At 42.1% G+C, this 72,089-nt stretch overlaps 2 protein-coding genes and 1 pseudogene across 2 annotated transcripts; all 3 read right to left on the bottom strand.

Moving 5' to 3' along the window:
- Nucleotides 1–21,652: 21,652 nt before the first annotated feature.
- Nucleotides 21,653–24,039, bottom strand: LOC137146995 (G-protein coupled receptor 35-like). The gene is made up of 2 exons (XM_067538645.1): nt 23,927–24,039; nt 21,653–22,696 (listed from the first exon to the last, which is right to left on the bottom strand). The coding sequence occupies exon 2, from the start codon at nt 22,667–22,669 to the stop codon at nt 21,737–21,739; it is 933 nt and encodes a 310-aa protein (XP_067394746.1). The 5' UTR covers nt 22,670–22,696; nt 23,927–24,039; the 3' UTR covers nt 21,653–21,736.
- A 12,232-nt stretch (nt 24,040–36,271) lies between these two features.
- On the bottom strand, nt 36,272–42,009 carry LOC137146994 (G-protein coupled receptor 35-like; annotated as a pseudogene).
- Nucleotides 42,010–47,567: 5,558 nt separating this feature from the next.
- On the bottom strand, nt 47,568–49,050 carry GPR35 (G protein-coupled receptor 35). The gene has a single exon (XM_067538643.1). It carries the CDS (start codon nt 49,048–49,050, stop codon nt 48,124–48,126), a length of 927 nt encoding a protein of 308 aa, XP_067394744.1. The 3' UTR covers nt 47,568–48,123.
- Between the last annotated feature and the right edge of the window lie 23,039 nt (nt 49,051–72,089).

The following is a 72,089-nucleotide window of genomic DNA, read 5'->3' as shown; positions in this document are numbered from 1 at the left end:
GATACTGTCTTTCCAGGAAAATGAGCCAAAGGGTGTTCCACTTAACTGTGGAGCTACCCTATGTGGACTGGTTGGCACTGGAGACCAGCAGTAACCTACCAATGGTCTGCAGCTGCTTCAGAGAGCTAGCAGCTTGCTCAGTAAATGCATTCTCTTGCCATGGCTCTGGAAATTTCCATGTGCTGCCCTTCCACATGCTCCCTAGCCCACAATCATCACTATGTCTTGGTGTGTCTAGGGGTGTCTAGATGTACAGTACGGCTCCATACCGTGGCACAGCTGGATCCTCTGCCAGTGTTTTAGGAATACTTGTCACAAAGTGCCATGTCCACCCAGGATCTTGGAATGGAGGAGGGGGCCAGATCGCTGTGCTGGTTCAGGGATAGAGGTCGGCTCCCTGGGCTTGTTCAGACCTCAGCATGGGCTAGGCTAAGCCTTAAGCCCACTCGGCTGGGATGCAGGTCTGCCCTGGCAATGCCCCCTCTCTGCCTGACATGCCCCTGCTCTGCTCTGAAACACCCCTGCACCAGGGGCTTCTGTAGAGGCAGCACAGAGTCCCTCCTGCATCGGGGATTCCCTGATCAGGTCTCTCCCCTGCTCTATGGCCCTTTTGTGCCAGCTACCATAGGGCAACAGAGAATTGGGTCTTAAGCAAAGTGGTGTTGCACTAAATGAAGTAGGATTGTGTATTTCATTTGTTTCCACCTTCCTCCTAAGGTTGCTGTCCCTTTGGAGTCCTTACTCCTAACCCCTTCACCACCTCTCCCTGGTCTCCGGGTGCAAGTAATGAGTGGCTCCTCTTCACAGCCAAGTTTTGGAAAGAGGTTAGGGGCTGATCTGTAGAGGGTGTTGCCTCCCCAGTCCCCGAGTCTCCAGTGTACGTGTCAACTTCCTCTGCTAAGAACTCGCTAGATTGCAAGTGTGCATGAGCTGCCATAAAAAATACTTTCCTAAAGAGGGAGCTAAATGAGTTTGATTAAGAGTGGGATCTTTAAACTCATGCTAATCTCTGCTATTAACAGGCTACGCTTTCAAAGGCAAAATTTAGGACGATCTCTGTGCTTTGCTATTTAGGGTTATGGCTCATAAATCTGGGATTTGGAACAGGAAGGGTTTTGCTGTGTGTGACTGTGACAAGGTTAAAGTGGTGGATAAAATTAAAACTTCTGTAAAGGGCCAATCGGCATCGATTCTATAATCACGTACATGAGGTTTTTCCTCTGAGCGAGTCGTTTTGCTTCAGTCAATGTATGAAAAGAAAAAATTAGTCATAGAAAAAGATAAGGGGACCGGGGGGCAGAGATCAGTGGAGACAAAAGATTAATAAATGGAGAGCAAGCACCTGCTTTATTACTTATCCTCCCTCCGAACTTCCTCCCTGCCTGAATGGCCCCATTGTTCTAAATTTTAACCAGAACAGCTGTGTCTTATCTTCACACCCTGCACTTTCTAAGCTGCCCTGTTTCATGCACATTTACACTTGGTCCTGCCTCATCTTGGGGGGATAGACTAGATGGCCTTGAGGGCCCTTCCAGCCCTGCATGTCTATGATTCTCTCACTCTCCTCCTGTTTTGCAGAAAGCCCTTGTCCAGCAGCCTGGGCTTCATGCAAGTGCTCACACTTTCTAGCCAGTGATGCAGCTATGCAGACAGAGTCAGCAACAGCAAGGACTGGGCTTCTATATCTAGGGGTTCCTGTCAATGATACAACATCAAACCGGCTCGAGCCCCCACCCAGTCACCTGGCAAATCACACACTATCCCCTGGGCACCTCAAAGGCAATATTTCCCCTCTCGCAAGCACAAAGCCTGAGTGTAGAAAGTAAACCTTTTAATAACAGAAGGGAAGTAACACAGCACTGGTTTGGGAACTAGTGAATACAGAATTAATGAACTCAATGAGCCAAACCCACCCCAGAGTACGGGGCGTGTCCTTTATCTTTCCCTCCTTGCTTTCCCCTGTACTGACCGGCGTAGTTGCAGTGTCCACCTCTTGGTTGGGGCTCAGCTAATCCACTGCTGCAGGCTCCTGCCGGACATTGGCTTGACCAGGCCTCCTCTGCTGCTGTCTCCTACCACTTCCAGGCCTCGCCAATTCCCCGCTGCTGGCTCCCGCCATCTGCTGGTATTGACCACTGTTGGCTGCCTGCAGGCACCAACTGCTCCTGTGTCCTCTCTGCTGATTGTCAGCCATGGTCTTCCAATTTCTCTAGTGATTTCAGCTCTCAGTGAATTTCAGCTCATGGGAAAACCTTCTGCTGACACAGGAGCAATGTCCTTACTTCTAACAAAACAAAATACTCCAAGAGAAATAATTAATTCTACCTCTTAACAGTAGGAGAAGATAATCAATCCATGCCTGAGAATAGCCTTTACCAATATTCATACAATCTCAACAAGAAACTTCTCATTTCCTTCCTGCTGCTCTTACAAGGCTGGGGCGGGCATCCACCACCCTTGTTGAGCTCTGTTTAGCTGAGAGTGAATTTTTCATCAGACCAGGCTAAGCACAGTTCTGCTGCCATCTCTTCATACAATTGAAGAACAACATTTCATTACCCCAGGAGTTAACACAAACGTAATGTATAGACCCAAACCAGCCATACTAACCATTTCCCATCATGCTCAGCACCTAGGTGTGCTTATCCATAAACAGTGAAATTATGCTAAGTACTTAATTGTACTCATGCAAATACAAAACCCAAGCAAATAAAGTGCCCCCCCCCCAGCTGACTGAGCAGAGAGAGTACCACTCAAACACTCAGACCTTATTTACACATGGGTGAGTGGAAATAGCTGCATTTCACAAGGAATAGTGCTGGACACACAAACCACCCATCTTTTCAAGGGCAGATTGTTTAGTTTTTCCCATAGTCCCATGTGAGGGGCCAAAACTGGCACTCTGTGAGCCAGCCACATAGGTTTGGCAGGCCTGCTGCTTGGAGGAAGGGGTGCTGGGTGTGTTGATTCTTAACAGAGCAACTCCCACAATCAACTGTCTCTATTGAACTGAGAGAAGCTTTAAATGGTTACTAGGGTGAACTTGGGGGTTCCTGAGCAAAGGTGCTAGGGATTATGGGGAACATCCCAGCTCACTGTTGGTAAAGTATGCCTAAACATTGCTGATCAGGTATGCTACCAGTATTGAGCTCTCTAGAACTGGCTGACAGCAGCAATAGGGGTGTTTTATCCTTATTGTATTACTGAGGTGAGGGTACGGTTAGGGGAGCTAGTTTCCGCAAGGACAGAGGTGGCCACAGGAGGCCCTTGCTGAAGACTTGAGGTTTTGTGAATTGAAGCTTCAGGTTCAATGTATTTCACACAGCCCTCCTGGCTGAGAACAAAAGCCTTGGCACCCAGTTTGCTACTGTAGCCATTAGGCCACATTCTCTCTCTTCGAATGATGATACTTTGAATTTATGGCGGGGTGAATGAGAGAACTTTTGTGCCTAGCTAGATTTTTTTATGGGAGTTAATATAGTCATTTGCATCTGAGTGGAAGTTTCTGCAGCTGCACAAAGGAAATAGCGATTCACAGTTGCAGGCTTTTTTGAGAGCAGATTGCAAAATAATGTTGAATAATATTTTGACCACAAGAGGAAGGGAGGCTGCCACTGAGAGCCAGCATGGGCTAGTAGTTGCTCAGAGCATGCAGGAGCCAGGTATTAAGTACAGGGGTATTAAGGGATTAAGCACAGCATGCAGCAGCCAGGTAGAGTGGCTGTGAACACATGGAAGAAAGGAGGTGCAGCAACCTTGATAAAGGGCTGGAAAGATGTTGTACCCTAAAGGGAGGGTGTGGAAGCCCATGACAAATGGAAAGGAGGGGGCTGGTGACAAACTACATCCAGTAGTGAAGCAGTTCTATGGAAGTGCCAGGTGAGCTGGTTTGTTTGATGTATGATAAACTGAGGCAGTGGCGGGGTCTGATGCTGGCTTAGGTATGATCCTGATATGACATAGACAAGTACAGTGCTATTGTATTTCACAGAGGTGTCCGGAGACTAATACATTAACACAGAACGCTTTGACAATGTAAAGCACTGCATAGTTACAGCGTAGTATCTTCATACTATCATAGACATAGGGCCTTATTTTCAGGGCCAACTGCTGTATATGTAAGTGTGAGCTTGCATATGTGGTTGCAGATATTGGTGAGTTGATTATGATTTGTGTTACAGCAGTGCTAAGAAACATCATCCATGAACAAAGGCGCATTGTGCTAGGAGCTATACGTGAGGATGGTGCCTCTCCCAAAGAGCTCACAGTCTAAGTAGACAAGTCAGACAAAGGAAGTATTGTCCCCTTCTCACAGATGAGGACCTGAGTCACAGATAGCCTGTGTCTTGCCTAGGATCACACAGGAAGCCTGTGGCTGATTTAGAAATTGAACCCCCATTCTCCTGAATATTGTAAAGATAGCTACCCCTTGCCATGGGCGTTAATTTAACTACAGTTTTTGCACTTTAAATTAATGTCATGAACAAATGTTCAAGCAAAATCATTTGTGGGTGGGAAACTGTGCCTGGACATCCGGCTGAAGCCTATCTTCAAATATAGGCCTTAAAGCCCAACGCCGTTCCCTGAGTAAAGATCTCTTGCAATACCAGGACATGGTAAGGATGGATTCTGTTGTGAATCTCCGTGTATCACTCGGGGTCAGTCAAAACATTATTACAAATAGGCTATTGGTGGGTTAATTCCCTTTGGCCAGCTTATTCATGATCTTTCCAAGGATGCACAATAAGGAATCGTCCCATCCTCTTGCACAGCATGTAAAGGAAAAGCGGCAGCTTTGTATTACCCTATGTCTCTTTTATTACCAGAGCTAGGGAGGAGTGGTCAGTGTGGTGTACTGAAAACTGTGTCAATTACAAGCTATCATTCTAAGTTTCCAAGGGATTTCTTAGCCTTGCTTGCAGGCTAGCGGGTCTGGGAGGAAATATGTGATCTGGGTTCAGTAGTCAGTTGAAAAGAGCCAGCTCAGAACAAGGTGGAGTGAGTTATGCCTCTCTGCCTTATGGAGCAGCCTGGTTTGTCTCTCTCTGTTCTTGTGTGTTAAGGTTCTGGATTCTAAGACATAAAATAATATTATGTTGCACCTTCCAGAAAGAGTATTTGTCTTTCATTTAACTTCCATTTGTGTACACCATGAATAGACCAGTGAGGAAAGAGCATCATGGCTCAATGCTGCTTATTCACCGGCCAGCTGCTCAAAGAGAGTAACGTGCCCCCACAAAGAGGTGCAATAATAGGCACAAAGGTAGAGTGCCTCCCATTACACCTGCTAGGTTTCTGCAGCTCTGTACATCCTTCCCTCTGTGCTGTGCCATTTTGGAACAATCAAGCCCTTTCTTTTTATGTTAAGTCCTTTAATAGTCTTTTTAAACACTCCTCTCTCTGTGTTTGTGCTTTTCAACTAAAAGCGAAATGATAACAGCAGACGGAGCAGAACCTTTTAATGAAGTTAGTGTGTTAAAGAACATTCAAAGACAGTAGCGATAGCTGGTCACATGTGGTCTAGTCTATATTCCAAACCTCAGTGCGCAGTCACTATATGAGTATTACTATTGACTTCCGCGAGAGTACTCGTGTGAGTTCGTGGTTAAGGGTTACACCATCAGGCTCCACACAAATTGATATCCAGAAATTTAGCGTATATCGAAATGGAAAGCTCTTTGGGGCAGGAAGTGCCTAGTGCATGGGTCGTGTTCCATGTAAGGCTATGAGAGGGGCTATGGCAATACAAATAATATCCTAAGTGCCAGTTCAGTGCCCACTGAAGTCAGCAGGAGTTATGATTTACTTTGACCAAATGTGAAGCAGTCTGAGTTCAGGGATACTACTCACTGGAGTAAGGAGAGCAGGCTTTAGCTTGGGGGGTTCTCAAACATTTACTTCTGGGACCCCCCTTTGAAAATATTTCAGGCTGTGATGACCCCCCCACATACTACCTCCACTCCCTCCAATGCCATAGTACCCTTACTTCTGCACCGCTGCTGGGGGCGGCATTGCCTTCACAGCACCTGGCCAGCAGCCACTGCTCTCCGGCCGCCCAGCTCTGAAGGGCTCTGGCCGGCAGCCATGCGCAGGACTGACAGCTGCAGCCACAGCATGCGTGAGGACTGACAGCTCGCAACCCCCCCATAATAATCTTGCGACCCCCAGTTTTGGGTCCCGACCCCCAGTTTGAGAACTCCTGCTTTAGCTAATTAAAGTTCCATGTATTGCTGATGTCGCGAAAAATCTGTGTCCGTTTTTCTGAGGGTGTCACTTCTCAGCATGGGTAATTTGGCAGTCCTTGCATAAGGGTCCTCCTGCATGGAGTAGATTGCAAGATCCAGGCTGATGCATTGTTGTCCCACCTCCTCCACTCTTCACTGTCTGCTTATTTGTATCATCCGCGTGTTTTCTAAAGTGGAAGCTCTTTGGGCCCTATCACTTATTGTACAATGCCTAGCCCATCGTGGCCCAACCTGGTTGAGGTCCTTGGGTGCAATGGCAATATAAATGTAAAACACTATTACTAGGTTGTATATATATATATAGGAATGGTTATAGCAGTTCACAAAAGTTAACACTATATGTTTGCAGCTAAATTGTCTGTGTACACATTTTGAAGACGAAATAGGAATACACTGATTCTATTCAGGGAATGTTTCAAGTACCTAGTGTCACATTCTGGGGAGCAATCCAGACCAGTGAGGGCCTGTTGCTACCTGCCCTGTTAACTTGGGTCCCTCCCAATGCTTTGCTGTTGTAGCTTCCAACCTGAACTGCTCACAACCAGCGTACCAGCATGCAGGTCTGAGTGTCTGTGTGCTAGACAGGCCCCAGCAGCCCATGTACAGCCTTACTCTAGCTTCTACCAGCCTTGGTTACTACTTGCAGAGTGATCCCAGCACACTCCCCATTCTGAATTTTCCCCAAACTATGTTCTCTGCAATACCCAGCCCTCTTCTGGACAGTTCAGAGAAATAATATGGTTGGTTTGTTCCTCTACAGACACAAAAACACATCACAGATTATTAATTTAACTGGGGTGACACAACACTGAGTTGGTTTATGGTAAAAATGAAATAAATTTATTAACAAATTATACATAAGAGTCAGTGAGTTCAAGTATAAGGAATGAAGATAGAAAGTTACAAGTAAAACAAAACGAAATATGCTTCTAAAAGTCTAAAACTTACCTGGATCTTGTTAGATGGTTTCTCTCACCAGTCATTTTTCTTCCCAGCCATGGCTGACTTTCCCTTCAGTCAGGACCTTCCACAAAAGTACAACATACTGGCTTTCCTTGTCTTCTTAGGTGAAAGATCTTTGCCTGAGTAAGTGTCTCACCTGTAATCAGTTTCAGCAATTTCAATCTTCCCTTGTTTGAGGGACCCATCTTTCTTGGTTTGCAGGCAATCTAGCCTCTTGTCTATCTGGTGATGGATGCCAAAGTGGCTTCTATCTTTGCTCATATCTTCCAAAGCTCAATTAACTTGTTTCAGGAGGCAGGATGACCTCATGCTGTTCTTCCCTTCCTGTGGGTTTCCTATCTTCCTGTATGTAAATGAGGCTTCCATTGTTTCTGATTCCACCATGCTTAATTTAATAGAAGACAGGTAGATAGCTGTGACTTTCCCGCCTGTCTGGGCAGACTGTACAGCCGAGTATCAGTAATTTCTTATAAAGTGTTAATTCACACATTTCACAATACTATTAATCACCAGTGTGTTACAGGCATTCAGAAAAGACCTCATTCTATACACTCTTATAATACAATCATATATAATACAATATAATATAATCTTGTGTACAATCAGTTGATTATCACTTGAGATTGAGCTCCTCCTCCAGGTTTTTAGCCCCGTAAACCTTTGGATCATTATTCTGAAAAATAAAACCCAGATCAAGCCCAGATCTCTTGTTGGTTGTAGGTTTGCCTCAGCCCTTCAGGAGCTTGATGGGTCTGTTTACAGTTTTGTAAACTGAGGTAAACACACATTCCTTTGTTTGGGATAGACCTGTTTAACTGCTTTCTGACATAACTAAAATGTGTTCAAAACAGGTGGCATACCAGCATATGTCCATAATTCTTAATACCCACCACATACATACATGAAACAAGATTATTAATGATCAGTGAGTTTTCAAATGATGCCTCACAAGGCATATTTTGTACAAAGCTTATTAGTAGCGTGTAGGACGTGAATACAGGGGTGCTTAGTGTCACACCTAGACATCAACAATGCAGCTAAACCAGATGAATGATTTTCCAAGGGAAGTGGTTTTCCAGAAGCTCGCTCATCTTTGTAGAAGAGAGGAGGTCTACAGATGGTATTCTCCCATGAGGCGGTTCCTCTTTTTGTTGAAAGAAACCACTCAGAAGTTCCTGTGTCTGAGTTTTCTTAATGTCAGCGTCTTGTGGTTGGGTAGTCTGTGAAAGCGATACTGCTGGCAGCAAAAGAAGAAGAATACCACACCATACAACTGAAGAATATTTAAACAAGGTCCATGCGTTTATTTTGGCTATCTCACTTTTGAGCACTTGCAAAGAATGACTTTTGGAGAGCTGGAGCAGTTGGAGGAGGAGGTGTGGATTAGAGCTCAATAAAACTTACAGCAAAGTCCCCATAATACGGTGCAACAAAGTTACAGAAATGAAGAAGAGAGGAAGGAGGTGTTTTATTAATTTAGATAGAATATATGAGTTGAGAGAGTGTCAAAGGTGTTAATAAAAAAACCGAGAGTGCTGTAGCACCTTAAAGACTAACAAATTTGCTACAGGACTGTTGTTGTTTTTGCTGTATCCAGACTAACATGGCTACCCCTCTGGAACTTTTCACCATGAAAGGTGTTAATATAACCCTGTCATAGTCTAACACTAAACTGTGCCAAACAAGGTATACAGAGGAATGTTTTGGCATATTGAGACCTCAGCCTGCTTAGTATATGGCAAACACATCATTACAAATCCTTTTAAGCTTTTATTAAAGATATAGGAGATAAAGATGGAAAAACAGTTAAAGCATTTGAAATGTAAAGTATTAAGTTTTTCATTTTTGCAACATCATCATTTAGAAGGAAAGCCCCCCCTTATGTGGCAGGCTCTTAGATGATAATAATTGTCTATTTTTGGGGGAAGAGGAGGGCAAGAAAAGTTCATTAAGATGAGCTAGAGCTGTCGTTGTTGTTGTTAAAGTTTGATCCTGTTTCCTAAGAAGACAACATAAGACAAACACACGAGGAAAGATAAAAGAAAAGCACAATTGAAAATGCACTGTCTCTCTCTGGTCTGACTTTCACTTGCATGCTCATTGCTGGAGAAACACAAGCACAGCACATGGTTTTTTCAGCCACTCTGAGGCCTGGCAAACTTGTACCAGCACTGGACGTTTTAGGGCATTGCTTTTAACTTCCTCTTTGGTCACAGACATACAGCAGGATTGCAGAATATACAGACTTGGCTAGCTAAAGCAGACTCTTTTAGACAGAAAGAAAAAAGAGAGAGAAGAAATAAGATGGGGAAAGAAATGGACACAAGGTGCAGGGGGAGTCAAAAATCTCACATCCCAGGTGGTATTTGGGATTTAGCTGAAGCCAGTGTAGGTGATGTTGGCCTCTGGGTCCCTCTCTTTAGCCTGGTATGGTCAGGACATCTCTCAGGATTAGAACAAAGAAGGCCTGGGGTCCCAGGAGATGGTGGGGGTGGCTGCCATGATGATGAAACTCATTCCATTAGCCATTTTCCCCTCCAAAATCTCTTTCTGAAGACCCAAAAAGGAGGAGTGATGGGTGAAATAGCTCACACTCTCCTTATTTTGTCCACCAGATAGGCCTAGTTTGCGACATACCAATTTTGTTTCCTTGATTTCTAGTTCCACACTTTTCTTGTTTACCAAGCACGCTCTTAACACAGTCTGTGGTTTTATCAGTAGGCCTTTTGTTGAGGCAGGTTTTTCTGTCTCACTTTTGCATTTTCTCCCATTGACATTTGTTATAGGTTATTGTGGTATCTTATGAACTTGCACTCACTCTCCACAACTGAGGTCATGATTCATGTAAATTTGTAGGCCCTGTTCTGACAAGAGGGTCAAGTAGTTGGGGTGCTACCTTGGAACTTAGGGATTGGATTTCATTCCTTGCACCACCACATATTTCCTGTGTGGCCTGGAGCAAGTTGCTTAGGCCCAGAACTTCAAAGGTATTTAGGCACCTATCTCCCATTGACTTCAATAGCAGATAAATATCCTTGGGGATGTTGCTCTCTGTGCCTCTCTTCCTTGTCTGCACAATGGGGATAATAACCCTTCCCTTCCCTTCCCCAGAGGGTGATGTGAAGGTACATACACAAAAGCGTATGAGGTGCTCAGATAATATGGTGAGGGGGGCCATGAAGTACCTGAAATACCTCAAAAAATGCTGCAATAACTAAAATGTCTACACTGACCAGAAAGGCTGAATTACAAAGATTTCTTGGAATTGTGCCTTACCTTTGGAAATTTATCCTACACTTGTCAACAGTAACAACTCCTTTAAGCCAACTGTCGGGAAAAGATGATAAGTTTGCCTGAATGACAAAGCATGAGGTGGCAGATAAACACTTGAAAGAATTGCTTAAAAGAACACCTGTGGAAAAGTACTTTAAAGTCAAAGAACCAGTTACTGTGTCTGGGGATGCAAGTGCTACTGGATTAGGGACAGTACTACCACAAAATGGGGCTCCTGCTCCTTATTACGCTAAAGCTATGACAGCTACACACCAGAACTATGCTCAAGTAGAGCCAGAAATGTTTGCAATAGTATTTGTCTGTATTCTATTTTATCGATGGAGAAAAAAATAGCTGTGGAAACACACCGCAAACCTTTTGAGGCTATTTTTAGAAAAATCTTTATCCAGTGCTTCACCAAGAATTCAAAGTGGATGCTAATGCTTCAGAAATATCAACTGGAAGTTAGAGACAGGCCATGAAAGAATTAGCAATTGGTGATGCTTTATCTGGAACATACATGTTGCATGGTGAAGGATTAAGCTGAAATAGCCATCATGAGATTTATTGCCTATTTGCCTATTTCAGAACTGAAACTGTAGGAATTTCAAGCAGCTAATGCAAATGATGTTGTTGTCCTGCAGACCTTAAGACAAACTGTTTTGCAAGGATGGCCCAATGAAGTACCAGAGGATACAGAGAGGAACTAAGCGTGCAAGATGGACATGTCTTTAAAAGTGACGGATTCATACTATCAGAAAGTCTCAGAAAAGAGATCTTGGCTGTTATTCACGATGGTCTTCTGGGAGAAGACCAATGTAAAAGGAGAGCCCCACGTGCTATCTATTGACCACGCATGTGTAGTAAAATTGAAGACATAGTTCAGTCTTGCAACACATGTCAAACCTTCAGAAACAAAAATCCAAAGGAACCAATGCTACCACATGAGGTCCCAAACAGACCTCAGCAGAAACTAGGCATGGACCTGTTTGAGTTTCAAGGTGCAGATTATCTTATTCTAGTTGATTATTCCAAATACTTAGAAATCTGCTTGTTTCAGGACATCACAAGTTTCTATCATCAGACACTGCATGTTTTATATTTTCAATGTGTGGTCTACCTGAAGAACTCATAATTTACAGTGGACCACAACTTTGCTCCAGAGGTTTTAAAACTTTTGCTAAGTAATTCACCAAACATCAAATCCACTGTTACCACAAGCAAATGGAATGGCTGAGTGAGCCATTCAAACTGTACAAAAGATTATTTAAAAAAATATCTAGATTGAATAACACAGATCCTGTCTTAGTCTGTTGGACTATCAGAATATACCTATGACAGATTTAGGATCACCTGCTCAGTTCTTAAGGAGAAGACATCTAAGGTCCAGATTACCAACTTCACCACAACTGTTGCAACCCAATCTGATAAAAGGAGACATACAAACTAGCCTACAATTGAGACAAACAAAGCAGAATTATTTCTTTCACAAAGAAGCCTTTATTCCCTCTGGGAGATGGAGAGTTTATTTGTTTGTATTTCTCAAAAAGCAACATGGAAATCTGCAAATATGAGTGACCAGCGCACTGCCCCACTGTTGAGACAGAACAAGGAGATGTTTATAGAAGAAACAGGATTTGATGAGTTCTAAAAGAATTGTGCAGGAGGGGATTGGAAATATGGAACAAACAAACTGAGACAATATCCATTTAAGAAAAGCAAGCAATGCCAGACCGGTCTCCTGAGTCTACTGAGTCTCAAGTGGTCATTTTGAATACAGGTTAAAAAACAGGACACTGATACTCCTGTTACTGTCTCTAAAGGAAGAGGGATAAGAGAACCTAATAGATACAGAGACTAATTGGTCAAGATCTTTAAGTATTCAGATTAGAGTTATGGATACTAAATTAATATAGGTAAAAAAAAGTTGAAATGTAGTTAAATTATATGTAGAGTGTGTGTGTGTGTGTGCGTGTTTAAATAAAGGGAAGTGTAATGATAGTGGGAACTCTGGAGTAGTTACCCATTGCGTTGAATGCAGTGAGCCTTATCAGCAGAAGCACGTTGCTTGGGCGTTTGCAGCCAGTGTAGGCAAGCCCGCAAAACCTGAGTGTATACTGTTAAATTAAAAATCTCCAGTCTCTTGTCTTATGTCATAATAGCCAGTTGACAATTGCTGTTACACTCTGTCCGTCCAGGAAGTTTAGGGCCAGCTGTAAGATGAACAACAGAGAAAGAGACAGGACCAACCCTGAAGTCAATAAGCCTGCAGTGGGATTTGAGGGCTCTCAGCACCTCACTGATTTTGGCCTTCAGTTTAGAAACCAGCGGTAACTAATGTGAAAATGTAACACGCTCACAAAGAAATGCTACTTCTTTTGTTCTGAAGCCCCCAGGTCACCCCACCACACTTTCATAGTAGAGCAGAATACTAGTGACCAGAAAGTTGTTTTCCCCAGGTAGTCTTACTACAGCTGTTAAGCTAGCTAGTGTCACTGATGCCTTGTTCCCACAAATTCTTCCATTATCAGCATTGCCAGAAGCTCTGTAAATGCCCACCTCAGAAAATCCCCTCTGAAAGTAAAAGAACCATTCCTCTTTCTAGCGCTCTTGCCAAAAGGGAACTTGCAAGAGCGGGGGAATGCAGCGGGTTTGCACTCAACAATATTTTCGCTGTTGCGCAAGCAGCAGGGGATTTAATTTGGCAAATGGTTCTATAAATAGCAGGTCCATCCACCTCCATGGGAAACTTTCAAAGAGGAACAACAGTAAGGAGTGGTGTGAGAGAAAGAAGGAACTGGTGCAAAAATAAGTACGAATAAAATAGCACGGACTCTGCACAGAATGCTGTCAAATACATAAAGTAAATATACTGAACAAATAGACTTTTGACTTCTAGCCACTCCAAATACAGCCATCTCGGGTGATACTGGTAACAATAATAAGTTAAAATAATTGCAGACAGGAATGTGATTTAAAGATGGTGTCCCTTCAATTCAGTGATTGTCAAGCTCTATTGAGTAAACCACTTCTAAAGCTCTTTTTTTTGCCTTATCTCATATCCCCTGCCAGCTTCACAATGACAAAAGAAATGCTTGCTCATATCAAAATATTAGGGTAATGAGCAGACAAAATGGAAATAAGAGTCCTTTAATCCAGTGGTTGATGCTGTGTGATTAGGTTCCCACCCCCACCATCATTTTGTCTCTGAGCTATTTCCTCTCCAGTTTATCAAATAAATTTTTTTCTCTCACTTCCTGTGTCTCACACTGCTCTAATCGCATGGATCGCTTTGCAGTTCGGTTTCACTCTCCTGTGTATGTACCCTCCAATGTGGGTGTCAGCTGCAAATTTGATCTTGGTTGGATTTATGTCTATGGCTGGTCTACACTTGAACTGCTACAGCTGCACCAATATGGCACCTCAGCAGAGAGACACTGCCTACGCCAAAAGAGGCGGTCTCCCATTGACCCAGGTAATCCACCTCCCTGAGAGGCAGTAGCTGGGTCACATCAACCTACTGCTGTCTACATGGGGATTTAGGTCAGCTTAACTATACTGCTCAGGGAGTGTGGATTTTTCACATCTCATAGTGACATAGTTAAGCTAATCTAATTTTCGAGTGTAGACCAGTCTAAGGCTGACAGGAAGACCTGATGTAGCCATGCTGGATTTAGAGAAATGCTTGGGTATTTATCACTTTAGATGGTCAGAAAAACTTTATGAGATCCAAGGTTTATTGAAGTAAGTGGACTTTGGATCAGACCCAGAATCCAGACCTGGGCTATAACTAGAAGGAAGTGGCATAGCTTGAAGGCAGACAGACACTTCACTATGATGACAGAATTAGTTCTGGGGACCACCACTGGTCCATGGACCAAAGTATGGGAACCTCAGCTTTAAATGGCTATATTGTATTTGTCCAAATTAGACCATAAGATTCTATGGGCAGGAGGAAGTCATAGTCTATGGTCTTGTATAAATTATAAATAACTTAAACATGTACTAATATATTTACATTTAAAAATGCATCATCTAAACCCTTTCCTCAATTTATCTGTTGAGCCCTTAGTTGTTCTTGATCCTTTGACCCTTCTGCAAATATGGCTGATGTCACAAGAACCTAAAATAGCACAGAAAAACCACTGTGCTATATATATTGGGAATGCCATTAGCTCATTCAAGAGATATGGAGAGTCCTGGACTCAGTTCCAGCAGGTAAGTAAAAGAAGAAACTACTGTCAGCTGCTATAAAATTCATTTGCAATATTTTATTAGTGCTCTGAGCTCTTCAACTGTTGCTCAAAACAAACTTTACAGTGCACCTTTTGAGAACTCAACTAAGGTATAATAATTGCAATCTATAACAAAAGGGGAAAGTGACCAAACTCTGCTCCCAGTTACGCCAGTTCAGTACCAGTAACCCAATGGCTATATTCAGTTCTTCCCATGTAACCCCACTGAAATCAATGGAACTTGCAAATGCAGGTGTGACAAGGGAGTCTGGTCGAAGTGTCTGATTCAGTGCCCGTTAAATTCAGTGGGAGTGCTCCCATTTACTTCATTGGACTTTAGATCAGGCGCCACAGGCATGTCTACACTGCAATTAAACACCCACGGCTGGTCCGTATCAGCTGACTTGGGCTCATGAGACTTGGTCTACAGGGCTGTTTAATTGTGGTGTAGGCTCCTGCGAGGGTGGAGGGTCCCAGAGCTTGGGCTCCAGCCTGAGCCTGAACGTCTAGACTGCAGTTGAACAGCCCCACAGCCTGAGCCCCATGAGCCCAAGTCAGCTGCCATAGCTTCAGTGCTAATGCCCAGAACCTGAAAGAGATCAACCTTGAGGCATGGAAATAATAAATGAGATTAACAGGCCTGAGGTTACTTAAAAGAATTTGGGAGAATCTTGCATTATATAGAAAAGGCCATCAAATACAGTTCCCATTCACCAGCATTACTGAGACATTTTTCTTAAGTATCAGGGAATCTTACTATATAAGATCCAATTATTGTCGAATTAGACACTAAATAAATGTCCTTTATTATTCTTTGCCTGAGATTTTGCCTGATATTTAAGCACTTCTCTTGTCTTCTATTTTATCATGGCTTGCTAGTTGGCATCTCTGTCACTTCATCAGTTATTGTCACTCTGCTATGGACTGCATAACCTAATTATATCCCTTTCTTGCTGGCATCTGAGCACCTGTATGACAGGAAGAATAAATAACCCGAGGTTTTGCTACAGCATGATGGATAGCTATGTAAAATTCACTAATCTATGCAGGTCATAAAATATAGGGTTTTTTCAGATTAAATTTAATTGATACTCAACATAAACAGCTTTGTCCATATTTAAGAGACATCTTCTTTGGAAAGTCATGAGAGAAATGTGACAAATAATGTGCCTGCCTGTGTCCGGCAGAGGAGTGTTAGCTGACATTCTTAGGTCTTTAGCTGACTGCAGATTAATAAGCACCCTGATCTCAAATATTATGTAGCATTTAGTTAACAGACACTGCTCATTCATGAGGCACAACTTGGTCCTCAGTGCTCTCCCGCAGCTCCAGTGTTGTGTGAAGTAATTACAACATGAGTATCTTAAAATGCAAGTCTGTTGAGGAGAGTCACTCTGTAAAAACAATGATTTTTTGGATCAAATTTGCTCAGTTCACAAGTATCAATATCACTTGTTCCAGTAGTCATTGTGGCACAGAGTCTTTTGGGAAGGGAATCCTTTAGTTTTCTTGGCACTCCCATGGTCTTTTCTCCCCTCCCCCCATTTCTGCCTTTCTAGAGGCTGGAAGATAGGTGTGTTATCACGAGAGACAAAACTATCCTAACGGTTGTTGAAATTTAATAGAAGGTTGTTTTAACAGATGGGGATACTGAGACAGATACCCTAAGACTAAATACGTCAAATTTGTGTGTCTAATAGGGTCATATTTTGGGTTCCTTCACAGAAATACAGAGTTCTCCTAGCTTACCCTTACATGAGGTTCCGGGATCAGAGCTGTAGAGATATTGTGCTGACTCATCCTGGCACCAGACCAGGTAGGTGGTTCCAATTAGCTAAAACTTAGGGTTGAGTTTCTCCCTAAGACGGTGGAAAATAGGGCCAAGGAAAAAGAGTCTTTGTTGTTTAAGTTAACAGTCAAGCAAAGGCCAGAAATGGGATAAGTTTGGATCCTTTCCTAAGTGTGTACATTGTGGTAGATGTGCTACCTATTTACAGGTACCTAAGTTAGCACCTAATTTTCAAAAGGAACTGAGCACCTGAGCTCCTATTGATTTCATTTTAAATGATGGGAGTTGTGTATGTTCAGAATTTGAAAATCAAGTCATGTAATTAGTTGCCTATCTGTATACATATTTGTATTTAACTTTAGGCACCTACATTTTGAAAATTTTGGCTTAAGTGACTTGCTTAAGCTCATGCAGTGAGTCAGTTGCAGAGTCAATTAATATGGATTCTCATCTGTGCCATGTGTGAGGGTGGTGATTCTTTGCAATGGGGGTACCTGTTCATTTGGAACACGGTCTCCATTTTAATCAAAGAGGACACAAAATTACCTACAAATGCTTTACATTCCTCAATCAATTTTTTTTTACTGAGACCCTTTATATCGGTCTCCACTGTGGAGTTTTCTAATTTTCAGAATATTTAACTCTTGTTTTTGTCTTCTAAACTTGTAGGCTACATCATTAGATTGCAGATTGCAGAAAGCTGGGGAAAATGTCACGCAAAAGGAAGTTGAGTGTTTTGAAGTAGGTAGGCTGGACTGCAGATCACTGTGCTGGGTTTACTAAGCCCAATAAAAAGCATTTACTCAATGAGGAATTGGTCAAAACAATGAAAGGTCATAGAGGTGAATGACGCATGCAAACTCAATGTGTGAATGCTGTTGATGCAAATTACGATATTGAAAGATTTCTGGAAATGGTTGTTTTTTAGTAGTAATTTACTAATTAATGTTCTGGATATTATTTCTGACTATGCCAAAAACCCACAAGTCCATAGCCTGTCCCACACAGTCTGTCTATGTCTGATTAACCTCTCTTTGTTTTTACATTGGTAGACCTCCATTAACATCAGTATAGCTACTTATTTACTTTGGAGTGAGAGGAGAATCAGGTTTTGGCTATGTCTACATTGAAAAAAATAAACCCATGGCAGTGAATCTCCGAGAGCAGATCTGCAGATGCAGGCTTGTGCTATGGCACTAAAACAACCACTATAGATTTTTCTGCTTGAGTTGAGAGACCTATCCCCTGTCAGAGCTCAAGATCCAGCCCGAGGGGGAACTTGCTCCTTTTAGCACCATAGCACAAGGCCAAGTCTATAGAGCAGGGCTTTGAGAGTCATTGCGGGTTTGGGGTTTTTTTGGGTGTAGTGTAGACATAACCTTTAACCCTGTGAGATTTAATCTCTTAAAGGCCAGATCAACAAAGCTATTTAGGTTCAATGGAAGTTAGGAGATTAAATACCTCTGCAGAGCTGGGCATAAATGCCTAAATCGCTTTTAAAAGTAAGACTGAGGCGTCAGCCCATGCACTTTTGCAAATGTTACAATTAGCCTAATAAAGACATAGAAACACCACGCCTCTTTCACGACTCCTTTTTTTTTTTTTTTTTTTTTTGCAGTTTAAGCATCTCGAAGTTATCTTAAGCAGCCACAAAAATGCTTTCGGGGCAGGATTTTTCACTTATTTTCTGTTTGACATCCCACTGAACTCTTATCTTTAGCCTTCTGCCCTGCAACAAACGTCATTCATAGGCTTATTCCCCCTCCCCCCTAATCCTCGTTCATGTACACATACGTGTTCTGGCTTTCATCAAGCTAGCATGAATGTAAATGTCAGTGTAGCCGCAGCAGCAATGGTAGCAGCAGCAGCAGATACATGGCTCCACTGTGCAGAGTACAACCCACCAGGTATTTACTGAGCTGTGTGACTGCTGCTGCTATCCATCCTACCATGGCTACATTACAATTTATACCTGTGCTAGCTTGATGAGGGCTAGCAGGGATGTGTACATGAGCAGGGAAAAAGCACCCCCCTTGCTTGAAGTGTAGGCCTACCCTTACAAGCAAGAAAAAACAGGAAACCCCCACTTAAGAAAGCTAATAACAGTAACTCTACAGGTCTACATCCCGGGGTGAGTAGGTTCTGTAACATCAGCCAGAATGCACTTAGAGAAACATAATGTTGCTGATACCTTTTCAGTTCTCTATTGTCACTGGGGAATTTTAAAGCTCAGCCACTTACTTTTGTAGTTACTCATTTTATAAAAAGCACACTTATTGCTCATGATCGGAGCCTGCCTGATGGCTGTGGAAACTGAACTCCTCTATTAAGTTGCAGGATGAATGCAGTGCAGGAATTGACAATGCCAAGTTTCCTCTCCCTCCCACTAATATGCCTGGATCTTGCTTTGGAAGGAGATCCTCTGATGAGATGGTTTTTCAGTACATTGGCCATTCAAATCCTTGGTCCTTCTAGTGAGACTACCAGAGACTGTTAGTGAGGTGAGCACAGGGAGAGGAATAGGAGTTGTTCCACAAGCAGACAAATGCTATCAGCTAATTTTATGCCGGATACTGAGTAGCTTCCACATGGAAACAGTCACAGTTTCAGGATTAATTGCATCTTTGAATCCCCCTTGTGATCTTCTTTGAGGGTACCCTCTTAAGGTTTCTGGCTCCCTTGGGGAGAGACCTGCACCTCTAGCCTTCCAGACTAGGGGTTTTAGCAGACAGTCCTGCTACACCTCACAGTGGTTTCCCCACTGTGCAGCACCTGTGGTTAACCTCTCTCTAGGGGCTATAACAGTGCACCCCCATCATCAACCAGCCTTCACAAAGTAAACGGGATTTGTTCTTAAAATAAAAGCATTACAGAGAAAACATGCAAACAATAAGATCCTATGCACCTGCTAAAAACTTAACAGAGGTTATCCATCAGTCTTATGGGGCCCTAGTAGGCCAACATCTTTCCAATTTTTCCACAAGAGTAGGGGCCTTTGGACAGGAAGTCCTGACTGCTTGCTGGGTCACAAAGAAGGCCTGAGTCAGTGTTAACCCAGCTTTTTTCCAAAGTCTGGTCTCTGGACAATCCAGTTTGAATGAGTATAGACGAGCTTCCTCTCTGGAGGTACCAATCTGCATGAGTTGCCGTAATCCGCTCTCACTGTTTAAACTAACTCCTCTTTTTGTTGAACTCACTCCTATGGGTATTTTTTGATGTCGGGGAACAATGGTACAGTCCAAGTGGATTTACATTAGGCTAATGCTCTCCTAAATCACTTTCCTTTTAAGTACAAATACCAAAATATGGGGAAGATTAAAAGGCAAGTTTATTTCATGGATCAAACACAACAACAGCGTAAGTGTGAATGGCAACAAGAGGAAGATAAATATGTTACAGAAGCAAACACAGTCCAGGAAAACCACTTCACAATACACCTTAATAAATACAGTAAATTACTGGTCCTTACCTAGGCTTGCTTTATGAATTATTGCTAGGAGACTCACAATCCATTAATCGCCCACAAGGCAGACCCTGTTCACCGAGTTAGGCAAAACCCCAATGACTGTTCATTTCTTCTCTGATAATGCTAAAGAAGAAAAAAGACTACAGCCTTTTCAAAGCGCTTTCATGGAGACGAAGGCTCTTTTTCACTCCCCTTCAATTACCCAGTGAGTTAGGCCCAGATCTTGCTGCCGGTGAAACTGATGACAAATCTAAATGGTGCTGGGATCTTGTGAGCCATTTTGAAATGCTACTCATTCAAATTTGTTCTCGTTACACAGCCTGCATTCCTCCTACCTCCGCAGTGTATGGCTTCAGGGATTTCATTTTCAAATGTTAGAGGCCTGCGTTCCTGCACAAAAGTGTGTGCAGATGTGCAATTATCACACTTATGCATGCATATCAATGGTGCACTGTTAGATAGGCATTTAACTAGCTGGTTTTGCATATTAATTCCAATTTGAATGTGAAGTAATTGTGTATTCTGGGCTTCTCAGAGTTTGAAAATCCAGTTTTCAATATGCATCATCAAGAAATTCTCACCCACCGCCCCATTCATTCAAGATTACTGTGAGCATTTTTTATCAAGAGGACCAACTTGTGACCCTTCCATGCCTCGGGCAGCCACCTGAGAATGCCAAGGACAGGGCAGGCTGTAAAAAGGGAGCAGATTCTCTCTGCACTGGTGGGTGGCACTGAAGCCAGACTTCCCAACCAGCCACCAACTGTGCTTTTGATTTCCTACACTGGTTATCAAGAAGCCAGTATAACCAATACACAAAGACCCCTTTACTGCATTCCAGTCTCCCACTTCCCAATCAGCCACTAGGTCCAGTAAAGAGACCAGTTTTTTAAACTCTATGCTCTTTACTAAAAAGCTTCCCTCTGACCCCAAAGGGTCAGCCACAGTACCAGATCAATATAAGTTTGGATCTTACCCAAAATACCACACTGCCAGCCAATCCTTTAGTAACTAAAACTAAAGGTTTATTATAAAAGAAAGAAACAAACCATAAGAGAAATGTTAAAGGGTCAAAGCAAATCAGATACATAAAAATGATTGAAAATCCATATGCATCAAGTTTCTGGGAGAATTGTGGAGTTGCAGGCTTGTACAGTTCCTCTGGCATACATCCAGTATTTGGATGGGTCTTAGTCCTTTGTTTCAGTTGCAAGTGAATTGATCCAGAGGTAGGTATGTGTCTGTGGCTGAACAGGAACAAAAGACAAAATGGATTCCCCAGGCCTCTACCTTATATACCTCCTGGCTCTGGCCATGCTGTTTGTGGAGTTTTACAGGAACTAAAATGGAGTCCAGAGTCACCTGGGCAAGTCCTGGTGACTTATCAGGTATATCCCTGGCTTCTCCCCCAGGGCCCTTGCACCTGGGAATGTCTTAATGGGCCATTTGGCAGGCTATTGTTCTGTAGCCCTCCTGTCTGGGTTGTTACCCAGACAGCACCATTTGAAATGCTGATATATCAAGGATATGCACAACATATGAACATAAGTATTACCATCTTACCTAATACATTTTAAACTTTCTAACAGTACCTGACATGGCATATCTCACATGAATTATTACGGTTTTGACATTGATGTTAAACCATATACTCCCCCCTCCTCCCCTGCAATCTAACTGTCCTGCTTTTTTCATGTTGCCTCCCTGGGGGAAAATAAAATAGTGGGCTAGGGCACATATATATATTATCTACATTTTATATTATCTAATGGCATATGGATAAATGAGTCTTAGCAGACATCGACTTCACAGATTTGGTCTTTGCTAACATGGAAGATGCCTCTTGAAATTCCTGGTTTACAAAATAATAACAAATGGCATCTAAGCAGCAGTTAGTGTTTGCTATGATTGAGGCCAGGTGCAAGAATTCATTTCCTCTGTGTATTACTGAGCAGTTAGTACTGGTGGCATCCACTATAAACCGAATTATGTGCCCAGTATTAACAGGTAAGAAGCATATTATGAACACAGCCATGTTTGCTGAAACAATGTAGATAGCTTTCTGGATTAGCTGTTCCTCATGTGGTTTTCTGTTCTTCATTCTCACAAGCTTCTTAATGATTTGAATTGAACAAAAGCTCAAGATGATTAATGGTATAAAGAATCCCACAATACTAAAGATTAATGCCCCTTTGGAAGGCTCTGTGGACAACTTTTCAAAGCAAATTCCATCGTGTTCTAGCTTCTCTAGTACTTTAGTTAAACAAACAACACTTATCATTAGTATCCACAGAGCTCCACTGATAACTGCTGCCTTGAGGGGGGACCTTAGAGTCACTGATTTTAGGGGGCACATTATTGCAATGTATCGATCAATTGCTGTGATGGTGATAATATAGATGCTTGCATACCGATTTATAAAGTATGTAGATTCTAAAACGAAGCACAGGTTATCACGGGGGTTCCCACTTCTGTGGAAAAATACTTTGAAGGGCAAAGTGAAGAGCAAACAGCAGTCAGCAATGACTAAGTTGATCATGTACACTTTGGTTTCTGTCCATTTAGTCAGTTTACAGCAAAATACCCAGAAAGCCAGAGCATTAAATAGGACTCCAAGAATGAAAACTGGGATGTAAACTATCAGTTGAATGCGATGAAAAGTTTCATTCACTTTGATGCTGCTGTTGCTGCAGTTCATTTCTGGATTTGTTCTGATGCACAGTTACTGGAAAAGAAGAATTTAAATGGAGATATGAAATATAGCAAAGTCATGATGATTTATTTATTTATTTCTTCAGCACGTAGGCAATGCATGGTGCTTCGGAGAGCTAAAATGATGGATCCCTGCCCTTGGAGTTAGGGCTTACAATCTAAAAACTAGTCATTCTCCTAACCTATGAACTTAAATACTCCAGGAGGGATTGTGTGGAAGGTCTGCTATCTGCTGCCTCTTTCCTGGGCTCTATCAGATAGTTTTCGTATCATTAATTATTAAGTTGCTTCCTTGCTTGGTGGAGGCACCTAGTGGTCTCAATCAGGGCATCATGGTGCTACACTCTGTACTCACATGGAATGATGATATAGGCTTTTGCCTTCTCTTTCATGTAGTGAGATTTGCCAGGACCATCTAATTCAGTCTCTGCCTCAGAAACATCACAGCAATTTGCCAAATAACAAGCACTTGGAGGATGCTGATGGGCCTGTCAGTTGATGGAAGGTGGAGCTGGACTCCTCCATGTTACTGGATCTGAGCACCCACTCCTGAAGCAATACCAGCTGAGCAGCGCTCTAAGCAGAGAAAAGCGCTGAGAGGCACTCAAAGCAGAGATTTCCTAGCAAAGAGAGTTCCCCCTACCGAAGGAGTAATGGCTCTTCCCACAAACTCTATGACTCTCCTGGGGTCTCAACAGACCAGACCACTCCTGGTGGACGACTATTTTAAATCCTCCTCTCCCAATCCAGCCCTTAGGCAGCCATTGGCGCCGCAGGGCTAGGGTAGCCTAAGCTGCTTTGGCCCCAGAAATCCCCTTGACAGGGGTGTTCCCAAACAAAGGGGGAGGGGAATGCAAAATTTACTAAAGTAAATGAGTGTTTGATTCCCCATAAAATATGCTGGGGGAGAGGGGCAGGGAGAGGAGATGTTAATGTGTGAGTCCCTATCTCAGTCCCACTTACAGCACAGAAAGAAATAAGCAGAGATCATAATGAAAGCCAGACTAAGATGACACTCCAGCCGGCCCTTCTAAATGAGTGAAAAGCACACAAGCACAGCCTTTTGTCTGAATGCTGCCTGATTATTGTAAAGGCACCTGAAAGCTTCCAAAGTGAGCAGACACACATCTGTGCCTCTCTAGCTAGTCCCTGATACTACTGAGGACAGAGAAAGTCATTACGACACAGCACTAATGAAACGAGGAAGATAACGCAAGAACACTAATAAAGAATTAAAAGTTACCTGTTTGTTTGTCATCTCCTAAAAGCCACAAGATTAACACGCCACAGGACAGGCTTCAGAGGACACTTTACTTGAGTCAGATGTTTTAAGTGCTATGCTGCAGCACACAAAACACAGAGACCTTCATGTGGTCACGCTGCTGGAAGGTTAACGCTAAAAACAGCCCAACTTTATTCCATTGGTAACAGTTCCCGCCCCTTCTTTAATGTGGTTGTCTGTGCACCTTCCTGGTCAGATACTTTTGAGTTTCTTGCTGCTCTCTATTGCATTACGCTTTTTCAACTCTAATTATACTTGAAGCAGAGTTGAAATCTTCTGTTCATTTCCCATCTGCAGGAATTAAACAAACAAAAAGGGGTTTGCATATATTTAAATTTTGATGCCCTTTACTTATTTAGTAATTTCACACCTAAATAAAATCTATCAATTTTATAGTACCACGTTGTTGCCTGTAGTGGCTGGCCCATACACAAGTGGGACAGAACTTTGTGTTCGTGCCACCCACAAACCTATGATATTGCTCAGCACAATCTAGCCCTGTGTTACATCTGTGCATAGCAGAGTTGGTTAAAAAAAAAGCCATTTAGTTTTACTTGTCCATTTTTGAAAAATTTCAATTTTTCCAAAATTTCCTATGGCAATATTTTGTTTTCCTGATTTAACAATTGATTTTTTTCCAATACTTCTTGCTGTTAAAAAATGGTTATGGGATACCCAGTGGCTTGGGGGGTACAACGGACAAGCATCAGAGTTGTGCCTGTTTGTGCTGAGAAGGGTGAAGGCGGGCAGGCCACAAGGGACGCTGGTGGTGTGTGTTCAGGCTGGGCGGTATCTCAATAACATATTATCTGGTTCAGCATGAAAAAATAGTCACCGGTTTATTGTGTCCCTCGATGGTTCTAAAATGGTGGTGTTAGTTGTGTAATTTTGTGGTTATTCATATTGAAACATGACGTTTTGTAATGTCTTGTGGTTTGATGCAAAAATTGATCTTTTCCAGCCTAACATGAGAATTTTGAAGCTGAATAAAATACTCCTGTTTTTGAATGAAAAAAAACCCCATGAAATTTCAGAGGTCTGAATGCTAATTTGTAGCATTTTCACAATATGCAAAATGCCAATTTTTTAGATTTTCTTTTCCCAATGTTATTGTGTTTCCTGAAGCCCTACTATGTCCAAACAAACTAAAGTGCATTTGATGGGTGTTTCTGCTAAAATGATCAATAGTGCCATATTGCACACTGTTGATATTTAAACTGTCATCACTCATTATATTTCAACGGTAGTACAGCTGAGCTATTTTTCCATTCTCTGTTTGCAGACTCCCTAATACTGCATGGCAAAACTCTGAGTTTCGTGGGAATTTTGCTAGTAGGGACTGAATAAACACTACATAGTTATATTATATCACTGTTTTAAGGAGCTGGCAATCTGTTTCACCTTACGCTGTTAGAAAAGGATGTGAAGGTTTTGCTGGCTCAGAATACTTAGAATTATTGCATCACCAGAGGAGTTACAGGACTGTGAGACTCAATCTTGCTGCAAAGCCTACTGCTGACTATGTATGTATGAACAACTTCTGAGCCCCTGCTCTCCCCAGAGAACATTCACACAGATCCCAGCGAGGGCCTTTGGCAGTGGAACGTTGGTGAGGAGGGTGAATTTGTAGTGGTGAAAACTGCGGATTATGTTGATATCTTGCCCTAAACTGATATGAAATAATTTGCAACTGGATTCATGGGCGCAAATATTTTGGGCACTGGAAACACATGAGAGAATGAAAGATTATTTCATGACAAGACCCACTGACAGCAATTCTGGGCCCAGGGCAGAACAGTTAATTGCCCCCATAGAAAGGGATGGCTGTGGTGCAAGTAGACTTCTACTGGAAGTTTTTACTTATTTATTATGCGCCATGCAGGTTCCCAGGCAGTTGAGGAGGTGGCATGGACTCCCCAGGAAGATTACTGATGAACCCGGGAAGCTGAGTAGCAGATACCATGCCCTCAGCCCCTCTGGGAACCTGCATGGCACATAATAAATAAGTTGGGTTCAGGGGATCGGGGGAGAGCATGAACAGCTGGGATCTTGGGGGTTATGGGAGTGTCGAGGAGAGAAGAATATGTATGTAACCTCCCATCCAGCTGGACTTTTTTAACTCTCCAAGCCCCTGGGCAATTAGTGTTTGTAGGATTGAGTTTTTAGAGCTTCCTTGTAGTTTTTCCAATTTCAGCTCTCTTTCCCTCCCCACACAGCAAAAGTGTTTTTCCACCAAAAATGGCTTCATTATAAATCCAAGCACTGTTTATTTTTGCAGAGATGTTACAGCAAATTGTTAGTGAAGATTGGCTTTCCCTTGCTGTCCAGGTACTGGTGGCAGAGAGTTGCAGCAGGTATTTGCAGCATCCCTTGTACAAAATAGTGCGACTGCTTACCAGCTGTTGAGATAGTCTTAGTCAGAATGTCTCTGAAGGATCATGGAGAGGGTGTCTGGGTGACTGTGTGTGGAGAGCTGTATTGATCACTAACACAAACCACTGGACATCTGTATAAAATGTAATTGCTGAAGCTCTGACTTGCCTAACACACAGCCACCCTCACCTGGGGTGTAGGGACTGACTCTGACTGAGGATGTCATAACAGTCTGATTGCACTCCTAGCATGGGACCGATGGACGCAACATTCCTTTTTTAATAATCATGTGAAACAACTGCTAGACCCCGCCCCCATTTCTGCATACTCTGTAACGTGTACAAGGATTGGCTCCTGTGGCTTCATTTATTCACTCGGTCTCTTACTCTTCACAATTCACACAACTTAAGTATCCAGATGAATAAGTATTGAGTTTCACAGACACTCATTCAGTGGCATGGTTTCATATGTCCTCCACGTCTGCTGCTATATGACTACCATCACTTAATTATGGGCTGGATGTTACCATCCTCGCTCACTCTGACTAGAACTTTTTGGCATAGTCTTGCTGGGCATGAGTAAACTTGCATACAGCTTGATTTGAGTGCAAGATTAAACTATAAATAAGGATGTGACAGTCTGGGTTCTGGAGCCAATGTTTTCAGGTTAGCTGAGATAAGTAGCAACACCCTGAACCGATAAGCTTGAAATGTAGATAAAGAAGTGAGCCGTAAGCAACTGAGCCTTATACGATCTGCAAAGCAATTGGTCCTTACTTGATTCATATCATGTCCAAACCAATTAGATTCAAGAAGTATATGATTGATAGGAGGTAGGGAAAATGAATATAAACTGCGTGGTGTTTGGAATTGCTCTATCACTTTCTAATCTACCTAAAGCATCTGCCTCTGGCTAGTGTGGGCATAGAATTGTTACATGCCTAATAAAGTCACGTGACTGATGAGTCAAACAGAATTTTTGGTTTCCTCATAAATGAAGTGTTCTCCCTGCACTGGGTGAGATCTCTGGATAAGGTACGTGGGAAAGGTCTTGAAGGGAATCGCAGCATACCTCACTTTACAGGTAGTTTCACTTTACTAGGATCATTCACGGAGTAAGGGGTCATTCAATGTGGACAAAGAAAGGACAACAGATGCTGGGGCTATATTACAGTTTTTCATATAAAACAGCCCATAATTCTCACAAATGCAGTCCATGTACTCTCATTAAGATCTTTAATTCATTCTACTTTCTAGCACAACTTTTAATTGGTATAAAGATGCCCCACAAACATCATATCACAATGTCTGAGACCAACTCTCATACTCCTACTATATGGCTAATGTTAACAATTGACTACATTGACCCTGATATGCAATCAAACATTTGTTTAAAAAGATATTTGCTTGGGAGACCTAACTGCCTCTTTCCTTTTGTGCATGAAAGAGTATTTGCCCCCTTCAATTTCCATAGCATGCAGTACAAATGATGCAAAATATTTCTCACCAATGGCAGAACTTGTAAAAAAATCACTAATTTTCAGTTCACAAGACAGCAACATTTAAAAACTGTTTTCATTTCTTGAATAGTGGAAAGATTGTTTTTTGCATCTTAAACAGTTGTTTCTCATGTGACTATCCAGAAAGCAACACTTGATAGTTTCACACACCTCTGTGTGTGATAAGTTTGGTTGCTGCTAACAATGTTAGTTGCAAATAATATATTACAGCTGTTTTAGACCAGCAGTTACTGCATGTGTAATAGATCCTTGACTTCAAAAATTTGTAACATAAACGAAGCCTCCTGAAGTCCTGTGGGTATGAAGTAATGACAAATGGTATCCAAGCAGCAGTTAATGTTTTTTGGTTAATGAGGCCAGATGCATAAAAATGTTAACATTTTCTGTTGCAAAGCAGCTGGTGCTGGTGTAATCCATTACAACCCAGACAAAATGGTCATTGCTAGTGGGAAGCAAACATACCCTAAACTTGATCATGTTTGCATAAAAAATGCAGATAGCTTTCTGGATTAACTTTTCCTCACATGGATCTGTGTTTTCTCTTTTTTTCAAACGTTTCTTAATGATCTGTATGAAACAAAAGCTTTTTCTTTCTTACCACTTCTCTATTCAGGGTCAGTGACTTTTATAGTCTTCTTCCAAAACTCCTGATTGTACAGCTGCCTATTGTGTAAATTGGGTTCTGTCTAAGGTCTACAGAGGTATGGTTCCTGTACCACGTCTCCGATCTTCCTCTTGGTCATCTTCCATCCACAGTCATTGGAAGGGCCATCCTATTAATATAACTCTTGGGGCGCCATACTTGCATAGACACTTGGATCCCAGGATTCAAAACCTCAAGATGATTAATGGTGTAAAAAATCCCCAGACACTAAAGATCAAAGAATTTTTTTAAAAGGATTTTGGCATGCTTTTGAAAGCAGAATTCATCTTGAGCTGGAAGTCTCAGTACTTACTTAACTAGCACTTGTTGTTAATATCCAAAAAAGTTCCCAGACAAAAGCTGACATAAAGAGAGACCTCAAACCTTTTGCTTTCAGGTAGGTTTCAAAGTTGACGGTCCAGATAAGCATGAGTCTATTTATATAATAAATGGATTCTAAGCTTGGGCACACTGAATCTTGCTTTTCCTCTCTTTGAAAAAGGACTTGAGGGGCAAACTGAAGAGCAGATCCCAGACTGCTATGACTAAGCTGGTCACGTTCACTTTGGATACTGGCCATTTCTTCTGTTTACAGCATAAAAACCAGGGCATTAAATATGACTCCTAAAGGAAAACTAGGACGTAAACTATCAGTTGAATAAGTTCATGCTGTTGCTTCTGCAGTTGTGTGTGCCATCACCATGCACCATTATTGTAAAAGAAGGTTTAAAGACATGAAATAGAACAGAACACAACTGGTTTTTTTGGTGACCTGAAATAAACAGTGTAAGCGTGAAAGCCTGTCTTCTTCACCGACAGAAGTTGGTCTAATAAAAGATATTACCTCACCAACTTTATCTCTCTAATATTCTGGGACCAACATGGCCATGACAACATTTCATATAATATATGACAGTGGCAGCTCTCTTCAGAGGGCTTGCTCTCTTTACATGTAATGTAAATCAGTAATTGGCTCCGATTGTGTTTAATTTTGGCAAGTCTCCATTCAGCATGTGTTGATTTTCCAGTGCTGAAATTCAAACTATGTAGTGGTATTGCTTTACGTTTTAGATTTACTGTGGACAAAAGTATGGGATATTTTACATTTTTTAAGTTTTCTATGTCCCTTATATTTTAAATCTAAAATTGGTATTAGTTATTAGGTATTATTAAGGATATTATTTATTAGTAACACCTAGAGGCCACAACTGAGAGCAGCAATTTGTTATGTTTTAGGTTGTGTACAAACACATAATCCCTGTCCATAAGAGCTGAGAATCTAAGGCTATGTCTACTGTCACGCTGGCTGGATTTGGGGGGAGGGGACATTTAGTATAGTGTTTGACATCAGTATGTCAAAATCATAATAATTCATGTGAGATGTTGCATGTCAGGTACCGTTAGAAAGGCTATAATGTGCTAAGCAAGATGATGTTTATGTTCATGTGTTATATGTGTAATGGAAGTTATGGATACGTTTGATATATCTGTATTTCAAATGGTGCTGTGTGGGTAGCACCTCAGATAGGATGGCTGAAGAACAATAGTCTGCTTAATGGCCCATTGAGACATACACAGGTGCAAGGAGCCTAGGGGGAGAAGCCAGGGATATACCTGATGAATCATCAGGACTTGCTCATGTGACTCTGGACTCCATTTTGGTGCCTGTGAAATTCCACATGCAGCATGGCAAGGGCCAGAGGCTATATAAGGCAGAGGCCTGGAATCCATTTTGTCTTCAATCCTGTTCAGCTTCTGCCACCTATCTACTTCTGGATCAAGTCATCTGCAACTGAAGCTGTGAAACAAAGGACTGAGACCCATCCAGGTACTGGAGGTATACCAGAGGGACTATACAAGCCTGCAAACTCCACAATTCTTCTAGAAATCTGATGTATATGGACTTTCAAATCATTTGTATGTGTCTGATTGCTTTAATCCTTTAACATTTCTCTTATAGTTTGTTTCTTTCTTTTTATAATAAACCTTTCATTTTAGTTACTAAAGGATTGGCTGGCAGCGTGGTATTTTAGGTAAGATCCAAACTTATATTGCTCTGGTACTGTGGCTGACTCTTTGGGGTCAGGAGGAACCTTTTTGGTAAAGAGCATGGAGTTTAAATAACTTGTCTCTTCACTGGACCTAGTGGCTGATTGGGAGCTGGAGACTGAAATGCAGTAAAAGGGGCTGTGTGTATTTGTGTACTGGCTTCTTGATAACTAGTGTGGGGAATCAGAAGCACAGTTTGTGGCTGATTGGGAAGTCTGACTTCAGTGACACCCACCAGTGCAGGGAGAATCTGCTCTCCTTTTACAGCCTGCCCTGACCTTGGCATTTTCAGGTGGCTAGCCTGGGCACGGAGGGGGTCACATCTACACTACACACCTTACAGCAGCACAGCTGTACCGCTGCAGCTGCGCCTCTGTAAGGTCTCCTGTATATTCATGGTATACTGATTAGCAAGAGCTCTCCTGCTGGCATAATTAAACCGCCCCCAACAAGTGGTGGTAGCTATGTCAGTAAGAGAGCATCTTCTGCTGACATAGCGCTGTCCACACCGACGCTTCTGTCAGTGAAACTTATGTTAGTCAGAGGTGTGGTCAGTAAGCAACAACATATGTTGATGATAAAAGGCGTGAATGGGAGACAGACTGAATTAGTCTAAACAAAAAGACTTAATGATATAATTCAAGGACCCTGTTTAAAATCACCAATATTGGGATGTTGGAAGTTAGGCTGGGCTATTCTATTCATCATTCAGTTCAACTTTATTGGATCCCATATGATATGTCTTTGATGTAATTCAAGGACTGTGTTTAAAGTGGCAATTAGGCCTAATTAGAAAAAAAGAAGAAAGGATGGGCTATTCCACTCATCATTCAATTCAGCTTTATTAGATCCCATATGATATGCCTTTTATGACTACAGAGAGAAAACATATACAATCCATCACCACAGCCACTTCCATAAATACTTTTAAAATATGAATCAGAACTTAATAAAAACTTCCTTCTTCAGCAAGATTCTAAATGGCCAAAAACTGCCACTTTTAAAATTACTACTGGAGATTGAGAGAATATTAAAAAAGGTTCTCTTCTGAAAAAATCCAGTGTGCTCTCAGAAGCTGGAAAATTCTACAATCCAGAAGACATTGAGGAAAATCCTCCAGTGCTCCAGATTTACGCTGACAAAAAGAAAGATGTGAAGAGACTCTTCAACATCTGTCTTTTGAGGACAGCAGTTTCCATGGTTTAGATTCAAGAGTTAATGAGGGTTCGATAACTCATTCAAGTGTGATTCAAAACCATGAGTCCACTTCAAAGCAGAAACCAGAAGGCAGACTTGGAATCATGAATCATAGCCGGGTCATCTTGTTGGATAATGTCTGTTACTCTCTTTTGAGCAGTTGATTACGTTGATTAAAAGCCATTGACACTAGGTAAGTAATAGAAAAACCCAAGGGCCTATGAAATTGGAGGTATTTTACCATGGAAATAAGGAATATACAGGTTGTTCCTCCATCTCCTGAAGGCAAAGATGGGGCAAATCTTACCATTCCCTTGGGCATCCTTATTTGAGAAAACTTTAGGGGGAAAAATTAGCAAAAGATGCTGACAGCCAACTGCCATTGGAGTGAGCTTCACGATCTCCTTGCACCCCAGGATCCAGCATGACACCATTGTGCCTTCTTCAGTCTAATCCTGAGGGCTGTCTTGAACAAACAGACCAGATGACACCTCACCTCCACTGGCTCTGACTAAATCCTGAACAACAACTGGGATGTGAGACTTTGTCTCCACCCTGCTCCCCAAGTCCTTTTCCTTCCCTACCTCATTTCTTCTCTTTCCCACCCCCACCTCCTTTATTCTTCAGTCTAATAAGAGTCTGGCTTAGCTGTCCAAAACTGCATGTTTTGCAATATCGCTGTAAACCTATGCTCAGAGAGGCAGCTAGAAGCAGTGCCCCAAACTGCTCAATGCTGCCACAAGTTTTTAGCTGATCAGACTGTGTATATGCCTGTGTTTTCCAGCAGTGAAGTTGCAAGTGAGAGTTACTGCCAGAGACTGCATTTACTACAATTTCTGTTCTTTTCTCTCCCCCTTTTGTGTGTGTATTGTTTTGACTTCTGGGGAAAAGGTTTGACTTTAACAACAGCAACAACCTCAGCTCCAGCCATCTTCTTCTCTTTTCCCTAAAAAGACTGTCAGACATAGGGAGAGTTCTTTCTAAATACCCTCTCCAGTGAAAGTGTGTGTTTGTGCGGGGGGCGGTGTTAAATTGAAAGCCTTACTCAGTACTTTACATTTCAAATGCTTTAACTAATTCTCCTTTTTCCTTTCTAATAAAAGGTGAAAAAATTGTAATGGTGTGTTTGCCCTGGTCCTGAGGTGTCCAAACCCTGGACCTTGTTTAAAACTGTATAAATCTGGATCTTTACAGGGTCATGGTAACACCTTTGCTTCTCTGGCCCATCTAAATTAGTGTAATGTGCCCAAAGGTAGGGCCTCTTACAGGGTTTGGAGGGGAGGAGCTGGAACAGCTGGGTGGACCATGGAAGCTGGTTGAGTGGGACTGCTACCTAAGCTGAGCAGCAAACCAGTCAGAAAAGACCATGCAATCACTAATTTCACCACGTTTACTATGTGTTAAACTTGCTTCCTGCTCAGTGACAGAGCTTTCTGATGCTGTTACCTGACTCAGTTGCACAAACTCCCATTATTATATTTTTGACCCAAACTTTTCAATGGGTTGCGAACAGACACTTGCTGTTGTGAATCATCATGCAAGAGAAAAGTTTGCCAATGCTGACATGCCTCACAACTGTTTTGTTGATTCTGCAAACATATATAAATCTTAAATGTACAGGTTGCCTAAGCATACAGGGTGAGAGTGCTTTTAGCCCTGCTTAAGTGATAGTGTGTAAACAGCACCACCCAAGGAGAGGCTCCTGGACTCAGACTTGTGACTCAGACACTCCTGGCACAATGGGCAATATGGATACTGAGTCGATTATTAAGTGACAATGTCTCTCTTTTGTTTCCCCTTGCTTCTTAGAGCGTAGTAATTTACCAGTCCAAGTTGCAACTAGCCCATAGTAACTGACGTTTGCACATGTGCACAGATATATGTATGTAGTGCAGGTTTATCTACACCCACCTTCTGAGTGGCTTGCTGTCCCATGCCATGGCATAATGATTCCATGCCTGCAAAGGAACGTATAGTTCTGAAAACCATTGCCCATATTTTGGCACTAGAGGTGGGCAAAGTCAGGACGCAGAGCAGAATGCTTCCAAAAGCTAAGGGCCGATTTAAGTTAAGGCCCATCTTTGTTTGTAGCCTCTCTTCACCAGTCAGCCACCTCCTTTTCTTCAGCCTGCTCCTTTTCTTCAGCCCATTATTTCCTGCACAGTGAGTGCCACGCCAGGTGTCACTGCATATAAACAAGCAGTTATAAATAGCTTGACCTACATCTCTAAGAGGCTGAATGCGATCAAAGTATTCTTACATTTAAAATGAGCCCAACTGCACCAATTTTAATTAAAAAAAAATCAATTATTCCCTGAACTGCCCACCTCACCCAAGAGCGAACAGATGGTATTTTGATACTTGCCGTAAGTGACTATCAAGGATCAGATTTTCAACCCAGTACAAGAGACCATCTGCCTCACTACCTTTTCATTGATTCGTGGACAACAGTTTGTTTCTTCCCAGTTTGAGGAATGCAGTATGTAGAGTCAGATTATGCCTGGCCTTACATGGATGCTGCAGAGAAAGGAGAAGGCACATGGGACATAGGAAAATAGCATACTGCTCAGGCCAGGGGACCATCTAGTACAGTACCTTATGATAATGGCTTGTACATGATGTTTCAGTGCAAGGTCAAGAAACCCAGTAATGGACAATGCTGGAATAATCTGCTCATAGGGGATCTCTCCCGCAAATCCCCATCAGTGAGTGTGGTGGAGTGTTTTATTTCCTTGAAGGATGTGCGTTTAGAGCCTGTCTTATTTTTTTTTAGTTCTATTGACTAGCAGTGTGGATACTGTAACGATATGGAAAAGGTCTTGCTCATGAGAGGTCACTGATATGTTAACACCAGGATGACACTCTTCCCCAGAAAGATTGGGAGAGGTCAGGCAGTAACTGCACCCAGAAAGTCAAAAGTGAGGGTATTGTGCCGGTGAAGGTCTGAGTTCGTTTGTATGCCTCCCAAATGCATTTCTTCTGACTCATTGTCTCAAGCTTTCCCAGGCGCAGTGCAGCAAAGCACTTAAGTATTGGTGCAATCCCACAGAACGCAATGGGACTTTTCACATGCTTAAGTGCTTTGCCTCCCTCATCAAGTTGCATGGGTAAGCAAGCCTAGATACACACGGGGTTATGTCAGCTCCACCTGTTGGCTGTTTTGGATGTTGGGCCACAATGCACTCTGATCATCAATTGAGGCTGCACCATAGAAGAAGTGGCTTGCTGGCTCCAGCATTACTGTTTGGAAATAGACTTGAGAGCATTTCACTGCAATGGGCCTGCTGAACTCATGTCCGGCAAATGAGCCTGACTTTCATCCTCACTGCCTCAGTCACTGAGTCATTGCTTTCCATTCAAATGCCATCTAACGCACACAGCACAATCAAATACTCTAGGCTCCTACACAGCAAAAAGTTAAGATTTGCCTCACCAAATGATGGAAGAAGCATGGAAACCCCAATAATTCACAAGGCCCCATCTATACACTCTCACACTCACTACTCCATTCATTCACGAACAGAAATTAGACAGGGGCTTTAGATGTGCCCACACTTGACATCTGCTGAAGTCTGAATCAGCACCTAACTTCACAGCTTGGGTAAAATGTACCTTCCTTTGCACAGCATGCTGACACAGTCACACTCAGCCAATTTTTTAATTCATTATCTCTTTTTTTTCCAGCGTCTTTTAAGGCTCAATTCTGCCCCCCCATGTTGCATTAGTGCCTTACTCCAGAGGTGGAACTAGCAAGATTAATGGGACTTCTCACGCAGCAAGGGCCTCAAGGGTGGCTAGAATTTTCAGAGATTATAAAGCCACAAGGGACCATTGTGATCATCTAGTCTGATCTCCTGGGTAACACAGGCCATAGGATTCCCCTGAATTAATTCCTTTTAAGTATAACCCTCTACAAGGTGCTGCCACCAGCAACAAGGGCTGGGTTTAAATATCTAGGGTTGCCACTTAAAACTAACAAGCACCATTAGCTTGCGCATCCAACCAGAAACCTGGGAAAAACTCAATATCTTCCCCTTGGAGTTCTGCACATCACTGCCACTGCTGTCACCACATCCGCATCATCTTTCACAGTGCTATCATCATTTACTGTGACGGGAGAGTCAATGGCATTTAGAACCCTTGAGCAGAGTCCACACCACTAAGGATTCATGCCTTCCTACAAAGTACATACCCTTTCTTCAGCGCATAGCCACATGCCATTATACAGGGGTACACCACTGAGGAACCCCCTCCCCAGGGTATATTAAGTACAGTTCTGCTGATGACATTACCCTGACATCCAAAACTGAAATGCATTTTAACCAAAAGGAACACACTGGAACAGGGAATGCCAGCTGTGCAAATGAGGTCAGTTCATTCTAGTTCTGCTCCCAGGTCATGAGAAGATGGCAGCAGACATCTCCATCCTCTCACACTGCAGGGTTGCACTTGTAACGCTGTTACTAAACGCTGACAAAATTCATTGAGATCTTTTTCTTATTTCTTCATATTTTATGTATATAAAACAATAATACTTTGCACATCTCTCTCATGTCATAGAATATTAGCCCCTTTAATTATTCTTACAACAGGGGAAAAAACTTTCCATAGTAACACTGTAGCAGATTAACACAAAACTTCCACCACAGAAATTGAGCATTATTCTGACATCACCAGTATTTGACTAATGTTGGTGATAATTCTGCTAACTGAGATAAGCTGAATTCTGACGGTAGCTTCATTCTTCAAATGCACACTGTTTGGCTGAGCACAGCAGGAAAATAGCATATTGTAAATTATGCAAACACAACATATTGTGAAAGATACACATCTCAGTATTTACATTCTGATACTGCATCGTTTTTATTACAAACATGTTCACAACAGTACAAGAAACTAACTGACTCTTGTACTGCAAGAAAGCTTCCTGTAGCTAACTGGTTAATGTTGTATTTGCAAAGGAAAGCACCGGCAATAATAAAATATGCATATGGATAGCTTCAAATAGAGACTTTGATCCTGACTGTGATCTCAGTTACATTGATGTAAATCAGAAGTAACTTTGTTGGAATCACTTGAAGCTGTAAGATCAGTATAAGTGAGATCAGAATCAGGTCCACTTTGAGGAAGTTTTTGCAACTATTACCCACCGTAATTACAGGCTTTATGGCAAGTCAATGGAGCTGTGACAATTTGCACCAGCTGTGGGCCTGCCCCTGTATCCTGCATGTTTTGTGATCACTTAGTTCTATTGGGGTTGCAACTCTTGGCTTTGATTTGATCTAGACTGCAGCGATTTAAAAGGGGGTAACAAAGAAGAAGCTTCCTGAAATTCCTTGGCTACAAAGTAATAACAAAGCGTATCTAAACAGCAATTAGAATTTGCTACACATACAGTCACCCGAATAAAAGCGCTTGCATTTTGGCGTACAGAGCAGGCAGCTTCAGCTACATCCACTGCATACCTAACAAGTAGCCCAATGTTAAAAGGTAAAAAACATATGATAAACACACACAGATTCATAGAGACAATCCAGAGAGCCTTCTGGATCGATGTTTCCTCACATGAACTCATATTCTTCTTCATTTTCAAACACCAGATAACTTGTATAGAACAAAAGCTCAGTATTACTAGTGGTATAAAAAACCCCAAAATACTCGACAACAGTGTAGTCTCTAGAGGGTCATTAGAATTCTTCTGAAAGCAAATTTTTTCTTTTTCGTCAAATCGTGGGTTGAAGGATGCATAAATGATTATTGTTATCCAAAGAAATCCACAGATAACAGCTGCCTTCAATGGGGATCTTAAACTCTTTGCTTTCAGGGGGTACTTTATTGCAATGAATCGATCAACTGCTATAAGGGTGATGATATAGATGCTTACGGGCATGTTTGTAAAATATATAATCTGGATGATGTAGCACAGTTTATCTATGGGATATTCATTCCTGTGAAAATATAAAATGAAAGGCAAGGTGGTGAGCAAAGAACAGTCTGCAAAGATCAAATTGATCATGTATACTTTGGTTTCTGTCCATTTTTTCAGCTTGCAGCAGAATACATAGAAGGCAATGAGATTAAATGTGACTCCAAAAAAGAGGACTGGGATGTAAATAATCAGTTGAAAAAGGTTAAGACTTTTCTGCAAGGTGGAGTTGGCGCTGCAGTTCATCCTGATGAGTAGTTACTGCAATGGAAGAATTAAGAGCTGTGAAACACAACAAAATACACTGTTGATTAATTTATAACTTAATTATTCTTCTAATATCCACAACTAGTGGCTAAGAGGCTTCCTCTGGTCTTCCCACTCCCAGGCACTAAAGTGCAGAGATTCCATCTTCTACTGTTTCATACAAAATCATATTGCAGAGGATTTTTCATTTCTCAAAACCAAAAATGTAAGGAGCTTATCCAAACAGTATCTGAACACCCAAAGGTACCGGGTTCTCAACTTCAGGTGGCATAGGCATACAGCCCTCTCACCCTACTCTCTTGGAGAACTTCACACAACCCTCTCTTCTGAACTCCTGAAACTTTCAATAGGCTCATGCAGGCCCCCCCGCTTCTTTTTCTTGTCTTCTCCAACATGCATCTTCACCCCACATCCCTTGGTGACGTCCAGTCAGCCCATATCCTATCCCTAAGCAGCAGCTTTCTGAAGGACCAACCCACTTCTTCCCTTCACCACTGCAGGATAGGTCCCCCATCTCTATACTCTTAGGCCCAGATCCTCACTGGTCTTTAGGTGCCTAAGCCCACCAGTTAGATGCCACTGACATTTTCAAAACCACTGCTCCACTACCATCTAACCCAGTAGGTGCTTAAATCCCTTAGACATCTACGTTTCTGCCACAAAGCTGCTTAAGCCCTGACACCACTGCACAGCTGACAAGCTGCTTGGAGGCCTTGCCCATGTCAAAGGCCCAGATGCCTCGAAGCAGAATTTTCAAACTAGGCAGGGGAACATCCTGTCTTGTCAATGGGACCCAATCCTGTAGCTGTGCTCTGCGCATGCTTGAGTCCTGATGCCTGTCAGACCCCACAGGAGCAGGGCTGGATGCAGGTTACCAATAGGTGTCTGTGTGTATGGCGCGGGGGTGGGGTGGGGGGCAGCACAGCAGTCACACAAAACAACAGTTAGGGCACAAGGGAAATGCAGGTCGAATGTGAGGGCAGTACTGAGCATGACCAGAAGGAGGCAGAGAGAGAGAGAGAGAGAGAGAGTTACTGAAGTTACTGAAGAGGCTGGTGTTCGTGGCTGAGGTTCCTGAGTGGCACAAGGTGCCTATCTCTGGCTTGTCAGGCAGGCACGCCAGCTCCGCTGCTTAGGCCCCCAAGTCCCTCTTCCTGCCTCCTTCCTCAGCATTTCACCCCTGGCTGGCTTAGGCAGCTCCCTGCTCAGCTTACTGGCTTCTTAGGATCCCTTTCTTAGGTGCCTAGCTCTCCCGCCCAGACATTGTCTGGACAGACTAGGCACCTAGCTGGGGCTGAGGATTCCCCTAGGCACTAGGGGCTAGGTGTTGCAATGCTGACAGGAGCCTTCATACCTCTGAGGATCTGGGCCTTAATACTTCGTGCATGATACAGCTGTGACTGGACAACCTGCACAAAACTGGAATGGAGAAGTCCACTGTGATCCTAGAACAGAGAAGCGACAGCCTCTGGCACTTCCAGGGCATTGCACAATATGTGTGGGTGTTTCAGCCCAACAGAGGGATAGCAGAGCGGTGCAGGTCACAGAGAAAAAGAGGGATGGAGCAATCTGGAGAGAATTAGTAACTGAGATTGCAGTCAAGTCAACTATATTGCTGCAGTATTTATGTGATATCATCACTCTAAAGCCAGGTAATCATGGCCTATAGAAATTAAGGACCAAATCTCCTTACTTAGTTTTCATTCATTTCCCAAGTAAAACTCCTAACTCCAATCGATGGGCTTGATTCTCAGTTACACTAAGGCCTTTATAGTATTCAGGCAGCGTAAAGGGGCCTTAAGACTAATGCAAATGTAATGTAGTGCCAACTTTAAGTCCCTTTACACAGCCAGAGTGGTGCAAATGGGACTTAGTGTAAATGAGACTCAGGCCCCAATTATTTTTCTACTTAGGTGTCTGGCAAAAATGGAAATGAGCTCATATCTTTTTAGCTGAACCCCACTAAATCATTTTTTAAAAAACAAAACAGAAAAAATGCAACAACCTGCATTGTATGAACCAGATTCTTGGTATGGTCCAATAAATCTTTCTGCCTTTCATATCTACGCTGCTTGTAGAGGTGGTGGTGTGAAATTTGGACTAGCTCTCTCTTCAGCAAAATATACTGAGAGCAGAAAACAAGCAATTGCTTTGAGAAAACAGGAGAAGAACTATGTAAGGCAGTTCCCACCCCAGCGAGGGTTTAGGGTCTCAGAGCCTGGACTCCAGTCTGAGCGGGAATGACTACACTGCTAGGCAATTGACCTGGGTTCTGAGACTCGGCGCTGTGGGTCTTCTATTGCACTTCAGACATAACCTAAGATCACCACTACTACCCGCTGGAAGTCAGTAAGAACTTAAAATTTTGCCTGAGCAGATGTTGAGTAAGGACATTGGGATGTGGCCCAGCTTCTGCTACTCTTACTCACATTAAAGAGTACCTGACTTGGGCAATACTTCTCTTCTGTTCAGTGGGAATAGGCATGGAGTGGGTGTGGGGGAGCAAAATCTTGCCCTATATGTGTACACTTGCTAAGGCGTGGATTGTACAACCTTCACGCACTGTGGTGAGCATTTTTATTGACGTAGGTAGGACCATTTAGGTCAGCGCACACCAGTTTGAGTAATTGTGAGGATTGCATTGCCTAGCCCTACTTGACATGTTAAAGAAAAGGAAACTGTTCAGAAAATGTTACTATAAATGGTGGATGAGGCTGAATTGAAAGAAAAAAAAAATTCACAGAAAAAGAACCTGAATGCTAACAGAAATTAATCCCTCATGTGATTTAAACCTTCCAGATTATGAGGAGAGGAGCATGACATAGGAGAAATTCCAGTCTGAGAATTAAATAGTTTACTGTTGTCTTTAAAATTATTAGCTTAATAGCTACACAAGCACACAGAATAAATTGACTCAATTTGTGGTCCATTAGAAAGTATTTACAGTAATTTAGGGAAAGAAGAATAGCTGCCTTCCACTTATTGGTCTATACACATTACTTAAAGTAAACAGCTGTTAAGCATTAATAATTAAACCACTTCACCACATCAGTTAGAGCAAAGCAGTTTTTAGTGGCCAAGATATAGGGCCTGACACAACAGTCACTGACGTCCCATTGGCTTCAGAAACATTGTTGGACCAGGTACTGCATAAGGTTCATAGTAGGTATATTTGTTGTCAGCATTTACAATCCCAAATATCAACTGTTCGTGATATTCCTAAAAATAGCGTTTTTAGTATTTTAAGGTGGGATTTAGAAAATAAGGAAATCAGATGCCCTTCCTTGAAAGACAGTTTTGCTTGCCTAACTCCCTTTGGCTCTTTTGAAAATTCCAGCCTGTATTATTATTGTTCATTATTTTCATTGGGGTAGCACTGAGAAACTACAGCCCCCTAATGCTAGGCACTAGACACACACATAACTAAAAAAGGGTCCCTGTCCCTGAAGAACTAACGATTCCTGCCTCCATTTCTCCAACTGTAAAATAAGGGGTAGAAACCCTTACTCGCCTCACAGGGTGTTGTGAGACTAAACTAATTTGTGGTTTTAAAATGCTTTAAAATCCTAATTCAGAAGATGCTATAGAAGTGTCAAGAATCACATCATTCTCATTATTTATCATAATTATGTGTTTTGTCTCTTAGTAAAAAACAGCAATATAACCTAAAACAGAGTGATTCAATGCATGGGGAAATAAGCACATAGAATGTAGCAAAGGTTAGAGCGGAAAAGCAGGTTGAGACAAGACCTCCAGAAAGACAGTAGCATTTGAAAAAGTGCCATCAAAGGTATCTGAAAGTAGAATTTTAGCAAACTGACCTTAATGCTGATTATTAGTCATCTTAACCTTAAAAATATAACCTTCTTACAAATAATTGAGAAACCTCATTGTGTCCCAAGTCTACATTCACTAGTGCACAGTCCATAAGAATGATGATGAAAGAATGAAAAGTTACCTGCTTCTTTGTAGTTCACTGTACAATTAATTTAATCCACAAGAAGAGCTTTGTTTCAGCACAGATTAATTTATCGGAATGCCATGGAGAACGTTTAATAGACTCAGATTTTGTTCTACTTGATGCTGCTTATTGTTCAAGATGCAAGTCCAATGATTCTTTCATCAGTTGCTCTGGCATGTCTGAAGTAAAAAGGCACAATGCACAGCGTCCAAATCTCCTCCTGTTCCTCCAGATCGTCTGGTATGTTTCATTATTAAACTTCTTCTTTAGTGACAGATGTTTCTCTGGTGCCTCCTACTGATTTCTTTACCTCAGTTCAACCCTCTGCAGTATGGCTTTCTGACAGCTTGGAATTGATATTGAATATTCACCATCATCAACTCAAAGGGAAGTTTAGTAATTTGTGAAAGGAAAATTCTAATATTTTCAAATTGCTTTTGCAGCAGCAACAAGCTCTACATGGACAGCATGGAAAACGAAACCTTTTATTTTGCCGCAGAATAAGCAGTCAGTCAGCAAGCAGTTCAATGGCTACTAACATCCCCAAGCTGGGGAATATTATTGGCTAAGCACTTCAGACACCCAGGAGCAAGGGCAGCAGAACAAGCTTACACATGGGGGAAGCAAAATCCTGTTTATCCCTGGTCTGTCTGTTGTCAACAAAGGCAACTGTGACGGGGCGCACCACTCACCGCTAGTCTGATGCCTCCTCCTGGCTGTTCTGGGGATTAGCCAGATCACTCAGTGTTCCCCGTTTCTGGGATATATCAAAGTCTTTCCTTCAGCAGTCCTAGGCAGTCTTCACATTCACTGCCTCAGGTGCCACTCTTTCAGTAGCTGGTAGGGAAACCCAGGCCCACCCTCTTCTCCAGGGACCCTCAAACCAACAGTTCTGGGCTTCCCCCTTACTGCTCCTTTCCTAGACTGCTTCCTACAATTCCTGAATTCCCTCCTTCCCCTGGGTGTACCAGCTCCAAACCCTCCTCCCACTTCCCAGGGAGTGACTACAGCCTACTAATCTCTGCAGCCTTCAAACCCTCCTCCCACTTTCCAGGGAGTGTCTGCCTTTTCCCAGCAGCAGCCCTTGTCTGTTGCTAACTTCTTGGCTTTACAGGCCCCACCTATTCTTGCACAGCTGAAACTGCTTGACACAAGCTTGATAAATGGACACCTTTGTATTCACGGTTAGCAGCTTGTTGTTCCAGACACATGAGGTAAGTTTGCCAAAGGTGACAGAGGCTTTGCCAGTTCTCGCATCAAGTTCTGTATCAAGGCTAAGTGAGCTGGCTAAAGTTGAGCCAAGAGAGCAGAAGTGATTCACGTTGTCCAAAGCTTCATTATTGACATAGACTTTAGGTAGGATGGTAGTGCCCTGTAACATGACAATTGTTTTCTTAATACTGATTACCATTCCAAACTTGATGCATATCTCAGAGAACTTATTCATCATGATCTGCAATTGATCAGGTGAATTAGAGATGAATGCAGCAACATCTGTGAAGAGCAGATCCCAAATAGTGAGCTGGGTGACATGCATTGTGCTCTGAAATCACCTGATATTAAACAAGCTGTCATCCATCCTCAATTCAATTAATATACCTGAATGATTGTTTCCAAGAGCATATTTAAAAAAAAAAGAACAGAGAAGAAGATGCCAAAGATGATAGGTGCTAAAATGCAGCCTTGCTTCATGCCAGTATCAATGCTAAACTCAGACCATGTTTCATTTTCATACTGGATAGTTGCCTTCATTCCCTCCTGGAACTCATTAAATATGGAGAGCACTTTTTTTAGACAGCTAATTTTCAACAGGATCTTGTAGATGCTACTCCTGCTAACCGTGTTGAAGGCCTTTTGTAGGTCAATGAATGGTACATAAAGAGATGCCTGTTGTTCATGGCTTTTTGCTTTCAACAAGCACATGGTGAAGGACATGTCAGTCATGGAGCATTCAGCTCTGAATCCGCACTGGCTCTCAGGATAAACTGTCTCAGCAGGGGACTTGGAGTCATTTCAGCAGGATCCCTCGAAAGTACCTTGCCGACCACGTGAAGCAGAGATATCCCTTGGTAATTGTGGCAGTCTGCTCTGTCCCCTTTATTTTTGCATAAAGTAATTATGTTTGCATCTTTCAGATCCTTAGGTACATGGCTTTCTTCCCAGCAGGTGCAGAGAAGTGCATGGAAGTCACTTGCACGTTTTCTTCCTCCTACCTTTAGGAGCTCTGGAGGTATCTGATCATTGTCTGCTGCTTTTCCAGGCACAAACTCTTTGATAGCTTTAGCTACATCTTCAGGTATTTGGTTCAGCTCCTGCGTCGTTGGAAGCTGGGGAAAGGCAGCTAAGGCAGTGTTACAGATAATGGCATCCTACCATAATAAATAAATAAAAATTAAACAGTAATAATTATATTATTAATTAATTATTAAGTTCCAACAGATAACTGACCATTATTCATCACTTGGATCCATACACTCATATCTGAATTGAACAATGTGATATTCATTAGCAACTTGTTTCTCTGGCACCCTCTACTGAGTCTATTGCATCAGTGCAATATTTTGCATTACGTTTTAGCTCCAGTCTGCATTTCACCAAGAAAGGAAGCTATGACCTAGAACCTTGGTTACAGCCAAATTGCACAGAACGCAAGTCAGAAAGTTTGCTGTAAAGATGGCTTGCAATTCACCTTTGCAGTGCCACAATGTTAGTGCTTCTCTGTGCAGTACTGGACCCTCTGTGCATAGAAGAGCAGCTTTGATGGTAGCTCTAATTACTCTGGGCTGCTGTAGCCACAAGGTACCAAAAACACAGCTAAAGGCCAAGGTGGCATTAAGTTGGCCACATTCCTTTCCTCTGTCCTCACTCCCTTTTCTCTTGTATGCTAGGGATGGGGAATGACATAAGAGTCCCTAAGCTGACTATGTCATTGGAATATCAACCTTACAATGGAGTAATCCTCCCTAGCCAGTAAAACTGTCATGTTGGCTAGATTATGACAGCGGTGTGGTGCAAAGCAACCGCACCAGAATGGAAATTCTGGCCGTAGATGGATCATTTACAAACATTACATTTGAAGGAAAGTTTTGTAATTAGTACAAATACATAAATACCTTGTAAACGGAGGCAACTGGAGGTTAAGTGATTTGCCTAATGTCACACAGGAAGCTTGTACTAGGGCTGGGAACAGAATGCTGAGCCAATGCCCAGGCCCAATGTCATGTAGGCACTTTGTAGCAGAGTGGGGAACTGCATTCTGATCTCTCAGTCCTTAGGCCCAGGAAGTTTGTATCAAGGCTGTGAAGAGAACTCGGCTCTCTTTCCTGTTAGCACCGATACAGGGTCAGAGAGAAAACATTTTGCAGAACCTTAGCTATTAACGTTTAGAATTTCAAATAGTTGTGTTTTTCTTCCAAATATAACCTGAAATTATATTTTTCTGATACTCACATTTTTTTTACTACAATGATCTAATAATCTGCTAAATATAGTGATAAGCATTTATAACTTTAGTTCTTGTTTTAAGTACATTTTTGTCCCTTGTGACAAAGCTGAGGCCAAAGCAGGAGGTGTGAAATTTAAATACTTCTCTTTAGAGGATCTTGAGTAGTGGATGGTATTGCCTTGCTTGGAGAGACTACTGACTAACAAAAGCGAATGCTGGAAGAGCACTGAAACACTGCAGACTATATGGGACTTGTAGAACAGTGCTGATGAGGTCAAAGCTATGCATGCCTCCTATAAAACAGAAATGAATGACCTGCTGACGCTGCATGCAGATGGCAATGAGACTGAATGGGTGAGGAGTTCTATCTATCTGGACAGCTGGTTGAAAGCAGAATGTTCTATAGCTGAAGAAGTTGCACATCAGATCAATTTTGCAACAACGGAATTTCAGCATATTCAGTGCCCCCTATTTGGGTGGCAGGATGTCTACATGACAACTATGATGTGAGTGTTCAGTGCAGCAGCGATGACAGCTCTGTTAAACAGAGCAGAAATAGGGCCATTAAAAACAGCTGAGCAAGGGAAACAAAACAGTTTTCAGTATCAAAAGCTCTTCTTCAAGTGCTTGCTCATATCTGTTCCAATGTAGGGATAAGTGTGTTGCATGCACCATCGCCGGAAATTTTTCCCTGTTGGTATCTTCTGAGTGGGAATGGTGTCTTCATGGTGTGGTATGTAGGCCACTGCCGACCTGCCATCTCCTCAGTTCCTTCTTTCCGTCTGTAGCGGTTGCTGAAACGCTGTTGTCTCCTTGCTCTGCAAGTTCTCTCCTTAGTGGTTATCTGTAAATAAGTGTAAATAGGGTGATAATAGTTGTTTAAATAGATGATAGTAGTTAGAGTAGTTAGACTCCCTGCTCTGCAGAGCTACCCCTAAGGCCTGGAGCATGCTTCACTCCCAAGACTTTAAACAGTATGTGACTTGCCCTAAGAAGATACTGGTGAGTGACCCACACAAGAATTGCTTGAAGTGCCTTGGTGAAGGGCATGTCCCAACTAAATGCTGTATCTGCAAGAACCTTAGGCTGAGGACCAAGAAGGAGCAGGATAGCAGACTGAAATTCCTCCTAATGGAGGCAGCACTTTGTCCCACTTTGGAACATCAACTGGACTCAGCACCCACTAACTCCTCGGTTTGGAGCACCCCAACCTCGGTAAAAGCCCCAGTGCAGGTCAGGGTCCCGGTGCCGACTACCTCTCAGTGCTGACACTCTTCCCTGGCACCGAGGAAATGGACAACACCATTCACCATCACTGGTGCCCCAAAAGAAGACAAAAAGGTCAGATCGAGAACGATCCCCGATGAAGAAGACCACACAACGGGTGAGACTCACGTTGGATCACCCGCAGATGGTGGCCTCTCAACCGGCGCCAGTGACTCCAGCTCGTAGTGAGGAGCCATTGAGTCCAGTGCACATGGACTCCCCTATAAGGGTGAGCCATGCAGGAAGTTCGACCCTGCACTCCATCAATGCCAGAGGCATATGAGGCGGGAAGGAGTCTGCTAACCCTCCCACTGCTTCCACCTCCGCAGGGCCATGGGGAATGACCAAGGCACTACAGAACCTGACCACCTTGAGGCATGTCCCGATCATGGGCCACATGGCCTCTTGCACCTATGTGGTGCAACACGCCTGTCTCAGGATGAGAACCCTTCAAAAATGGCTGGCATCGGAGTATGTACCAAGCCACCATCCATTGGACAAGGTAGTGACAATCTTGATTACAGTAATTTGCTCCTTCCAGTGGTGGCTGGACCCAGTCACGATATGTAATGGCATTCTCTTTACTACGCCCAACCCGTCAATGACACTGGTCACCCATGCCTTGGATATGGGTTTGGGGGAGCACTTGAGACTCCTCAAAACTCAGGGCCGGTGGTCAGTGGAGGAACTGACCCTTCATATCAGTCTCACAGAGTTACGAGCAGTGCGTCTGGCATGTTAGACATTCCAACCCACTCTATGGGGGAAGTGCATTTCTGTACTCATGAACAATACCATGGCAATGTTCTACATAAACAAGCAAGGTGGAGGAGGGGCTCATTCTTCCCCCTTCTGCGAGGAAGCACTGAGTCTATGGCAGTATTGCATAGCCCAGTCTATTCACCTATAACTGACTATGACTGACTCAGAAGCAGGTTGGTTATGTTTACGTGTTTTATTCTACATTGTTCCCATGCCATTTTTTACATATATTTTGAACAGGAGATAACACTTGCTAAGCTGAATACACCTCTCCCATAACTATAGCATTAATGATCTCTTTGAATTTCTCTCAAAACTTCAACAAAAGAAAATCTATCTGTAGTCTTCTCTCAACTTAACACAATACTGTTAAATTAAATTGAATTCTTTTTTTTTTACATTCACAATGGAAAGAGAGCAAATAGAAGATGTCAACATGGAACAGTTCATACATCAATATTTATACTACTGTACAGTCATTTTTAGTACAGAACTAGAATTTAACTGTCTTTTCTTTAGTTATGTTCATGAAAGAAAGTTTGCATCCTTCCTTTTTTCTAGTTTGCATGTAGGAGTTACTTGTTGAATGGTATGTATACACAGGAAACCATGTTAAAATTAACAACAGCATACTATGTAGTGATTTTATCTTCAGAGATCAAACATAGCTGTGAATATCCCACATATTTTAAGCCTCCTTCTTCTTTTATTATTTCTAGCTCTGGTATTGCAACATTTTTATACCTGCATTTAGACCATCTGAGAGTTCTGGGTTTGAGTTGACTTAGGGTGATGAGATTTGGGCTTAGGAAAGGAAGAAGCTTCTTGAAATTCCTTGGCCACAAAATAATAGCAAATGGCATCCATGCAGCAGTTAGAATTTGCTATACATGTGCTTACACTAATAAAGTTTCTAATATTCTGGATTGCCAGGCAGGTAACTCCATTTTTTTCCATCACAAACCTAACAAGCATCCCAGTTTGGGCAGGTAAAAAGCACACTATAAATACAATCATATTTGCAGAAACAATATAGATAGATTTTTCGATTAGCTTTTTTTCATGTGGATCCATGATCATCTTTTTTTTAAGACTCTTGATTATGTGCATGGAACAAAAGCTCAGGATTATTAGTGGTATTAAAAAAACTAAGAAAAACCAATATGGAACAGCTATTGATGGTGTAGTGGAAAGCTTTTGAAAGCATAAAGATTCCTTTCTATTTTGTCCTAAAGTCAGTCCAATTATCAAAGATACCCAAAGAAACCCACAAATAAGAGCTGCCTTCCGTGGTGACCTTAAACTCTTTGCCTTCAGAGGATATTTTATGGCAATGTATCGATCAACTGAGATGATAGTGATAATGTAGATGCTCATGAACATATTTGTTAAATATATAGTCTGTATAGTTAAGCACAGTGTATCACGACGCCACTCTTTCCAGAGGAAATAAATTGTGAAAGGCAAGGTGCAGACTACAGCACAGTCTGCAATGACCAAGTTGATCATGTACACTTTGGTTTCTGTCCATTTTTTCAGTTTGCAGCAGAACACCCACAAGGCAAGGACATTAAACATGGCTCCAAAAGGAAAAATTATGGCGTAAATAATGACTTGAATGAGCTGAACATTGTAACTCGGTTTTTGAATGTTGCTGCAGTTTGTTGAGTTTGTCATTATGATGCGCTGCTGCTATAGAACGAGGTTTCAAGGACCTGAAACATAACACAATTCTTTTTCATTAAAAACAAAAATTAATCTTCTATTTGACCCACTGCACCCTCCTGCCAACTTGCTTGATAAATGTTCCCTTCAAGCTTTTCCCTCCCAATAAGGCAGCAATAGCCTCCCTCCATTTCCCGGGTCACTGAACAGCCCCTTTCTTCAGCTCATTCATTTATGCACTGAATCAGAATGCATAAAAAATCAATGATTAAACAAATTGGATTAAAAACATATTTTTACATTTAAATTAAATGTTTTTCTTTTAAAAAATAGATCCATTTAAAATTAAATTGAAAATTATGGCAAATTATACTAAGGCCTAAATTTAGCATAATTTTATGTTATGCTATAATAAATTGAAATTAAATTAAAAAAATTATTCAAGTAGTATGTTTGCTGCTGAATTTTTAAAGAAAATCAAAGCATGAACTGGTGGAAATCACTGATTAAGCCCCTGGACCAAGGTATGTTGAAATGCTGAATCAGCTTTTGATAGTAACAGCCTCAGTAACAGCAGGTACTGAGAGAATATTTTCTTCATTTCAGTTTATTCAACTAGTTCAGTTGAGAAACTGACTGGGAGCTGGAAAAAAGCAGGAAAGCTTGTTTTCTTCCTCTAATCTATGAATAAAATTGAGGTATGGGAGGATGAGATCTACTAATTCTGAAATCTTGAGGGACAGGATGACCAGAAGCAATTTATTCAATTCACTGACTACAGATAATTCTTCCTTTGTTTAATAAATCAGTTAGTTTAAAATGCAAAATATGTATGGGCAAGTAATTGTTTTTCTTATGTCTCCAGCACACTTAAGGTAGTTTTACGTAACTAATAAAATCAAATTTTAAAATGCTGGTTTTGTGCAATTTTAATTGATTTCCAGTTTGCTTCCAAATACAGCTTGACACAAACTACAAATAAAAAGTTGATAATCATTTAGTTAATAAGAAATCATTCACCATTTTCAAACAAAAAAAATATACCAATAAAACTCAGAATTATGCTAAGTTATATAATTGATTAAATAAATGTGTATAAATTAGTGTATTCTCCTGTTTAGCAAATAAAAGTGCCAAATTATAGCAGCAATGAGAATCACATTTACTTTAGGAAAGTAACTAAGCACAAATGCAAAACAAGATTCAAAATTGATTATTTAAATCAAGGTTTCATATTTGCTAACTTAAATCATGTTTCAAATCAGTGGATATAGATCACTTTGATTTAAATCAACCCATCCTGTTCCTAATGCCTTGGGCATTGGCAGAGCTCTATTCTGAATTTTGCATATGGTCCCTCTTTTTCATTCAAATTTTGCATGTTCTGTGGTTTCCTGGAGAAGGTCCCCTAAAGCTTACCTCATCATGAAAAGCAACTGATTAGAGCTATTTGTCTAATAACATCATGATATTTATTGTAGATTTGCAGTCACATAATGTAGTAGAACCTCACTGATATTAGACCCGTTGCAAATTAACAAGTAATGTGTGCTGAAGGGAGGAAGTCAGTATATGTGACATGGTAATTCCACAAATAGTGACTTTACCCTTGAAGCAGTGCTTCTGTGGGTTTTGGGGTTTTTTTTTCTGCTGTAGGCTGTGGGTGCAGTCTGAAAAATTCACCACACAGTGCCCGTGCTCCAGTCTGAGCACAGACATCTACATAGCAATGAAACAGCACTGCAGCCCAAGCCCTGTGGGCCCAAGTCAGCTGACAGGGGCCAGCTGCAGATTTTTCTTTGCTGAGTAGACATACCTTGAGTGGTTTCAAAATAGGTCACATAGTGCAAACAGGACAGGCTACAACCCTGCTAATTTCCTCTTTAACAAGAGGCTACTAGGAAAACCACCACTTCCTGTGGGTCTCTGGCTAAATGCTAAAGGTACAGAGAAGTCTAACAGGCATAACTGCTGTGATGATGTTGGAGGTTAAGATGTCCAAGAGAAGGCAGCTTTATCTGCACTAGATGCTACTGCCACCATCCTGCCTGGGAGCTCTCCCCAGTCTGGCCAGGACAACATACAGTGCTGAGCGGCCCAAACATGAACAGTTGGAAGTGGGCCAGACTCTCTCAGATATTTTTGAGTAGGACCAGACCGTGCCCTAGGGGACAGCCATTTCCCATTGCCCTGGGGTTGCTTCCATTAAATATATTGGACCACTGCAAACCTCCAAGTGGGCCTAGTGTGAGTGGGAGCTCTGGCTGCTTCAGGAGGGACAGAGCTCCATCCCTCCATTGTCACTCCAGATGCCAATATCCTGCAGCTGGTGAGGCAGGTGGCTGGGGTGTTCCCTAGGGTGAAGCACCTATTGCCCTTCTACAACCCCTAGGGATGTATCAGGCTCCGAACAGAGGAGCCTGTCAAAGAAGCACAACAGAGCCCTGGCCTATAACTAGGGTGTCTAGGCGCTATGATAAATAGCCTTCCAACAGTGACTTTCTGTGGAATTTGGACAACTGGAAAAAGAGAAGCGAGTGGGAGGCAGAAGGGATAATGGTTATTGCAGATAAACCAGCATGTTTCTTATTCAGGGCTTTACTGATTCTCATGACACAGTGATGACGAGGGGACTGAAATGAACATGCCTGGGGTAACATAGGCAAACTGCATATGAAACCAGCTGCACTTCATGTCAATACTACACTAGCCAGGGATTCCTCCACCGTGGGGCAGCACAAAGGGATTGGAGGGTGTCAAGGATTTGGTTCTAACGGTGGATGTGACAGACCGAAAGAACAGACATGCCACATAGCATGAGTGTGAGGGGATATATGGGGATGAGCGCCAAAGAGGGAAAAGGGAGCAGACAATGGCAAGAAGGGGGGGAGAGGAGAAAGAAAAAGAGAAGACAAAAGCATAGACTGTATGACTGAGGAATGGGCACCTCTTTATCACATTTGGTGGCTGCCTTCACTTCAGTGCAGCCCAAACCCTTCTGTTCATACCTCCCTGATATCCTCTAATATAGTACTGCGCCCCCAAATTCTCCGCCCATGGGGCAAATGTCCTGCTTTTCACAACTAGTCACCCTATAAATAAGCACATTTCATTCGTAAATGGAAAGACCGTCTTAAATTGCAGTCACCATGTCAGAGCTGCTTGAGTTTAGGTTGCTGCAGAAGTCTGATAATTTGAGATAGCCCTTCTGTTTTACCCAGGGGTTTGGAGTGTGACTTGTCAAAAGAGAAATCGTGGTCAAAGCAGGAGACAATCTTGTACCTGACTAAAGCCATGGGAGGTTGGACACTATATACTAGGTTCACTTGGGGGCAGTTTATGAAGCATTTGCAGAATGGCCACAAGTGCATAAGTATAGAAGACACAAGAATTTGACAATGAAGTGACAACACGGTAGGTTTGGGTGATGTTCAATGAGTTATGCTGCGCACAGTTGACAAAAATTGCTATTCAGAGCCTCAAATTGTCTCTCTTCCTGATGAAGCTATTTTCAGAATAAAATAGCAATTTGATCTGAAACAAGCTGATTTAACACTGACAGAATTAGCGTTGAGTGAATAATTCTTAATGAATTATTTTATCAAAAAATGTCTCTTCCTTTTTTTGTTTATAAAATATCCACCAGCAACCTGACATTTTCTCCAAATGTATTCATTATTCAATATTATCTGACACATTATTCATTAATTTTGTTTTCTCTCTTGGCTGCTATTAAAAAAAATTGGAATTCCAAATTTGAAATATGTTGTAGAGTTGTAATTGGTCACATACTATTGTTTTTCTCCCTCATTGCAGAAGTGTAACTCTTACAGTCGGGTTATGGTCTGAATGCTTAGAAAACTAATTTAAAATTTATCCTCCATGGATATTTGAGTGTTTTACTTTCTGCTAATAAAACTGGATTGCAGGAATAGTCAGGGTAAACAAACACAAAAGGGAAGCAAACATGGATGAAGATTATTCAATTAAAAATGAAACTGGGTGGGAAATGGTTTTCCTGTCCTTTGACAGTTTTTGAGATTTTGAATTTACCACCATTTTGTTTCCATTTTGACCTTTTAAAAATTGTTTAACCTTTTTTCTTATGTATAAATTAATTAACATTTTGAACTGTAATGTGGAATAAAAAAATAAAACTTTCCATTTCAAAAAGCATTTTGTCAGACAATCCCCAACCAGCTGTACTATTAAATACTGACAGAAAATTGTATGTGATATTCTCCCAGTCATAGCGTCTGGAAGAGATAGAGATAAAAAGCACATAAAATATAATTAGAGAGAGAAACTGAAAGTATATTAAGACAAAACTTGCAAGAGGTCCAACCAGTGTAATATAATTCAAAGACTTAGTTGATGGCTGCCTATTTATTAGAATGATTATGCAAACCTCCCCAAAATGAGCTTTATCTCCTCTCCATTATACCTATATCTCTCCTATTATAAGTGACATTAATAAGAAGCAAGGAAATAAACTACAGTGCAAAATACAATCACTGGTGAAAATGAAGAAAAAATAATAATGAAAGAATGAAAGTTACCTGTTAACTTAGCTTCCACAAAACAATTATCAATTCACTTCACAATAAAAGCTTCAACACAATAATTATTAGACTCAAATTTTGTTCCAGCTGACATCACCTGGTAGTCAGAACACTGAAAATAATCTCTTGGTTGCTCAATGGCTCTGTCTTCTCTGGAATGAGAGAGCCAGGCTGATTACTCAGTAATTCTAAGAATATTGCCTCTTCCTCAAGAATGTCACATGCATTTGATTTTGAGTCTTCCTGCTCATCTTTGTAGTGTGGCCCCTGCTGATGTTGTAGCAGTAATTCCTCTTATGATTCAACTCGACTTATTGGACAAGGAAGTAGCGGATGGGTGAGAATTTCAAAAGTACCTCAGTGACTTAGAAAAGCTTTTTAGAAAAAGAGCCCAACTACTGAGGTTCAAAACAATATGGTAGGTTGTAATTAGGGAAGAATTAACACATAACTTACATACCCAGAAAAATAGACAGAGGACAGACAGATACTTAGATATTTGGTTACCTTTTATTCAATATGCAGCCAAAGTACATTCATCTGCAAAAAAACCCAAAAAACAAATAAACCTTAAATAAACCCCCAAACCCCCCCTAAATAAACAATAAACAAAAACAAAATCAAGAACACCTGTTCAATTTTTTTTATTATTAACATTTGATAAACACAGCTGGTCTGTTATATATGTGCATACAGAGATTGACTCAATTTAATAAACTCACTAGAAACAACACAGATGTCATAATGATGCTCGCTCTGTAATATGCTAACACCGTGTTAAATAGAAAGATCTGAGGTCTATATTGCTGTGTAAAATTTCTTTAACAAAAGCTAACTTCTTGTTTTGTTTCTGATATGGCAAGGATTTGTAGACTTGTTTAAACTTCCCCAATAAATAGTTGAAAGAAAGAAAGAAAAGAAAGAAAAACTTTTCAATTGGATTTATGTTCCTAATTTACTTAGGGGCTTTTGAAAATCCCACCCTGTGTATAGAAACAAAGTTTTGAAAATCATTGATTTCTTTGTTTTTAAAGCACACTCAGGCTAAATCCATAGAGGGCCTTAGGCATTTAACTGCCACTTTAGGTGCTACTGAGATCCTCAAAAACTCCTGCACAGCTACACCTAACCCTGGAAGCCTAAATGCCCTTGGTGCCTGAGTTTCTCTCAGTAAAGTCTTATTGGCATCATAGCCACCAAGGTTTCCACTGGTGGACTCGTACCAAACTGACTAAGCCTTAATGACACTGAGCTGCTTGGAGTCCTAGTTTATGCCTAAGCCTCAGTAGGATTCGTCAGTGAGGCGTTTCCCCTCCTATCTCACCTTTAGTGTCTGAGCATGTCTAACCTGCACAAAAGACAGCCAGGGAAGACCAGAACAGGAATTTCTTGAGTGGGAGGGCATATTGGGCTGCATTAGTAGGAGCATTGCCAGCAGGGAAGTGATTATTCCTGTCTATTCAGCACTGATGAGGCCACATCTGGAGTACTGTGTCCAGTTTTGTACCATGCCCCGCCATCCCCCTCCTCCCCTCTAACAGGAAGATTGTGGACAAATTTGAGAGAGTCCAATGGGAGGCAACAAAATGATTAGGAGGCTGGAGCACATAGAGGCTAAGGGAACTGGGCTTATTTAGTCTACAGAAGACAAGAGTGAGGGGGGATTTGATAGCAGATTTCAACTGCCTGAAAGGGGGTTCCAAAGAGGACAGAGCTAGGCTGTTCTCAGTGGTGGCAGATGACAGAACAAGGAGCAATGGCCTTAAGTGGCAGTGAGGGAGGTCTAGGTTGGATATTAGGAAAAAATTTTCAGTAGGAGAGTAGTAAAGCACTGGAATTGGTTACATAGGAAGATGGTGGAAGCTCAATCCTTAGTGATTTTTAAGGCCCGACTTAACAAAGTCCTGGCTGGGATGATTTAGTTGGGGTTGGTCATTTTTTGAGCAGGAGGTTGGACTAGATGACATCTTAAGGTCACTTCCAACTCTAACCTTCTATGAATCTATGTGTCCCCCAGAATAGACAAATTCCAGGGTTTACGGCACCTAATTTGGGATATGGAGGTTCAAATCCCCACTCTGCCTATCTTATACCAGGGATTTGAATGCAGGTCCCTCATGTGAGTGCCCTCACCACTGGGCTATAGGATATTCTGGGGTTGGTGTCTCAGTCTCTCTTGTTGAAACTGTTCCACTTTGTATGAATAATAAAATATTAATTGAGACAAAGTGAGACTGATGCTACAGTCTGGGGGTTAAGGTACTCACCTGGGATATAGGAGACCAAAATTTAAGTCCACCTCCAAATCAGGCCAAGCTAAAATTAAAAAAAAAAAAAAAAGGTCTCAGACACCACAGGTGAATGGCCTAATAGTTAACTTGGCTCTGTGAATTCCACTGGATGGCAGATCCCCTAAATGTTAAGCATTGCAACACCTCAGTCTCTGGCTGGGTAACATAGCCTGCCTAAGGAACTACCACCCTTCCCCCATTTGAGACACTGAACATTTACAATTTTAATACACATTAGAACATTTTTTTTACCATTAGTAAAAGCCTATGCTCCTTCCTCATGGGCTACAAAAGTTGTATGAGAAACAAGTCAAACTGCGAAGCAGGTTTAACAGTCACATTCCTGGAATGCTAAAAAGTATCAATATCATGGCAACAGCAAAGTTCAACAGCAAAGTTATGTTATCTGGGGAGATTTCTCGGCTTCTTCCAAATGGCAAAAAAATAACGTTACCCTTCTCTTTGAGTTGTCAGGACCTTCACGCCTGCAAAGGGAACCATGCTATTAGGAGGGCAGGAGCAGCAACCCAGAGGTGGTAGAGGCAGATGGAGAAGAACCTGGAATCGCTGCTCAAAGGGATGAACATGAGAAATCAGGAGCAGTTTGAATTCCTCAGAGAACTGGACGATTGGGCTCTTCAACAGGAAGAGACATTGATAAACTGGTTCCTGGAGCAGGAGGCAAGCCAAAGGGAAGAGAAGCATTCCATAATGGAGAGGCTCATTGAACTGATGATCAAACGAATTCAGGGTCTGCCTGATGCTGAGGCCACTGAACCTGTCCATGAATTGCCACCACCTCCTCCCCCTTCCGCTGCTGCCCAGGTTGCTTCTGAGCCAAAATATCCTCATTCAAGGAACCCCCCTCAAAGCTGAGTGACCGGGAGGAGAACAGGGAGCCTGCAGGATTCCTGGGACTTCACCCTTCACTGGCACCCAAAATCCCTTGCAGGGGAACTCTCCTGAGCATCCACAGAGGGGACTGATGAGCCTGTGGGAGTCCTGGAACCCCACCAACTGCCAACTCCCCCCAAAACTCCTTGCAGGAAACATACTCAGCTTTCCCCAAGAGTGATTTCCCCCTGTCATATACCCTGTCAGGAGGTGGGCAAGCAGACGTGCAGAGGCAGTAACATTTAGTCAGTGTTCCCAAGTACATTCCTTTCAGTTTTTAAAGGTTTTCAATTAACCTTTCTTTTAAAAAATATTTAAATTTAATGCTCCATCTCGTACTTTTAATAAATGTCATACTTTCCTTGATGTATATGTGGCCCTCTTCCCTAAATATGATGAACTAAAGGTGTTTTCATCTTTAGGATTGGGCCCCACCATTCACAGCACATGAAATTGAATGGTGAGTAACTGTCTGATGCTATAATACAGCCAACTCTTTTCTATCTGCCACTCCACCCCTAGTTCAGAAGTCTCCAAGTCCCTAGGATACATGGGAGGGATGGAGAAAATGCAGTTAGCGTTTTGTGCTTACAGAAGGTACTACTAGTTTTCAATGCAGCAGAAGTATACAGTGCAGAAAAGGGGCAGGTGACCATCTTCATGGATTAGTTAACATGCAGAAGATCAAAAACCCAATTCCAGTAAGAGTACAGGCAGTGACAGATCTGCCACCATGCTGGGCATAAATGGCTCCTCCTTCTTCCTCCAAAACTTAACCAGTTTCAAGCATAGTAGAGGTTAGTGCGGTATAACAGTTGCTATACGCAGTTAGCACCACTGATAATGAACAATTAAAAAAAAGAATGGCTACATACCCTTCTCGTACTGCTCCTAAAGCAAATATTGGTCACTGAGAGAGACTGAATGCTCCAAATAACAGAGATTTGTGAGCTGGTGTGAATAGTGAAGAGAAAAGCATTGAACATTGGCCACATTACAGCTCCGCTGCCACCAAACAAAGCCAGTGATAGGTGATAACTCAGTGGAAGTTGCCTTGAGCCCACTTGGAATGGATACACTCCTCTGTCCCCTCACAAACGTAAAGGAACATGCAGCAGTTGAGGACTATATGAATGGTGTTTGCCACATTGCGCAGGCAGCACGGAGAGGTTTCAGCATAACAAATATACACATCATGACCATTCCGCAGCTACAGAACTTGACACTAAATTACTTTTTTCCAGGGTCACTGATGTCAGGCTACAGTTTCATAAATCAAGTTAAGAGCAGGTATACAGGTCCCCCAAAATAACAGATGGCACAGACAAACTGTACAGAACAATACTATTTCTGGGGAATAAAGTCCCTTCTTCCCCCTTCAAGTGCAAGCCTGATTGTGGAGCATCCTGCATTGTGAACCTTTTCAGTGTTTCCCATGTTTGTATTCATAAAGCTGCCTCTAAGGTCCACTAAACCCTGCTGAAAAAGTGAATAGTAACCTTTTTTGGTTCACATACTCACTTGTCCCTTGTGGTGGGCAAGGTATTAGGATATAAGTACCAGCCATTGCCACTGCATAGTGCAGAAACCCCAACCTCCAAAAGCCAGCTCTTATTTCTAGAACTTTTTTTAATGGCAACCCCACATGGATAAATCAGTGTTATCTGTCTCAGAAACCTGCACAATCATGGCCTTGACAGTAGACTTTGCAACATCAAAGTGATTTGCAACAGACCTATAGCTGTCCGGTGTAGTCAGCTTCCACAGGGCAATGGCAACCCACTTCTGAACCAGTAAGGCTTCCCTGAATCGAGTGTTCTGGCATTGGAGAAACCTCCTCACATAGCTCCATGAAGTCCTGTTTCCTCACTTTTGAAGCCACAGCTGGTCATCCCAGGTTTCCAAAACAATGTGATCCCACCCCACCATGCTGGGTCTCCTGCACTACAAGCACCAGCCCATCCAAGGGCATACAGTGGCAATACTGGCATTCACCATACCTGTACCATGTGAGCTGATTGAATTGTCATTGACCCTCAAGATCAGCCATCTCCAAAATGTCAGAAAACTCTGCCCAAATTCCATCCAGCATCTTGTCAATTGCCTGCTAACCATTTGTCCCTCAATAAGGAGCAGGAGCAGAACCAGACCTTTATCCCACTGATTCATGTCTTCCGCCTAGTTTGGAAGGGAATAATAGCAAGGGGGCAATGTGAACAGGAACTGCCATTGGCTAATGTGTAAAGATAGGGGACAATACCAACACCACACATCAAAGCAGTTCCTAGAGTGTCTCCCTGTTTTCACAGAACCCTGGGATACTGCCCCGCTAACATCCTGTAACAATAGTGACCGTGTGGACATGGGTATAGGCGTGTACACAGCATTATACCAGTCTCCAGCACAGCATAATGTGGACATTTGGAGTGGGTGTGGGGAGCATGTGAGAGCATGTGCAGAGTCCAGTACTCACGTATGTAGACATAGCTTCATTTTTGCAAGAAGTGGATTGGGGCCTGAGTCCTGGAAAGTGGCTCTCATTCATGAATCTCTAGTGGAGATAGGCGCCTTCCTACAGTCCAGGCTTAGGCACCTGTATCTGGGAGATGGATGGGGCTTAGCACACACACCGGTCCTAACATCCCCCCATTGGCTAACTTAGGCAGCTCCCTGCCTAGAGTGCTGGCTTTTGTGAAGCTCAGTCCAAGGCACCTATCTCTCCTTATTCATTGTATTTGGAGAGTAGGCACCTATCTCAGGCTTTGTGAGTCGGTGTGTTCCTGTGATTTTCTGCAACACCTTACTTTGAGGTGCCTAATGCTCAGCATCACAACACCAAAGCGCCTTCGTGGGTCCTGCCAAAGATTCTAGCGCTTCTGATCCAGCATCCCTTGAAATCAATGGAAAGAAGTCCACTGACATCAATGGAAGTTGGACCAGGTCCATAGTAAGGACAACAGCAGCTGAATATGGTTTGTCAATCATGTAGTTGATGAATGATGTATTATTTATCAAATGCATTTTATAATTCACTTGGTTTGCATTGTTCTCCTAACTTCACCTTAGCCAGTCAGTTAATATATTCATTGACTAATGTGTTATTTGGCAAATAATATCTTGTAATCTATCAGCTCAAATAAAGAACATGACCAAATTAGGCAGTGATATAGATATTAAAAGTAAAAGTATCAGTCATCATGAAGAACTGGTTCAATTTGAAATTAGAGTTTCAGAACTGATCTCGTGCACAGATGGCAACAGAAAGGAAATGAGTGCTAAAATCTTTCCAGTTGCTAACACGCTTTAAGGGGTATGCAAAATTGAGATTAAAACAAGATAATATTTTGCACGATAGATATCCGAGGGCAGATTCTCTGCTTTACTAATTTCTGCTGGATGGGGGTGTAGAGCAAGGGAGCTGATTGTGGGTCCTTGATCCAGGACCAGTTCCTGCTCCCCATGCAGATTAGAGTAGCCTAGGGTACTACTTTTGAAAATAGAGATGCCCCCAGTCTACTCTGATCTGTGCCAGCAGGCTACAGCCCTCCAGGAGGCCTCTGTCAGCTGGAGACTGCCAGACACAGACCATGTTCTCCTGCACCCCCAACATATCCTAAAAGATGAGAGCAGCAGGTGGGTGGTATCAGAACCCTAAGATGGCTGTACTCATACTGGGTATTCACCCATGCTGGGGGAATCTCCAGAACACAAGATATAGCCAATTTCTGGCACTTTTGGGCTGTTGTAGCAGAGCAAAGGGCACAAGGTGAACCACAGACTCACTGCTTTTCATCCAATACATTTCTCAAGTTAAATACCCTCCACCAAAAAATTAAATAAAATTACAGCAAGAACTCTGTCGCCATGTAAACATAGCTATGGAAAGAGATGTGTTAGGAAAGGGTTAAATCATGTGGTCAAGTGAAAACTCATGCCAAGGAGTCCTATTGCCAAAGGTGGCCGGCTAACTCCTACGTGTATCTCCCCCAGCTTTATGCACGAATTGGTGTTCCAGGGCACAATTACCCGTTTTGATCTCCCAACAATGTGTGAAAATGCTCAGAGTGGCTTGGAGCCTGGTCACTTGAAAGACCACATCTTTCCTTGTGTCACGTCATCATAGTTGTGGGTCAGCAGAGGTACTGAATTGGAGCTCTGTTGGTTCTCCTGCGAAGAAGCTGCTGGCAGAGCGCCTGCAATGCCTGAACCAACTCCAGTTGGTCACAGAATACAAGAGCAGGGTTGTGCAAATTCATCAACAAAAATGCGAAAAAAAATTCTTCCAAATTTTCTGTGGAAAATTTCAACTTTTCATTAAAAAAATTTGGTTTTTGGCAGGATTTTTTTTTTTTGGCAAAAACTAAAGAATTTCAATAAAAAGCAGACACCTTTCACAAATGAAAGTTTGTTTTATTGAAAACTCAAATTTTCTGGCTAAAAATGGTTTTTGGAGAAAATTTTCAGCCTGCCTGATTTACTTTCCTCATAAGTCCATCAGAGCCTAGATGTCTTAACCCTCGGGACATGCAAAGGAAAGGGCTGCAGAAGATAATGGTTTTGATACCTCTGCCATCTCCCCTTAACTGCTGCAGTCTGCATGGGTCAGTGCCCAACAGGCAAGACTGTGCTTTTGCAAAGCCTAAAATGCAATAGAAATAAAGTTAAAAAAAGCCAGAGGAATATTGTAAAAATAACAGTGTATGTGAAGAAAGAGATAAAAATGCATTGACAAAGCCAGAGTTTTTTGGGTGGCTTTTGGTATTGCCTTTAAATTATTTCATGTCACCTTAAGAAAGGACATCAACTCAGGTAAATATTATATTAAAGTGCTTGAGCCTAAATGACTTATTACGCATTGAAAAACTGCCAAGTCTTGGGTGGGTGGAAATGCCCTTTCAAATAACTTGTTTACTAGTACAGTTTGTGGGCACAAAGTATGCACCGAGTAAGTTACTAAGATCATTATCAAGCATCAATTCTTTCTTTCCTGTCAGCAACCACAAAGCCTCAAACCTTGGGGTTATAGCTGATGCATTTTACTGGTGCTGGTGTCACTTTTTCCCTTCTCCTTATTGCAGTGATGTGGCTAAGAGGTCTTTGTTTGGTAAACCCGAAAAGTCAGACCCAGGGTATCAAACAGTGTGTGGTCCTATCTGGACATTTCAGAGCTACATTGAGGTTTTGCCACTAACCCCTCATATGCATTTATGCTGCTTTTCCCTGGGAGCTTTGAAGTGGAAGATGGGAGCGTGACACACCTACCATACTGAGTATGCTGCTGGCTATGGGTGGATGTACAGCATATGACCCATTGCATAGCTGAGACTCTAATTTTCCCTCCTCAAGATTCAGTGTGTATCTGCAGACCAGGCACTACTCTCTTGTGGACAAGTCTATTAAAGAGGGAAGTTTAGGATAACAGTGATCAAACACATGATTGCATAGACTATCTATGGTAGATTGTGCTCATACATTATAGAAAAAGCTAACAAGTTCCTCTTAGTATTGTCTGTTAACATATTAATAAAGAAGTATCTAGAGCAGTTGTTTTTTTGGGGGTAGGTTAATCCCAGAGTTCTAGACAAATTCTAAAGGGAGCCCTTGGAGTCCCAGACTTTGGTAATTAGTCTTGGGGGTCTGCCTAAATTCTCCTTAAGTTTCAACTAAATATTGTACACTTTTTCACCTCACGTACTAACTTGGTATATAGTTCTGCTGTGCACTGTTAACAGCTGCTGTGTTCCACCTCAGAGGTGATTACATTTCAATGACAGGCAAAGTGATTCTTATATATCTTTGATTTAACTGAGTTTCTGTGAGATTAAATAGTTAACTACACCATATAAAGTGTTTGAACACCCTAGTTATTATTAATTTTATATGATTAATAATAATAAAATTGAAGGGTCCCTAAACTTGTGGCATGTGGGAGCTGTTGGCAGACCAACATCCTTTTTGACATTTTAAAATATATATTTAAAAGACATCTGCCACAGGTAGATAAGGATTTGGCTTAATCAGTGTCTTAAAATTAATTAGCAAGAGTATATTTGAAATTCTATTCCAATGTGTGCTACTGTTAAAGTCTGATGCTTTTCTAAGCAGGTCATTTCATTGCATAAAATCCCAATTCTTAAAAATAATAATTACAAAGATGCATCTGACAAAGTGGGTTGCAGCTCACGAAAGCTTATGTCCGCAGAAATTTGCTAGTCTTTATGGTGCTACAGGACTCTCGTTGTTTTTGCTGTATGCAGACTAACATGGCTACCCCTCTGGAACTTTTCATCAAAGATGTTATAATTACTGGAATTTCTTTTTTTCATAACAGGCTCAATGCTGCAGAAACCACGGCTATGCAGTTAAACACCTCCTTCATCTCACAGCCTTACGAAAAGAGACAATGACCATAGTTTAAAAACTATCTTGAGAAAAATCATGTCTGTTTTAAATATAATTGCTAACAGAATTCTCCTACCACCATTAAATATTCAAACATTTATTTAGTTTAGTTTAGAAGGCTATTCTGTCTCTTGAATGTAACTTGGTTGAACGTTTTCCCTTTGAAATAAGTTTCATATCTAGTTCCTTAAACTTAACTGCTTCTTTAAATACATAGGGATGTATTCTACTCTAGATATTATTAATATTATTTGTAGTACAGTACTGCCTCAGAGTCCTAGTCATCAACAATTGTGCTAGGCACTGTGCAAACACAGAACAAAAAGATGGTCCCTGCCCCAAAAAGACGGGTTTTAAACAATAGGAGCCTAAAGGTAGGTGCCTGGATCTAATATTTAGACATCTGCCTGATTCTTCAATGTGCTGAGTACCCAACAGTTCCTATTCAAAGCAATGGGTGAGGCTGGGTGCTGATCATTTTTTAAGATCTAGCCTCTTTATTTAGATGCCTGTTGGATGCTCAGCTTTTATGTAAATAGGGCACCTATATTTGAAAAACAGACTATTGTGTAACTCTCTTTCATATTAATGGAGAGTTCAGGTGTGTCATAATGCTATTGTTTCATATGGTCAGATTCCAGACTAATATCAATAGTGTCTTGATTTACTCGGTGAGTGTTACCTTTCAAACTAGAATTGTTGTGGGCAGAGCTGGTTGGAAATTTTCCAGTGAAATAAAGTTTCCTCAGAAAATGCAGATTCATTAAGCTGGAAATGTTTCACCCAAAATATCTGAGAACCTTTCTGTGAATCCGAGGCAGGGTTCCCATGGTGACCTCAGTGCTTTCAGGGCCTACAGCTCCAGAGAAGATACAACAGGAGACTGCTCCTGAGCCAGGAACATGGCATTTCCAGAGTCCTTGGCTCAGGATAAAAATGGCAACAATCTTCTTCTCACTCTCAAGGGTGATGCTGTTGCAAAGGAGACAGGATTATTGTGCAAAAATCATGGCCTGTCTTCTTCTTTTTTTTTTTTTTTTTTAAACATTTCCAGCAGTATTTCTGTTGAGATAAATTATCAAAAGTGAAAGCAAGCCCCAGAGATAATATTCAATATCTCAGGAAGCACTATTTAACGCAAAAGCACAATTAAGCTTTGCCACATGATAGCATGGAGGGCAAGAGCTCAGTATGATTTTAAAAAGGATTAGAGATTTATATGGTCAATGAGAACCCTGACATTTATAAGAGGAAGGATTAAAAAAATCAAGAGCTTTGGATGTGATGTGTTCTGCTGAAAGGTGCTAATGGCTGCCAGTGTGTGGGTCTGGGATCCAAAGATAATCACAAACTTGGTTAAAGCCCATGAGTGTGGCAAGCATTCTTTTTCAGGCTCAACAGAAGGAGCAATTATGCAGTCCAGAGGTACGTCTACACTGCACAGAAAAACCCATGGCACTCAGTCTCCGAGGCCAGCTCAACTGACAGTCTCACGGGGCTCAGACTGAGGGGCTGAAAATGGCAGTGTAGACATTCCTGCTCTAGCTGGAGTCTGGGCTCTGAAACCCAGGGAGGGGAGAGGGCCTTGAAGCCCGGGATCCCACCTAAGCAGGAATGCCTACATGGCTATTTTTAACCCTGCAGCCTGAGCTCCAGGAACGAGAATCAATTGACCCAGGTTCTGAGTCTCAGGGTATGTCTACACTGACGGTGGCAAAGTGGCCACTGTCAGATCGACCTATCTGGATCAACTGAGCGGTCAGTGAAGACCCGCTTAGCTGATCCAGAAGTCAACGCAGTAAAACCACCCCCTCAAGTGGCATAGTGCTGCGTCGACGGGAACATGGTTCCCGTCGGTGCAGTGCAGTGAAGACGCTGCACAGAAAGGAAGCACAGCAGTCGACGGGAATTATGCAAGCTATTTGGTGTAGCTTGCATAACTCCTGTCGATTGCCGCTGAATCACCCAATAACTGTAGACCAGGGCTCAGTGTCGCAGGTGGTTTTTCTTTGCAATGTAGACATGCCTCAGAGCACAACTAGCCCTGGTGGATTAACAGGGGTTTCCCGATTGCAGTTGCAGGGGCTAGGATATTAGTTGCAGCCTATGTATGTTGGAGGCAAGAAAACCAGGAGAAGGAGTTGTGAACATGGATTTGAGCCTCCAGTATGGTACAAAAAACCTTTGCAGTATAAAAATTTATTCCAGTACACAAATATTCACAGAACACTGACCCCTTTTCTGCTTCATACCACACTACCATTCAATCTTACAGTGTTTGCATCTGCAGTTCTCTGTGCTCCTACTGCACGCTTTGCAAAAGGCTCCTGGGAACTGATCTGATGTGTTTGCCAGAGAAAGGTCATCACGAGGGTGCATTCTAACAGAGTCCACGATGTCCTCTGCTCCAAAGTGTCTTGACAGTCGAGGAAGCTAACTGCATCTCAAGATTTAATATCTGTATTTGAGGACCTTGGGAATTACTCCTGCAGGATCCTATCACTGTGGAAATTATAGCATCAATCACTTTATAAACAGGAGAATCTGCTCAGAGGGTGTTTTCCAAGAGATGCCAGGGTCCTACTGCTTAAGTGTTTTCATACTGTCTGTTGTTGAGATGAAGCCATATTTGACACTAATGTACCATTACTGTGAGGAGACAGCTTTGGAGAAATAAAATATATATGACACTAATGGAGTTTTTTTGTTAAGCTTTCTCACTCAGAAGCATTTTAATCCCTAGTCATTACACTATTTTCACTTTTATTAGGGAGCTAGTTGGTTCTTTCTCTTCCTCTCTCTGACCTACCTCCTTCATTAATCTTTGAGGCAGTAGGTAATTTCAGAAACCGGTTCAGCTGACCATTATTCTCAGTAGATAAACAACTTTCATGCTTTAGTGAAGTCTAATTTTTGTGACCAGGAGTTGATTCCCAATAGAAAATTAACTGAGAACATGCATGGACGCAGACCAAGAGTTTGATCTTTCTGCTTGTGCCCTGTAGGAGAAAGATGCCATTCAAAGGTTGGTTGAAAATGGTGGTCTTCAACACTCGCATTAATGGCCTCCTTCTAAATGTCCTGCCTTGTTTCAAGACCAGAGAGTGGCCTGAGACTTGATGTTCAGTTCTGAACCTGGATTTGAATTTAAAGTTACAGGGGACAGATCTGGTGTTTCAGTTTGGAGGCATTTTTAGTCTTGAAGTTTTATCTAGTCTATATTAAGTATGTGAGAGCTACAGCTACTTAGAAGGGAATTGTGTTTACTTTTCTAAAGCATTTTTTTTTAATTGTGCTGTACCATGAAGTTTATATTCTCCAGTACAGCTCAGTAGGACCAAAAGACTTTGCCCTGGAGTTACGCAAAGTACGCTAAAAACTTGCATAATTCCCGTCAACTTCTGTGCTTCAATTCTGTGCACCATCTTCACTGCACTGCGCCGACGGGAATCACGATCCTGTCAACGCAGCGCTACGCCACTTGAGAAGGTGGTCTTAGTACGTCGACTTCTGGATCGACTGAGTGGGTCTTCACTGATCGCTCAGTCGATCCAGATAAGTCAATTTGACGGTGGTGACTTTGCCGCCATCAGTGTAGACATAGCCTAAGTGTAGACAGTGGGAAAAAAAATCAGTTTTACTTTTAATTCATTTCACTTTCAGTGTCCTAGTAAGTGCTCCAATGTCTGGACTGTAAACACTGCACAGGAATCTTGGAACTATTTTCAGTCAATACATAGCCTTTTAAAAAGATTTTGGAATTTTTTTTGTAATCTATGGTTTTATAACTGTTTTTTTTAAAAAATAAGTCAGAGGTGTTGGGGGTGCTGGGGGTGCAGTACCCTCTGACTTCAAGTGGTTTCTATTAAATACAGTGCCAGCACAGTAGCTGCATGATCTCTAGATTATTTTTGGGCATGATATTTTTGGAGCACTTTCTAATCCATCATGAAAGAAATTTGCAGATTATGTGTTGTAACTTGATCTTTCACCACTAACATAAATGAGCTGATGCTAAACTACAGGGTTGAGATGAACATTTAAAAGTTTGTCAAGGGGGAAAGTAGTAGTAGAGAGAAAGTATTCACATTAATTAATGAATGAAGGAGGAGAATAAATTAATGATGGCTCAAAAGTAGTTGAGATACCAAACTTTAAAAAAACCCAACCTCTTAAAAAACCACTATCTAGTGTGTAATTAAAGGATGGATCTTAGCAGCATGGATCTATAGTGAATACATTTTGGCAACCAAATCTTGCAAACTGTTCAGACTGGCTTGGGTTTACATGCACTGAAGGTCTTATACAAATAATTATGATATGGTTTCTAGTGTGTAACTAAGGGTTTGAGAGAGTAAACATCAAACTTCAATGAGATTCTCTGAGGTACTCAAGGTACTTGTATCTGCACATACAAAGGACCAGCACCAACTCAGAAGGTATTCTGGGAAAAAGGTCCTAGAAAAGTGCAACTCTGGGGAGATTTGATAAGATCAAGGCATTCACAGCATTTGTATGTGACAGCTCTTGTGCACCTACCTGGTAACCTGACCCAAGTAAGGCCCACTGTAGGCAAAGGAAAGATTCTCACAAGTGGGATTAAATGGCAGAATAAATGGCCACACTGGGGTACTGCTATTCACTAAAAATTAGAGCATTAGAAAAAATGGGACATTAAACAATTAAACAATATTTGTGGTGTGACAGCATTTACTTAATTTCTTCACAGCAGGGAAAGATTCCAGGGAGTCATTCTTCAGTGCTGCTCTTTGCAGCCTGAAACTTCCAGAGTTGGTCTGTCTGTGAGGATAATTATCCCCTGAACGTGACTGGGGCTGCTGCTATTGTGCTGTGTCTATTGGTGTCACAAAGAGATTGCACCTGCCTTTTTAACATGTCAGTGTGAAGGTGAGGGGCAGATCATGGTGAAATCTGCAGCATAGAATCATAAAATCATAGAAGATTAGAGTTGGAAGGGACCTCAGGACGTCATCTAGTCCAACCCCCTGCTCAAAGCAAGACTAACCTCAGCTAAATCATCCCAGCCAGGGCTTTGTCAAGCTGCAGCTTAAAAACCTCTAAAGATGGAGATTCCACCACCTCCCTAGGTAACCCATTCCAGTGCTTCACCACCCTCCCAGTGAAAAACGTTTTCCTAATATCCAACCTAGACCTCCCCCACTGCAACTTGAGACCATTGCTCCTTGTTCTGTCATCTACCATTGAAAACAGCCTAGCTCCATCCTCCCTGGAATTCCCTTTCAGGTAGTTAAAGCTGCTATCAAATACCCCCCCTCATGCTTCTCTTTTGCAGACTAAACAAGCATAGTTCCCTCAGCCTCTCCTAATAAGTTTTGTGCTCCAGCCCCCTAATCATTTTTGTTGCCCTCTGCTGGACTCTATCCAACTTGTCCACATCCTTTTTGTAGTGGGGCCCCAAAACTGGACACAATACTTCAAATGCAACCTCACCAGGGCTGAATAGAGGGGAATAATCAGTTCCCTCAATCTGCTGGCAATGCTCCTACTAATGCAGCCCAATATGCTATTAGCCTTCTTGGCAACCAGGGCACACTGCTGACTCATATCCAGCTTCTTAACCACTGTAACCCCCAGGTCCTTTTCTGCAGAACTGCTGCCTAGATCATCGGTCCCCAGTCTGTAGCTGTGTATGGGATTCTTCCATCCTAAGTGCAGGACTCTGCACTTGTCCTTGTTGAAGCTCATCAGATTTCTTTTGTCCCAATCCTCCAATTTGTCTAGGTCACTCTGTATCCTATCCCTATCTTTCAGGGTATCTACCACTCCCCCTAGCTGAGTGTCATCTGCAAACTTGCTGAGGGTGCAATCAACCTCATCCTTCAGATCATTAATGAAGATGTTGAACAAAACCAGCCTCAGAACTGAACCCTGCTTGTTACCAGCTGCCAGCTAGACATGGAGCCATTGATCTAGCCAGCTTTCTATCCATTTTATAGTCCATTCATCCAACCCATACTTCTTTAACTTGCTGATAAGAATACTGTGGGAGACTGTATCAAAAACTTTGCTAAAGTCAAGGTATATCACATCCACCATTTTCCCCACATCCACAGAGCCCATCACCTCTTCATAGAAGGCAATCAGGTTGGTCAGGCATGACTTGCCCTTGGTGAATCCATGTTGACCGTGCCTGATCACCTTCCTTTCTTCTAAGTGCCTTAAAATGGATTCCTTGAGGACCTGGCTCCATGATTTTTCCAGGGATTGAGGTGAGGCTGACCGGTCTGTAGTTCCTTGGATTCTCTTTCTTCCCTTTCTTGAAGATGAGCGCTATGTTTGCCTTTTCCCAATTATCAGGGACCTCCCCCAATTCCCACGAGCTTTCAAAGATAATAGCCAATGGCTCTGAAATCACATCAGCCAACTCCCTCAGCACCCTTGGATGCATTGAATCTGGCCCCATGGACTTGTGCTTGTCCAATCTTCCTAAATAGTCTTGAACCTATTCCTTCAGCATTGAGGGATATTCACCTCCTCCACATTCTGTGCTGCACAGTGCAGTAGTCTGGGAGCTGACCTTGTCTGTGAAGACAGAGGCAGAGGCAAAAAAGGCATTGAGTACCTCAGCTTTCTCCACATCCTCTGTCACTAGGTTGCCTCCCCCATTCTGTAAGAGGCCCACACTTTCCCTAATCTTCCTCTTGTTGGTAACATACCTGTAGAAACCCTTCTTGTTCCCCTTCACATCCCTTGCTAGCTGCAACTCCAATTGTGCTTTGGCCTTCCTGATTTCATTCCTTCATATTCGAGCAGTATTTTTATAATCCTCCCTAATCATCTGACCAAGCTTCCACTTCTTGTAAGCTTCTTTTTTGTGTTTAAGTTCACCAAAGACTTCTTTGTTAAGCCAGGCTGGGCGCCTACCATATTTGCTATTCTTTCTGCACATCGGGATGGTTTGTTTCTGCGCCCTCAATAAGGTTTCTTTAAAATACAGCCAGCTCTCTTGGATTCCTTTCCCCCTCGTATTAGCCTCCCAGAGGATCCTGCCCATCAGCTCCCTGAGGGAGTCAAAGTCTGCTTTTCTGAAGTCCATGGTCTGTATGCTGCTACTCTCCTTTCTTCCTTTTGTCAGGATCCTGAACTCGACCATCTCATTTCTCATTGCCACCCATTTCTACTTCCCCTACCAAATCTTCCCTGTTTCTTCAGATTAAGCACAGAGCCTGCTTAGAGCTTGCTTCCACCAGCTGAGCCTGTTTATTTCAAGATTGAAAAGTGCTGCAATGACTCACAGCCCTAGTATTGGCTCTGCCACATGCTGCTTTCTGGTTGGCTGAGCAAAGACTAGGCCAGTGAGGGGTGGGGGAAAGAGGAGCAAGCAATGTCATGGCATTGCTCTGAGTCCTGACTGGTGAGGAAAGGGGAGGGTCAAAGAGGAGCCAAGTAAGCTATGTCACTCCCAGCTGTTGTTACGAAAAAGTAGAATAGGGGAAATGCCAGACCCTGCCCTACCTAAATGGTGCCCCTGTTGAAAAGGTTTAGGTAAAGGATGGAAAAGCCAGGAAAACTATAGCAAAGTTACAGGTTGATGAAGCTTCAAAACCAAAGCATTCTTCCCAATATGAAATTACACCTGGAAAGGCAAGAAGGATACAAGATTCTATCAAGAGACCTCTATTATTGCTAGCAGATGTGGCTTTGCTCTAAAGAGCTTTCCGATTCTCTAGTGTTGGGTTAAGCATACCCCCATGTTATGTTCCCTATTCCTTATAGGTAAAATCCCCTGTGTGGGAATTACTATGTTAAGTAAAATATTTAAGATTATCACCATTTTGAAATGGTGAAAGAACAACGAGGACTTCATCTTGGAGGTCTTCTTCCCCAGTGGTTCCCACCCTTTCTGAGAAAAAGGTAGGAAAGGAAAGATGGGAAGGAGTGTGATCTGCCTGGTAACAGGACTCTATAAATTGTAGCGAGCCAGACAGCTCAGGGCTGTCCATCCTAGAGGCAGCAAGGTGTCGTCATGTGCAGGAGTTCACCGGGAGAAGAAGGGAAAAGAAGCCTCTAGGAAGAACATCACAGATAGCTCCTACACAAGAAAATCAGCATACCTACATGCATCAGTTCCTGAATCCATCAACAGATCCTGAGTTCCTGGCTCATCGTCCTGGGAGTTGTGAATAGCGCCCCAGGAGGGTGAAGAAAGATTTTGAGTAGTTCATATTAACTTTGGGCCTGGATAATTTAGGTTTCAGTTGGGAAAGAATCTGGAGTTAAGATCGATCTTGTTAAATCCCCGAGTGACCCCTTGTTTGTTATTTGCCCCTGCATAAATTGTTCCTTGTTTTGCTTTATTCTGAGTTTTAGTATTTATCTACCTGATTACTCCAACGATAGATGCAGAAGGGGGACCTAGACACTTACCTTTTTGATTATTGGCGGGAAGGTTAGGTGTCTCCCATAGAATCCGGTTTATTTTCTCCAACACTAGGATGTAAAAGTAAGAGGAATGAGCTTAATGATTTTTTTTTTGTCATGTAAATGTGCGGAAGCTGTATAATACCATATCCTGCAGCAAAGCAGCCTCCTCTTTCTTGCTTAACGGGCAATTGATATAGCATGGAAAAAAATTAACTGGCTTTATTCAATAAAAGACTGAGGCAATTCCTGTGCAACCCAGCTGAAGTCATGTGGGGGCATATTCAATTAAGCCTCATTGACTTCAATGGGCTTTGCAGTGAACCCTCAGTTCTTAGCATTCAAAATGTCAAACAGATTGAAATCTGCAGCATGCAGGAAAACCATAACCTTCTATGATCTCCTAAGAACAGTTTTCATTCTAATTATGCAAAGGGTAATAACCCACCGCCTACCTCTTATATAGCACTTTATATCAGTAGATCTCAAAGCATTTCAT

This window comes from Emydura macquarii, unplaced genomic scaffold (assembly GCF_026122565.2).
Source record: "Emydura macquarii macquarii isolate MOO-44397 ecotype Brisbane River unplaced genomic scaffold, CSIRO-AGI_Emac_v2 contig_499, whole genome shotgun sequence".
NCBI classification, from domain to species: Eukaryota; Metazoa; Chordata; order Testudines; family Chelidae; genus Emydura; species Emydura macquarii.
Note: the sequence above shows the minus strand (reverse complement) of the source record. Positions and strands in the feature narration are given on the sequence as shown.

What these genes read in the sequence shown, in the direction of transcription:
- LOC137146995 (XM_067538645.1), bottom strand. Translation starts at nt 22,669, where the DNA reads ATGAACTGCAGCAACAGCAGCATCAAAGTGAATGAAACTTTTCATCGC.
- GPR35 (XM_067538643.1), bottom strand. Translation starts at nt 49,050, where the DNA reads ATGACAAACTCAACAAACTGCAGCAACATTCAAAAACCGAGTTACAAT.